We start from the raw sequence: 72,089 nt of genomic DNA, 5'->3' as shown, positions 1-72,089 counted from the left end.
TGTGTCCCTGGGTGTCTCGGGCAGTGTAAGAAGTCCTTTATGTCCTGAGACCGACCTTCCCAGGCTGGGGAGGCTGCCGGTGTCTCCCTTGTGAGCTTCGACTGTACAAAAACAATGTGCAGCTCCCAAGGCAGTTGACAGGCCCAAGGCTTGCGAAACCCACACAGAGACTTCCAGCCGTTCGTGGAGGGCTCTAAGAAGCCTCACCCTTGGGCGACAACTTGCACCCCCAGGACTGCGTCTGCCCTGCTGCGGTCCAAGGAGGGGGGGAGTTTATAGCGAGGACTAGAGATACAGACAAGGAGGCTCTCTCCTGCCGGGACTGGGTCTCAGCTTTTAATCAGAAGTCGTCCAGGGCAGAAAAGAGGAAGATTCTGTTCCCGCGCTGTCTTTTGAACAGAGGGAAAGGGGGTAGGGAATGCAGGTTACAACCAATCAGGATAGACCAAAGGGGAGGAGTGGGGGGGAAGAAACTAACACACCACAGATCAGAGGGTAAGTCTCAGGAATATATCATGTATCTTAATGCAATACAACAAAAACAATACTCAAGTTGTTTTGACTTGGTAATTTGACCCTATCAATATGACATCTGGAACTATTTTTTGAGTGTTATTAATTGTGTGTATTATCTGACTTTTTCCTAACTGCTGTAAGTTTCTTGTTCACTTCTTCAGTTAATCCCTGTTCCAGGCTCCAAAAGACATTCAGTGATGTCAAAGTCAACATTTCCAGCTAATGGACTTTATCCTGCCTAAACAGCACAATTCCTGAGTCTCAACTATTTGGACTTTAGAGCCATGGTCAATTATTTCCATTTCCCTAAGAGACTTTGGACATTATGCTTTTGTTTTCTCATGTTGCAAAACCCTGTGTCAGTGACATGATGGAATTTGAGTTTTGTTGATTGTAATCTGTTTTTTATGTGTCTCATCTCATATCTAATAGGTAACCAGTAATAATCCTAATAAGATAATGACCTTACAGGCGCAAACTCTTTTAGCATCAGAATACATGAACCCTTGCATAAAAACAAAAAAAGGGGGAACTGTCACATATAGGTAAAACCTTACAAAAGAAAGGCCTTGTAAAATCATGGTTCAAGCCTTGTTACTTTGGCTAAGTATAGCTAGCAGCTGGCCTCATAAGTTCCCATGCAAAAACATCTTGAGAATGAAAAGTTTGTTAACATAACAAACTATTCTTGGGGAGAAAAACAAGTGCACCTGTCATAACAAGGGATTTGTCCCATGAGGATGAGTAGAAAAAGTATGCAAACAGTGCTAGAGAAAAAAATTTTGATTGACATGTTGTCTTGGTTCTAGAAGACAGGTGTCTGCTAGGGAGAGCAGGAGCCTCCCTTGGGATGAAAGAATGTAGACCCCCTCCCTCCGAATTATTATAAATTTGAAATCAAGGGGCTTTCAGGCAGAGATCTGGGGATAGGAATAACAGTTCTTTACTAGTATAACCAGGCAAACAAACAAACAATAACTACAGCAATAACAAGAACACAGAACCAGGGACCCCGGGACAGCTTTCTCAGCTGAGATGGGATGGAGGAGAGGTTTTGTTTTTCACAAACCCCTCGGGCAGTCAGTCCCGGTGCTCCTGCAGGGCTCCGAGGAACAGTCGGCTGGAAACAGCAGGGATGAGCTGAGATCCTGGGCCGGTGGATGAGGTGTATCAGCAGCTCCGCGGCGGTGGCTGCCACACGTCCCGGCAGGGCAGGGGGTGCGAGGCCACCAGCCAAGAGGGGAGAAGGAGAAGAAGCAACTGCTCCGTCTGGGTGATGGCGAAAATCCCTTCTCTCCACCGCAGCAGCTCCGCGCCCCAGCACACGAACGTCCTTCCCCGAAGCCGAAGAAAGCCAGCTAAAAAAAACCTGTCCCCTCCTTTTCTGCCCCCTTTCCCCCCCCCCCCCCCCCCCCCCCCCCCCCCCCCCCCCCCCCCCCCCCCCCACCCCCCCCCCCCCCCCCCCGCCCCCCCCCCCCCCCCGGCCCGGCTACTCTTTGTCCGTTGTCAATCACCCCTAAGTACCGGTAGTTAGGTTGCCCCAGCACATAATGGGTAAAAATTCCCCGGGCAGGCCAGAACGACAAAACAAACAAAAACAAAAAAAAAGGACACCTAACCCTCAACACATGTACACTCACCACTGCTTTATTCAAATATGGATACGATCTAGTATCAATATCCAACAGTGATGGACAAAGACTCTTTAACTGTTTAAAGTTAGAGAGGGTATGGTTTATTCAGTGGCACCGGGCCAGTGTGAAGGTCATCCCCTTAATACACATGGCCCTGATTACAGGTGATTACAGGCCTTTTATTTACAAAAGCATTGAATACAAATACATATTCATAACCCAGTCACCACCCACTCTCCACTTCATATGTCAATCAGAAAAAAGCAATTAAGCATGCATAGTTTGTTCCTTGAAATGGGTCAGTGCCCTTTTTATGGGTAAGGGTCATAGAAGGAAGAAGGAATACAGCTCTTCCTCGTTCTGACCTTACTACCTTTTCAGTGCAAAGTGACAAATGAACTTCTGGCTGGGCTCCTAGTTTCCTGTCTTAAATGAGTTTCTGATTTGTAATTGTCTTGTGTTCATGAAGTCTCTTATCAGATTTTCTGTTTCTCATTACAAGCCCAGCTGAGCAAACATAAGGTTGACAGGCAATTAGTTACTCAAATCCGGGATAGTTAACTATTAACTCCTAATTTTAGCAAGGCCTTTCCATCTACTTTTAATTTTAGCAAGGCACATCTATTAATTTTAATTAGTTCCAGCAAAGTTTATCCTTAGTTAAAATCCTAACTTCTCTAAAATCCTAAATTCTTCAAAGTTTGTGTCTCACCATTACCAACCAATGAACTGAGTTCCTAACCAATTGGAATTAAACATGGTGCCTTCTGATAACCATATAAATATAAACTGTGTGTAATAAAGATGGGGGGATGGTGGAAGAAGAAACAGGTGCCATTGTCCGTCTCTACTACAACAGGCAAAGATGAATGCCTGGGTGGATTTAGGTTCTTAGAGCTGTTGTATGGGAAGAGCTGTGGGCTATTTGAAGGTCTGAATCTGGGCTCTGCACGAGTGAAAAATGTGACATTCTCTGTAGCTTTGAAGGAAGGTGCATAGCCCCAGTGTGACAAGACCTCTCTCCCTCTAACACAGCAGAAGCTTATCTCTTCACCCCATATGGCTAAGTCAGGCCAGAATGGTTTGTCTTGTGATTAATTATTTTGTCTGAAAACACTCTTAGCCAGCAATAAACATACTGCCTTGAATGCATGAGAAAGGATAAGCAAAAATCCGTGACTAACAGACACAAGCACTTTTACAAACTATAAAAAACCACTATAATTTTCATAAAATCAGAAATCTCTTATACACTGAGTCTGTGGAGAGTTCTCCTTGACGTGGAAATGTCCCCTCGAGTTACTTCCCCTGGGGTTTGACAAAGAAAGGAGATTTCTATGCACCACTGTCATTCATTGGTAAGTGACACTGGCTCCTAATTTATACTATTTCTTCACTAGCTGTAACATAGGTACCTTATTATCCTGCACTGTCTTATGAACCTACTAATAGCGCTCCTTTTGTTTATCCTGTGTAGTAAACCTGTTTAAGTCTTATGTCTGTTTTTTTTCCTTGTGTCTATTCAATAACTAATTCATGTTCTAATAGACCTGATCAATCATTATTAAAAGCTCACTGGCAAGAGTGGGTTTTGGGATGCTGGCTGCCTCAATAAAGCTGCTGTCTGATGCCAGAAACCTGGTCAAAGGCAGGGACTCCTCGAAACTCTCTGGTCTCATTTCTAACAAATTGTTGCAGCGAGCAGGGTCATGATAAACCATCTGGAAAAACAGACCACAGATTTAACAGATTACTTATGGTGGCACAGTGATCATAACCATTTGCTGGTACATAACTGGTTTGAGTGGGAAAAAAATCCTGCTACTTTACTTCCTGCAACATACAACTTACACCACAAATTGTTTTTCCCCCAAGGTTAAATCTCTTTGAGGCACACATCAGGTCTCTCCATCTTTCTGCATTACCCACCAATTACACCCAGGTCCTTGAGCAAAGACAATCCCACAAATGGGTTTGCCTTTTTCCATGTGTTGTCATTTAGGAATGGTATTCCCCAATTTAGTACTCCCATGAAAAAGACCAGGAGCCACTCCCCTCCTCCTTGTCTGCAAAGGGAGGCATCAAAAGCAGAGATCACAGGTTGAGATAAGAACAATTTACTAGATGCAGCAATGAGATAAGAAAATAACAGTAAGAGCAACAATATTAATAACACATCAACAGCTATGCCCCCTCAGTTACTGGAAAAAAATAACTCTCTCCTGGCCAAAACTAGAAAACTATGGAGGAGAAAAACACACCAACTTCCCCAGCAACTTCCTTATGTGTAGTAAGGGGACCTTATCTCCTCCTACAGTATGTATGGGTTTCCTTTGGGCAGGACTACAGTGGTTAGCAGATCCTCTGGTGTTAACCAGCTAAATGGCTTCTGCTAAATTTCCATCCCAGTGCTTCCATGTCTCATTACCTAACACTCTTAACATAGTCTTTAATAGTCCATTACATCTCTCAATCTTTCCAGAGGCTTGTGGGTGATAAGGGATATGATATATCCAATCAATACTATGTTTCTTTGCCCATGAATTTATGAGGTTATTTTGAAAATGAGTCCCAGTGTCTGATTCAATTCTCTCTGGGGTACCATGTCACCCCAAAATGTTCCTTTCAAGACCTAAGATGGTGTTTCAAGCAGTGACATGGTTTACAGGGTGTGTTTCCAGCCAACCAGTAGATGCCTCCACCACAGTATGTAACTCTTGCCTTGGCGTGTTTCTGGCAGTGGTCCAATATAGTCAGTTTTCCAGGCCTCACCATATTGGAAACCCAGTCACTGTCCTCTGTTCTAAGGAGATTATATTCATGTGGCTCACTTGATTGCAGCATGTTTCACATTCGTGAATAACCTGTATGATGGCCTCTGTGGTCAATCATAACCTCATCTATATGTTGCATCTCCTTGAATTGTTAAAAACCTATATGATCACGGACAAAGACTCTCTAACTAATTAAAGTTAGAAAGTGATATGTTTATTCACTGGTGGGCGGCATGGGGATCATCCCCCAAAAGCGTGACTGCCTCAGACAAGGTTCTCTTCCCTCTATTTATTTCCCAAAATCTTACATATAATACAGATGCATAACCCCAGCACCTCCCATCCCCATTCAGTATTAAAATGAGGCTATTAGTCCTTCACGCTTGCGCAATTCTTCTCTTGATTTGGGTCGGTGGTATTGAATCACACAGCTCACTTGGGGGTAGGGTTTGGGTGATTATCTCTGACCTTGCCCCTTTCTCTTGTTCTGAGAGCCCTGCTTCCTCTTCATCCCTCACTGAGTGAACTGATTTGGCCTTGGATTTCTTCTTCTGTATAGGGGTGACTGCTACTGCCACAGGTTGATCCTCTGGTTCAGCTGCAGTTTGAATGGTCATGGTGCCTGTTGGTCTGCTTTCCTCCTCCTTCCCCTGAGGGTGCTGTCTAGTGATGAGCAGTGTCCTATAAATAGGAGCCAGGACCCAGCACATTGTAATAATTGTAAATATTCTGTCACTTTATCAGGGTCCTGTCATTGTTCAGGGATGAACTTCCAAACCATCGGAGCAGAGAATTTCTCCAAAAATTGGCTCATTTTATTTCACCTTCCATGCCACTTGTGACTATCAAGCTTTGGGGCAGATGCCTGAATGACCTTCCCAAAAACTGTCTCTATCCTGACTCTAAACCATGGTATGGACTGCTGTGGTGGTGCATTCCCCCTTAACTCCTCTCCAGGCTGCAGTGTGATCTGAGAAAATGTGTTAGGCCTCATCCTTGAAAATACCAGCTGGGCTCAGCTCTTTCTGAGCTTACCAAAAAACACTGTCTGTTCTCAGGAACTCCTAATGAGCTTCTGTTCTCCTCATTACCAGCCTTGGAAAAATATTTCTCTGGCCTGAATGGCTGTGCTGGTTTTGCACTGATTGGCATTTGGGGAAGAAGTAAGAAACCACCCACAGAAGTGATTTCTCTGAGAGAAGCTGCTGGGAGCTTCCCCTGTGCCTGAAAAAGGCCAATAGCTGGCTAGTTCTAAGAGCTGACAACATTTTGCACCATTTAGAAATTAGATCCGCCTCTGTGAGATCCACATTTTAAAAACAGCTAGCCCGGGAAATCTCTTTCTTGGCTTCCGACCTCAGAAGGTAACGGAGCTCTGGTGAGGCCAGCCCTGCTCCCCCACAGCCTGCGCGGTGTGGGAGGGGGCTGGGTCGGACCCCTGCAGCTCCCAGGTGGGGGATGGAGGCTGGGGGGCTCCTGTCCCCATGCTGGGCCAGGCCACGGCTGCTGACATCTTGCTGACACTAAGCCCGCCCCCTCCCACCTGCTACTGATGGCTCCAGGCTGAGTCAGGACCACCTGCCCCCCCCAGTGGCTGCCGGGTGGGGAGAGGGGCCCAGCACGGCCTGAAATCCAACACTGTGACCGCTGCGACCACTGGGTGAGATTTAACCCTTTCACTACACAGATGATGTAATGTGAGGGTTGTGGGTGGGGAGACAAAGAATCCAGGACTCATGCTCCAGGTGCTCATGAGACAAAGAGCCTCATTTATTATTCAGAACTCACTTAAATACTCAATTCAAATTTCCCGGGCTAGACAGCCTTTGGCTGATACTTCTCTCCCTGCCCAGTGTCCTGGCCAGTGGTGTGCAGTGGTTCAGATATGAATTAGGCTAGCCAAACAAGATTTGTGTTATGGCTAGATTAGATTTATGTTATGTCTAGATTTACTTTGTCCAGTCCAGACCAGCTGCACTGTGACACTACTGCATCAAGATGAGACTTGCAGACCTGGATCCTCTCTTCAGGGAGAGAAAAAGAGTGATGACATGTAGAAAGACAACATGAAAACACCAAGGTCAGTAAAGAAGGAATCAAGCCTCAGATGGAAGGAGAATGAAGAGATACCCTAATGGGGCTGAAATATTCTTTTGGTAAGGCCATGGAGATGGACAATGATACACTGAAATATCCCCTTTAATTCATCAGAAAGTATGGGGGGAAGAAGTATTCAAACTAGATGTGAGCAGAGGCATCCATTGATAAAGCCAAGCACACCTTGGAGTAGCTGTGATCCCATGAGAAGCTTGAACAGAGAGAGAGAGAGAAATGAGAGCTGATGAAGACCCTTTGCCTCCAGGGAGAGAAGAAGAAAACCTCTATTACTAGAGATGATTACAGACAGATGAAGAGAACCTTTGTCTTTAAACAACTCATCCTTAAAATAATATCCCGTGAGTTCATGGCCCATGGACACACTTGTAGTAGGGCTGTGAAAATGGGAGGGATTTCACGATTGCAGAACTTAACTCAGGTAGCTGCTATTCGTGGAAATGAAAAGACCCTAGAGAACTGTTTTCTTGTGGAGAAGTCTCCATTGCATGGCAAGAGAAAACTCCTCTCCCTACAAGAACTGGTGAAAGACTACTGTATAGCTGGTACTGATTTAATATCCCAGGTTTTGTCTCTACGTTGTCAGTTGGGAAAGAACTTGGTCAGGGAGAGGGAAAGTGTTCTGGAGGATTTATTCTGATTCTCCTTATTCTTTTAGTTCTATTAATAAAGTTTCTTGATATCTTTTAAGTTTTGAGCCTGTTTTGCCCTCCTCCTAATCCATATCTCACATCAAGAAATGATTGTGTGCACTGGTGATTTTAGCCAGCACTAAACCCATCATGATGGCATAACATTCCTGTTCTCACACTTTCAAAGAAAGTGCCGACCCAAACAGTGGCCAGGATGAAACACTCTTATGGCTAAAGCCCACTCTCTTGCAACCCTATAAACAGAGGTCCAAGATGGGGCCCTTTGAGTTCTACTGAATAACAGCAGGCCTGTGACCAACAATCTCCCTCTGAGTGGGACGCCTGTCAGAGCCCGCAAACCCTCAGGTTTGCTACATCTGGAGGATCGCTAAAACACAACGTGTCTTGGGCCAATACCCTCACTCTTCAAAGGTTGATCCTTTGCCCATTGGGAGATGCAAGAGCATCTGAAGTCAGTATTTTCACCGACCTCAGGAAAATTTTTCCACAGGTACCTTATCTTGCACTGACTATTTTTCTGCATGCATACCCTTTGTGAATATGCTATAGCAAATCTGGAAGTGATTGGTATAGAAGCACAACTCCTCCTGGCACCCCGACTACCGGTGCTAGGATGGATGTTCAAAGGAAAGGTTCCCTCCACCCATCATGCCACCAGTGCCACATGGAGCAAGTGGATTGCTCTTATCACGCAGCGCGCCCATATTGGTAAACTGAATCGCCCTGGGATTTTGGAAATAATTACAAACTGGCCTGAAGGTGAAAATTTTGGTCTCATAGATGAAAGACAAGAGCAAGTAACACGGGCTGAAGAAGCTCCACCATATAACCAACTTCCAGCAGAAGAAACACGCTACGCTCTTTTCACTGATGGTTCCTGTCGCATCGTAGAGATGAACCGGAAGTGGAAAGCAGCCGTATGGAGCCCAACACGACAGGTTGCAGAGGCCACTGAAGGAGAAGGTGGATCAAGTCAACTTGCGGAACTCAAAGCTGTTCAGCTGGCTTTAGATATTGCTGAAAGAGAGAGGTGGCCAAAGCTCTACCTCTACACTGATTCATGCATGGTAGCCAATGCCCTGTGGGGATGGTTAGAGAGGTGGAAAGAGGCTAATTGGCAGCATAGAGGAAAACCAATTTGGGCTGCTAAAGAGTGGAAAGACCACTACCAGGGTAGGGAGACTACCAGTGAAAGTCCGTCACGTAGATGCCCATGTCCCCAAGAATAGAGCTAATGAGGAACACCAAAATAATAAGCAGGTGGATCAGGCTGCAAAAATACAAGTGCCAAAGATAGATTTAGATTGGGAACATAAGGGAGTTGTTCATAGCCCGATGGGCTCATGATGCCTCAGGTCATCAGGGTAGAGATGCCACCTATAAGTGGGCATGAGACCGAGGTGTGGATCTAACCATGGACAGTATTTCTCAGGTTATTCATGACTGTGAGACGTGTGCCACGATCAAGCAGGCCAAGCAGTTGAAGCCCTTATGGTATGGTGGGCGGTGGTCCAGATACAAGTATGGGGAGGCCTGGCAGATTGACTATATCACACTGCCCCAAACCCGCCAAGGCAAGCGCTATGTGCTCACAATGGTAGAAGCCACCACTGGATGGTTGGAAACCTACCCTGTGCCTCATGCTACAGCCCGTAACACCATCCTGGGACTTGAAAAGCAGGTCCTTTGGAGGCATGGTACCCCTGAGAGGATTGAGTCAGACAATGGGACTCATTTCAAGAATAACCTTATAAACACCTGGGCTAGGGAACATGGCATTGAGTGGGTGTACCATATCCCTTATCATGCACCAGCAGCTGGGAAAGTGGAGAGGTACAATGGAGTGTTAAAAACCACCTTAAAGGCGCTGAGTGGAGGATCTTTTAAAAACTGGGAGCAACATCTAGCAAAGGCCACCTGGTTAGTCAACACCAGAGGTTCCACCAACCGAGCAGGTCCTGCCCAATCTGAGTCTTTGCATGTAGTAGATGGAGACAAAGTCCCAGTGGTACATGTCAGAGGTCTGTTAAGGAAGACGGTTTGGGTCAATTCTACATCGAGTACAGACAAACCCATTTGTGGGGTTGTCTTTGTTCAAGGACCAGGTTGCACATGGTGGATAATGCAGAGAGATAGAACAACACAATGTGTACCTCAGGGAGATCTGATCATTGGGTAAAAGGTTACTGCCATTGTCTGTACATTAAACCACGCAGACATGAAATAGAAGTAAATGTGTAAGTGTTGAAGGTATGAGCAAGTGAAAGATGGTGTTTTGGGTGAGTAAAATGAGAGAGTGGGGAATCCTGCAGCTCTGCAGCCTGGGGCCTGGATTCAGTAGCTTGGTGTGGAATGTGACAGGGGCATGATGGATATATTGCTTGCATTTTTTTGGGTGGAACTGGGGGGAAGTTTTTAAGTATGTATGTGTGTACGGAGTTAGAATATGTTAGTTTTGGCAGCAAGTTGGCAATATGGGGATAAGGGGTGGAATGTCCTGGGGTGATTGTGATGTTAAATTGTATCCCCATTCGTCCACCTAGCCCAGAAATTGGTTTTGTATCCTTAAAACTACATCTAAGAGTAAATTTGAGTGGAGAAGAAGCACCGAGTCTGTTATCAGAGACTGTACTTGCTCCCCCCGCATCCTGGGACGGGGTTTTGACTACAGCACAGACAGACAAGAGAGAGATCGCCTTGGCTTTCCAGCTAGACAAAGCAGAGAGGTCTTCCTGGACTGTTTTCTTTCCCTTTCCTTGGAACGGATTGAACCTGCCCTGGACTGGGGATTCGGGGGAGAACCGGGAGCTTGCACCTTTGGACCACCGGGAGCCTAGCCTGGGCCACAGGCTGCTTCTGTAGAATTCGCTTTAGTGTACCATGAGCACGTTCCACAATAGCCTGACCTGTCGGAGAATGAGGGATACCAAACTTGAGTGACACACCCCACAACTGCGGGAACTGCCGCACCTTCTGAGAGGTGTAAGCAGGACTATTATCGGTCTTCACAGCAGAAGGTATGCCTAAAACAGCAAAAGCTTGCCTCCAATGGGAATGACATCGTGGGTCTTTTCTCCTGTGTGAGCAGAAGCCCACATTGCAGAGGAGAAAGTGTCCACACTGACGTGCACATACCGGAGCTGACCAAACTCAGCAACTTGGGTGACATCCGTCTGCCAAAGGTCCAAGGTCCTAAGGCCCCTGGGGTTTACCCCTGCCGGCAAAGGTGCAGCAAGTGCATGACAGTCATCACAAGACTCGACAATGTCATGGGCCTCAGCAGATGTCCACTGGAACTGCTTCTGCAAAGTATGTGTTTCCTGGTGGAAAAACCCATGCGATGCCTTGGCCTGCTCAAGTGTATCAGGCTGAGGTGCAACCCACACTGGGTTAGCCAACTTGTCAGCCCTCATGTTACCTTCTGCAATGAACCCTGGCAAATTGGTATGACTACTCACATGCAGAACGTAGTACAGATGCACCCTGGCCTGAATGGCACACCACAGGGTCTTCAGTAAATGAAACAAGGCAGGATTGCTGACTTCCTTCAAAACTGAATGACCCAACCGCTGGGCTATTTCAGCTACATAGGTGGAATCCGTGACCAGACTGAAAGGTTCCTGGGAAAATTTCTGAAATTTCATGACAGCAGCCCATAATTCCACCAATTGGGCTGACCCATCCTCATGAGCTTCTAAAACCTGCCACTCAGATCTGTCCTTCCAGGTAGCAATGGCCTTCCCAGTCCTCCCCGAACCGTCAGTGAAGATGGTGGAGCCTTGCACAGGCTCCTGACTATTTTTTGCCTGCAAAGAAATTTCAATGAATTTTGCCACTTGCAATAGCTTATGACTGGGCAGGTGATCGGTGATCTGCCCAGAAAAGTTTTCCAGAGCACTCTGCATGGAAATACTGTTTGAAAAGCTCCAGTCAAAGTCCTCCTGCGGTACCGGGAGCACAATCTTTGCGGGATCCGCACCCATCAATTGCAAACACCATTGCCGGCATTTGATTATCAAGCAAGCTATCAGCTCAAACAATGCAGTTGCCATCTTCTGCAGCTGATGGGGCAGGAAGACCCATTCCAGGAAATGCAAGGGATCAGACCACTCATCATTCCATTGGCCAATGATACCTGTGGGATGCAAATCTGGAGTGGTAATGAAAACAGCGACATCAATGGAAGGATCAAGGTGGTAGACCTGGCGAGCAGAAACTGCTCGCTGGACCACCTACAGCACCTGCTGTGCCTCTGGGGTCAGTGTCTGAGGTGACTTTAAATCAATCTCCCTTTAACAGATCAAACAAGGGAGACAATTTCGTCGTGGTCAGTCCCAATATGGATGCAACCAAGTGACAACACCCACCAGTTTTTGGACATCATTCAGTGTCTTCACTGAATGCACAAATTGCACCTCTTGGTGTTGGATTGTCTGTTCCAAAATTTTGACCCCCAAATATTTCCAAGGGGGTTGTTGCTGAACCTTTTCTGGAGCTACTTGCAGCCCACGAGAGTGCAAGGCATTGATCAGCTGAGGCTGTATCTGCTGCAGTTCATTCTGGGTGGACGTGTTAGCGTTCAGGAACACACATAATCACAGACTGATTATATGCAGGTGCTTTATTGAAGCGCACAGGAACTAGGGGTATCAGCAACCCAAATCTAGCTCCATCGTCTTTGTCTAAAGTGCACATATTTATACAATTTCAGCTGTAGCAGTAATCACTATAACAACCTTATCAATATTGCTTCATTAATAAATCTTCATTAATTTTATCGATGTTGCTTCATTAGTCTTTGCTCATCCTTGAATGCACATATATGGATCTTATCTCTCGGTGGGTATCTTGGAGTCCCCGAGTTCCAGCTCCCTCTTCCGTGTTCATTTCAGCTTGCTAGTCCATCCCGAATACCAAGCATTCTTGAGGCCTAACTCTACAAGATTTTAAAATCATTTTCAGAAACTAATTTAACCTCATAGTAACATATTTCCCCCCTTTGAAAGTATTTCACTTTACTATAATAAGTGTAATGCTTTCACTATATACAGTCCTTTTCTTCTGAGTTTATACTTGATGTTCATCTTCGAATCCACAGTTGTCATGAGAGTTGTTACACTCTGGAGGACTTGGAGATGACAAATGCGGATGTGGATCTCTGTCTTGTGTCAGTGCCTTTATTATCTTCTGGTTCCAGGATACTCTTTTCTTTATTTCTCTTTTCAGAACTGCATAAATTAACCAGATTGCTAAGAACACAATTAGTAGGATTATCAAACTCTCAATAATAGATTTGATCCATGAGCTCACATTCTATCCCAACCCTTCAAAAATTTTATCTAACCAACTTGTGGTCAGATCTTCCCTCTCTTTCTGTGCTTCCTGTTCTATTTGTTTTAATTGATTAATGTCGTGTTCTACATCTGCAGTTACATTTGGGATGTGGATGCAGCAGTGATCAATTTGTCCTTTTAGATACCCGCATACTCCGTGTTCTTTCAACAATAACATATCTAAAGCCAATCTGTTTTGCAGGGTCATTTTAGTCATGGCTTGTAATTGTACATTTAGCTCTCTAAATCCCTCTTTGGTAACTCTTGCCAATCTTTCTACCTGACCTGTAAGTTTGTACAACATCTTTCTATTATTATAATTTGCTATTGGACCAAACAAGGATTCTAAAGCTCACTCAAATTTTACACTACTGGAGGGTTCCTGCCATTTTTCTTCATCTTCAGCTTTGTTTTCTTGAACCTCTCGTCTCGTCCTTATTTGCAGAAGTTCATGTTCTCCTTTAAATGGGGACTTTTTCCAAATTGGGCATAAGGTGGTGAGGCCTAAAGTAATCTCTTTTACTTTTCCACTTACAGGCAAATGTGTTGTCCAGGTGCCATCGCTTGCTGCCCATACAAATTGGCCTGGACTCTGAATTGTACTTCTGCTCCATACCACCTTTTGGATCACTTGTCCTATCTTGTCATTTATTTCACCTTGTTTATGTTTGATTCCTCTGCAGGCACATCCAATTTGCAGAGCTACCACTAGTGGTGGCATTTGTTTTATTTCCTCATCATCAGAAGTACAGTCATAAGTTTTGTTACATACCCACCAATCTACTTTGTCTGCCTCCATTCTACTACTGGTTGCAGTGTTCCATACCCCTGGATCTGTTTCATTTTCAGAGCCTTCCCACTTAGTGCACCAAGGGCTGTCTGCCATATATTGGAATTTCTGAAGCACACTCACTCACCATGCACTGTCCCAAGCTTCAACCTGATCTTTTCTTTCCTGTCCTTTTCACTTCTATTTCTATACTAGAATCTTTTCTTTAATAACCTTTGCTATCTTTTCATAACACCATCCATAATTCCCTAATCCCCCATACCAGCCTAGTTTTGGTTCATACTTTCCTCCATTTTCATGACAATCCCATATAGATGAATACTTCAGCTTCACAGCATTTTCAAACACTGTCTTATTTCGGTACTCGTAATCTATTTGCAATACACAGCTCACATTTTCACTTTTATTCTTTTGTATTTCAGGTAATTTTGATGTTATAATTCCCGAACTTATTTGGTCTCCTGCTGCCTTTGGTATTGGCAGACAGGCAGTTATTTTGCTGGTGTTTTGCATGTTGGCAAAATCTTTAATTAATCCAATCATCACATTTTCTGCCTGGATAGTATTAGAGACTTTTATCACTTGTGTTTCTGGCTGCACCCCCACATCCCTCTTCATTCTAAAATGAAGATTTGTCAGCTGATCTTTTTGCATTTCACATCCCAAAGTAACATTGATTCCAACTGATGGCACTAAAGGCCATAAAATAATCACCATTACAGTCACTAGCAACCTAGACATTTGAAACAATCGAATCTGCTTTATCTGTAGCTTCGTTGGTCCTACAGTTTGCACAGTCCACAGTGCAGGGGAAATCTTCACTCTGGTGTAATGTATCCAGGGATCCAGTCCAGCTACTTTGACTGCTGTAAAAGTAGTTAACAGTACCTGATAGGGTCCATTCCACCTTTCTTTTAATGGTTCTTCATTCCAGGTTTTAACGTACACTTCATCTCCCGGGTGTATGTCATGAACTGGATTCTCAAGAGTCAGCGGCCTATTCCACACAAGGGTGCTCCGAAGTCGAGCTAGAGCTTTTCCAAGAGACAGAACATAATTATACACCTCTTGCTTCCCTATAACATATACATTTGGATTAGGTTCAGGGGATTTCTATGGTTTCCCATACAATATCTCATAAGGACTGACTGACATCACGCTTCTAGGCTTTATCCGAATCCTCAGCAGTGCTATTGGTAAAGCTTGTGGCCACTGCAATTTAGCTTCTTGGCATATTTTGCTGATTTGCTTCTTCAAAGTCTGATTCATCCTCTCTACCTGTCCACTGGATTGGGGTCTCCATGGTGTGTGGAGATCCCAAGCTATTCCCAGCAACCTACTCACCTCCCTCACTACTGTGGCTATGAAATGTGGGCCCCTGTCTGATGATATTCCTAGAGGCACCCCAAATCCTGGAATGATTTCTTGCAGTAACCACTTGACTGTCTCCTTTGCTTGATTTGTGCGACAGGGAAGAGCTTCTGGCCATCCTGAAAATGTGTCAACCCCTACCAATAGATATTTGTATCCTCGAGTTCTTGGTAATTCTACAAAATCTACTTGCCAATAATCTCCTGGTTCTACTCCTACCTGAATTTTCCCTAATTATGCCTGTCATCGAGCCACTGGATTGTTCTTTAAGCAAATTTCACATTTTGACATTACTGATTTTGCCATTGTTAACATCCGTACTGAAATGAAATTTCGTTTTAACAATTTCACCAATGCCTCTGCACCCCAATGATGTTATGAACGCACTCAAGAGAGTGATATGGTAAAAAAATTTTATTAATTACAGCAAGCAAGCAATAAGCAAAAATCAGCACTGGGCGGCAGGGGAGTCTCTGCTCCATCGGCTGCCGCGCTTCCGATTTCCGTGTCTTCTCTTTTAAGTGGTCCGACTTCCGGGTTACGTGTCTTTTCTCGGGTGTCTCTGCGCATGTGCCTCCGGTCACTGGTGGTCGCTTTCTGCTTTCTGGTGGTCGCAGGATGAAGATCAGGAGTCTTCCTCTTTTGACCTTTCCTCACTGTTCTCCTTTTAAGGCTTATCTGAGTGGCTTAACTTTCTGGAATTGAAGAGAGCTTGCAAGGCTGTTCTTATAATTATACAGGCGTCAGCAGCAGCCTTCAACCTCATCCCTATTACACAAAGCATAGTTTTGCAAAGCATCGTATCTTACGTGTTTAGGCGAACAAAAGGGTTTCTATTTACCACAATTCCCCCCTTTTTCTATTGCTTACTTTTGTTCGTTAAATCTTTGTAGTTTTGTTTGACATAAATGAATTTTATCTGGGGGCACATTTCTCACACATTTTCCTTTTCCAGTGACTCGAGATAATGTTATTCCTGGGGTGTCTTCTCTTCCTGATTTCCATGAGCAGGCGGCAGGATTAGTGCCGTTTGCTCTTTTTGGTTTTGCTATGGAGCCTATGGCCTCATAAAAGGGTGGGTTAATGTTATAGCATAACCAACATTCTCTAGTTAAATTTGGGTGTGTGTCATTTAACACTTTAAAGGTAGCTTGCAAAATTTTCCAAAGAGCCTTCTTTCCATATTCTTGGGGTGTCCCTATCGTGATTGTTATTTGGGTGCTATTTTCTAGTTTTTCTGAATGGTTATTTTGATTCCTTACGTTGGGGTCTACTGCTTCCCACACCACTGGATTCGGTCCAACAAATCCCGAATCATGGGGAACTACTTCTTTTTTTATAAGAATGTGCACTCTCCGATCCCTTCCGGGTTCCCACACCCTGAGACCCCAGGTTCGTCCTAATAACCACTCAGGGTCTTGGGATTGTGTTATATTGATGTAGTGAAATTTGCAAGTCCCAACATATGTTACTGCTCCCGAGGGACTTATCCAGGGTTTTATGCATCCGTGTGGACCCCTTTTAACTTTTAGATACTTATCTGGGTTCTGTACCTTCCACCCCATGGAAATTGTCTCACAGCCCCAATATTTACAATAAAATTCGCCAGGGTAATTACAATATCCTCTGCTTGGATTAGAAGCTGGGCACATATATAGTACCTTATACCCAGGCGGTTTATAACTAGTACCCTTCCACTCAATGAGAGAGTCTAGTGTAACTTGAAAGCTAGGGGCTTCAGAGGTGATCTGTGATTGGATAACGACCTGGTCTTCCCATCAGATTAAGGACTAATTGAAGGGCTCGTGAGTCTTGCTTGTACTAATATTAAATGTGCTAATTAAGATTATAACTGTTACTGACTTCTTTAATGAGCATTGGCTTCTCCTACTATAATAGAGGCTTTTCTTTTGTGAGGTGTCAATTTGGATTCCCCAGAAATTACTTTGCTGGGTTGTCTCATTCCCACTCTTGTGGCATTTCCAGAACCATGATCCTTTGGTCCCATGTATATTGGAATGCTTCCCTCCACGGTTTTTTTACTCCTCTGCCTCCCTCGTCGACCCGGTTGCCTCGGGACACGGGGTGTACCATCTTCTCGACAGCAAGAGTACTCTTCAGGAGGGGAATTATTTCCTCTTTTATTAATTCTTTGTATGTATTTTTCCCAACTTTTATGCTTTATTAAAGGGGTATAACACCCTAATTTCTGGAGCCACCGTCTGCACAACCCAGTTACTATATTTGCTACAAAAGGCGTAGGTTCGTTTGGATGATAACAATAATACAAGGGATTGACCCCTTTTGAGTAGATGGCCCACCACTTCTCTGATCTCTTTTTAAATTCTCCTGCTTGTATTCTAGTTACTAGAGCCCAATCAGTGAGATCCCTCTGGGCAGTGTAGCAAGAGCTACACACGCCTCTTGGTGGGTAGCCTCTATGACAGTGGGTCCGCCAGAGTTCTTCACATATTATACATTTAAAACAGACAAAAGGGAAACAATTTTGGCATAACGTACAGCCTATTTTAACACCTCTATTATATATTTCCTCACCACTAGATGGAGGTATCTTATATTCTATATAAAAGCCTTTATGGAATTTATTATTCATAAGTTTCTAAGCAAATTAATAGTTTTGGGATGTTATTTTGTTCGGGATATCTTAAGTCTCAAGTCCCCAGCCGGGCTACCTTAAGTCTCAAGTCCCCAGTCGGGCTACCCACTTCTCAGTTATTAGATTTTGGTGGTTTCACAGGTCCTTTTATTCGACTCGCATGTGTCCAGCCTTTCTCCGCTGTTCGAACTGCAGAGTCAGTTGTTAGTAAGACTTGATACGGCCCCTCCCACTTCGGTGTTAGGGGATTTTCTTTCCAACTTCTTATCAGCACCCACTCTCCGGGTTGTACCTGGTGTAATATAAAATCCAATGGTGGTCTTTGAGCTAGCATCCCTTTTTCTCACAATGCCTTTTTAAACTTCATTAATTTTATCAAATACTCATTGATGTATTGATCACTCACATTTGGATGTGTTTGAACTTCTTCTATATTATAGGGCATACCGTATAACATCTCAAAAGGGGAAATTCCCAAATCTGCCCTTGGCTGGTTTCGAATATTCAGAAGGGCTAGTGGAATACACTTGACTCATGATAGTTTTGTTTCCATTACTAGCTTAGTAAGTTGCTTCTTTATTTCTCCATTCATCCTTTCCACTCGCCCTGAACTTTGAGGGTGCCAAGGGGTGTGTTGTTCCCACTTTATTCCTAATGCTTCTGCCACTTTCTGAGTTATTTTTGATGTAAAGTGGGGACCTTTATCAGAGTCTATTGTCTCTGGTACTCCATATCTGGGGATTATTTCTTCCAATAACACTTTTACAACTGTTCGTGAAGTTTCCCTTTCCAGGTTTGATCTCTACTTTCTCTCACAGCAGCCACCATCATCTTAATTTGCCGCTTCTGAGCCTCCTCTTCTCTCCTAACATACACTTTTTGTGCCTCCTGCAAAAGCTCATCCAAACCTCTGTCTTGCCACCCATCCAATTTTTCTATCTTCCTCCGGATATCCTCCCAGGCTTTTGCCACAAATTGTGCTTTAAGCAATGCCTGCCCCAATTGGGTGTCTGGATCCATTCCTGAATATAGTTGAAAATTCTTTCTTAGCCTTTCTAACCATTCTGTAGGAGTTTCATCTTTCTTTTGTCTCTCATTAAAAGCTTTATTGATATTATGACCCCTCAGGACTGCTTCCCTAATCCCTTGAATTATAATAGTCTTCAAATCCTGCATATGTACTCTGTGCGCTGGATTTTGATGATCCCAATGGGGATTTTGGAGGGGCCATTTTACATCTGCCAGTGGTCCCTGGGCATGCTGAGCATCCCAAATGCGCATTCCTTCCCTTCTAATCATGTTTTTCTCTTCTGCCGTAAATAAAATATTTAAAATAGATTGTAATTCCTCCCATGTATACATATTGGGTCTTAAGAATTGATCCACTCTTTCTGCAACTCCCAATGGGTCTTCCAGCAAATGCCCCATTTCCTTTTTGAACTCTCTGACATCCCCTGAACTGAGAGGGACAGATATAAACCCTATTCCAGCTTGGGGACCACCCATTGGCATTTCCCTTAATGGGAATAGGTTCTCTTGTTTCTTTCTGGATCTACTCCTGGTAACAGGTCCCACATCTGGCACGTCTAAATCTTCCTCCTCGGGGTTCGGAGGGGGGGGACCCGTGGAGGAGGTGGTGGTACAAATGGAGGGGGAATTATCAAAGTATCTTCTTTCCGAGGTTTCTTTTTCTTTCCCTTCCCCTCCTCCGAATTCTCTGTCAGCTTAAATATAAAAACCTCGGGATTTACTACCCAGATCTCTGCATAAGCACTTTCTTCTGAACTAAAGGGGATCTTTGTGTTTACCCAGGAATTTAACTTTTGTCTAACCCAATCTTCGGTTGATCCAAATATAGGCCAAAATACCGTCTTTGAAATTTCCTTTCCTCCCCATACTTCTACACAATAATGAATCATTTTCGCCTTATCTTTATTTTCTGTTCCCGGGAAATACTGCCAATTTTCTAACATATAACTCAATCGGACTATCTCTAGGTACCGGTGGGAGTTTAATAGATACAGGGGGCTTGCTTTTTTTCCCCTGCCCCCATTCTTCCGGAGTGCCTTCCAAATCACACAGTCTCTTTCGCTTCCCCTCGTTCGTGGCCCACGCCCTCGCGGGCCAATGGGAGACGCACTAATGAAGGGTCCGCTCTCACTTGGGGAATCTGGCTGCCAGTCCCCCTCTCACACACACACCACTTCGCCGCACTCCGGGATCCCGACCCCGACCGAACGGTTCCCCGTTATACTCACGCGTCCCACGTCCCACGTCTTCGTCCGGACTCTGTGCACAGATTTTAAGGGGTCGACCGGTCTCCCTTTTGCTTATTGCTTTAAATTTAGGTTCGTCGGTGCAACCGAGGCAGAAACCGGCCTTCCGCCGGGCCGCTAAATAATAGAGGGGCGCCCCCCGGTAGTGCCGAGAATCTGTCCTACAGATTGCATCCGAGTCACGGGCACCAAATTGTTATGAACGCACTCAAGAGAGTGATATGGTAAAAAAATTTTATTAATTACAGCAAGCAAGCAATAAGCAAAAATCAGCACTGGGCGGCAGGGGAGTCTCTGCTCCATCGGCTGCCGCGCTTCCGATTTCCGTGTCTTCTCTTTTAAGTGGTCCGACTTCCGGGTTACGTGTCTTTTCTCGGGTGTCTCTGCGCATGTGCCTCCGGTCACTGGTGGTCGCTTTCTGCTTTCTGGTGGTCGCAGGATGAAGATCAGGAGTCTTCCTCTTTTGACCTTTCCTCACTGTTCTCCTTTTAAGGCTTATCTGAGTGGCTTAACTTTCTGGAATTGAAGAGAGCTTGCAAGGCTGTTCTTATAATTATACAGGTGTCAGCAGCAGCCTTCAACCTCATCCCTATTACACAAAGCATAGTTTTGCAAAGCATCGTATCTTGCATGTTTAGGCGAACAAAAGGGTTTCTATTTACCACAATGATATTCGTTATGTTTAATTTGTAGAACTTCTCTCATTATCAAGGGGGGTACCACTATTTGTCCCTGTGTAGTTGCATACCACCCTTCTGAATTCTTCTGTGCATTCAGTGAGCATCCCAATTTCTCATCCTCTATTGAATATTTTGGTTCTGGAGGTAAATTGAATCGAGATACATTAGTTTTTAAAGGTATCAATGTCATTGCAGTTTGCACTTGTCGAGCAACATGTCAGGCTGTCCAGTCTGCTTTCCGATTTCCCTCATGAATTTTGGAATTTCCTGATTGGTGAGCTTTGCAGTGCATGATTACTACTTGCTCAGGCTTTTGTACTGCTTTTATTAATTTCAGGACTGCATCTTGATGTTTAATGTGTGTACCTTGAGAAGACAGCAGTCCTCTTTCTTTCCACAGTTCCCCATGTACATGCACCACTCCAAAAGCATATTTTGAATCAGTCCAGATATTTACTTTCTTCACTCAGCTCTAATGCCCTGGTTAAGGCAACCAATTCTGCTCGTTGGGCAGATGTGTTTGCTGGCAAGGCCTTTGCCTCCACCACTGCACGTATTGTTGTTACTGCATATCCAGCGTATCTGGTCCTGTTCTCCACAAAACTGCTTTCATCTGTAAACAGCTCCCAGTCTGCCTGTTCCAGTGGGACGTCTTTCAAATCTGCTCTAGCTGAACAGGTGTGTTCTATCACTTCCACACAATCGTGTTCCAATGGGCTTTCTTCAGTTGTGGTACCTAGGAACAAAGCTGGATTCAAAAGGTTAGTTGTCTTTAGTGTGACATCATCCTGCTCGGTTAGGATTACCTGGAATTTCATCATTCTGCTTGGAGATAGCCAATGGCCCCCCTTTTGTTCTAAAACAGTGGTCACCATGTGTGGCACATAGACATCTGTGTCTACCCATCGTGAGTTTCCTAGCTTCTTGTATCAGCATCACGGTGGCTGCAACTGCCTGCAGGCATGAGGGCCATCCGGCACTCACGTTGTAAAGTTGTTTGGAAAAATAGCCTACCGGCCTTTTCCAGCTTCCCAAACGTTGGGTCAGCACTCCCAGTGCTAGACGCAGCTTTTCATGTACAAACAGCTGAAAATCTCTGGATAGATCAGGCAATCCTAATGCCGGAGCTGTTGTCAGTGCCTCCTTCAGTTTGAGGAAGACCTCCTTTTGTGGTTTGCCCCAGGTAAATGGCTGCATCTTTTAAGCTTCATACAGGGGTTTTGCAATTAGTCCATAGTCCATGATCCATAGACGGCACCATCCGGCCATCCCGAGGAAGACTCGCAGCTCATGTAGGTTCTGGGGTTCTGGAATAGCACAAGTAGCTTGAAAACAGTTAGTACCCAGCTTACGTTGCCCTTGTGAGATTTCACATCCCAGGTAAATCACAGTCTGCTGGGCAATTTGTACCTTTCCTTTAGACACCATATATCCTCCCATTCCCAGTTGATTTAAAATTTCAATTGTTACCTTTATGCAGGTTGTCTTTTCCTCTGTAGCTATCAGTATATCATCAACATACTGTAGCAGCAGGTATTGCTCCCTCAGAACTTGCCTGTTTTCGGTCCAAATCTCCAGCTCTTTAGCCAGCTGACTTCCAAATAGTGTTGGACTGTTCTTGTATCCTTGTGGGAGTCGTGTCCAGGTGAGCTGGGTTTTCCTCCCATTTTCTGGATTTTCCCATTCGAAGGCAAACAGTTTCCTACTTTCTTTGTCAAGGGGTATGCAGAAAAAGGCATCTTTTATATCAAGTACAGTAAACCATTTATATTTCTCTTTCACGGATGTTAACAATGTGTAAAGATTAGCTACCACTGGGTAAATATCTTTAGTTATTCCATTTATCGCTCTCAAATCCTGTACTAGTCTGTACTCACCATTTGGTTTCTTCACTGGAAATATTGGTGTATTAAATTCTGATTTACATTCTTCTAAAATTTGGTACTCCAAAAACTTTTCAATAATCTTTACTATTCCTTGCCGTGCTTCTGCCTTTATAGGATACTGTTTAAGCCGTACAGCTTTTGCTCCTTCTTTTAATTCTACATGTACTGGTTGTGCCAACTTAGATTTTCCTGGTATGTCTGTTTCCCATACTGAGGGAATTACTGCATCCTCTACTTCCCGAGGGACAGTAGGGACTGGTTTTTCTTTTCTCATTAAAATTTGTCCTGTCTTTGATTCAGGTATTTTCATTAAAAGTTCCCCGTTCTCAAGAGTTATCAACTGCATCAAGTTTTGCTAATAAATCTCATCCTAAAAGTGGAATTGGACACTCAGGCATATATAAAAATTCATGTGTTAAAACTGTTTCCAAAACACAAATCTAGGGGTTGCGGGAATGGTCGATTCTCCTCCTTCCCTGTGCCTCCAACTATTGTTGCTGTTTTGTCTCCAATTTGCCCTTTTAAATCACTTAGCACAGAATATGTAGCCCCCGTATCCACAGAAATTTTAGTTCTTTATCTCCCAATTGTATAGTTACTAAAGGTTCTGGTATTGGTTATTGTTCCAATTCTAGTCAGCTGCTGTACTCCCCCAACACCATTAATTTTGAAGCGTCTTGATTCTGATTGAACTGATTGCCCTGGTTAAACTGATTTGGGCATTCATTTGTCCAGTGCCCCTCTTGTCTACAATAAGCACATTGATTTAACCCTAATCTTGGCAAAACCGATCCACCTCGTCCTCTGCCAAGTCCGCCCCTCCCCAGTCCACGACCACCTCTGCTGTGTCCAACAGGGTCCACGGGTTTAGCAAGCTACTACTGGTTAATGCATATTATTTTACATTCCTTCCCCAGTACACAATGCCATTGTTTTTCTTTATTCTCGCTGTTCCAGGAGAGTTTCAAGGACACTGTCTTTAATATTGTTACCTGGATTAAAAGCTGGCTTGTGCAGACAGGCTTTTACTAAAATGTCATGCTTTTACTCTGTTAAAATGTTGTACTACAATTTCCCCTTTCTCTTTTTGCACAAGCCAGGCTTTAGACGTGATTCATTCTACACTTCAACAGATATAAGATAACATACAGCTTAAAACAACTATCCCTAGCAATACCATAAGTAAAATCCATCCCTCTTCTAGCACAAGAGACTTCAACCATCCAGTAATGCCCCAGTTGGCTAACCAACTTCCAATGGGGTCACTATCTTCTTTCAGGGTATGTAACCCATCCTGTAGCCGTTTTAGTTGTTTGTGGATTGAAACTGAATGGTCAGTAAGGTTCAAACAGCACATACTTTCAAATTCCTCACAACCATGTCCTTGTGCTAAAAGCAAGAAATCAATTGCATCTTGATTTTGCAATATGGCGTGACATACACTGCTCACATCGGCTGAAAGTTGATTTAACATTGTTGATGTCAAATTCAGTTCTTTCCTGGTCCAACAAGCTAGCCTTTTTAGAGTTGACAAGCCTTTAGCAGCAGCTGCTCTTGGAGTAAAAGGAGGCTAGCCATATTATATCACGACCCCAAAAGTCTGGGTCTCTAACATCATCACTCTGTAATTCATTCAGGCTTCGCTTTGACCATTTGATGTTTTTCATTTTACCAGCTATATTCAACAATTGGTGTAAATTTGGATGGAACAAAATAAGGTTTCAAGGTAACAGGGTCCTCCATGTGGACTAGCAGGAATTCCATTCCATGCTCTATCTCCACAAATTAAGAATATTGAAGTAGGTAATCGCCTTGGTAATTGTCCTGTGAGATTGTACTGAGAAAAAAAGGCTTTACTTTCAGTGTTAGTGATAAGATCAACTATAGGGTTAAGTGTAGCCCAGTGTTGCATCACTTTGTTGGAGTGGCTTTTTGATGGGGGCTCAAACATTATCCATCCACCTGAGGTATTGGTGGAGCCTAACAAGTCAAAATCTTCTGGGGGCCCTATGGTAACATTGAGAACTTTGGTAATTTTTGCTTGCCAACAGGCTTCAAGTTGTCTTGAAATGAAGCCAACAGTGCTATTACACTCTCGTAACATTGCTAATTGATTCAATCAAGTTTCATTACTAACTAAACCTTTAAATGCTTGAGGATCCCATTCAGGGACTCTTATGAGACAGGTGCGAAAAGAATCTCCAGATGTGGCTAGGCTTAAACACATTGATTTTTTGCCTGTCAAGTGTGCCAGAGTGACCCATATGTTCTGTCACTTTTGGATGTTAGTTAGCAGACAGTTGGTCGGGACTATACACAACACAATTACTATGAGCAGTTTGTTCCACAAAAATGACACCATGCTTTCAGAATCGCAGCTAATCAGGCTTTTGCAATTTGTTGAATGAATTTCTTTAAGATTTAAATTTAAATGAACTTTCAAATATGATCACCTTAACTCTTGAAGGGGGAATACTTACACCTTATACTAATATCTTCTCTAAAATTATCAATACCCTACAAACAACAATTATCACACAAGTTTAAACTTTTTATCTTAAACTATTCTCTAACTACTTTTAACACAAGTGCTCTGGTATTCATTCAATCTAAGCATGAAAGCAATTTGCTGAAAGGGTAAAAATACAGTTACAATTTTGCTTTTATATACAGTCAGATGGAGTCTCTATACTCTTTTAGATCTTCTATAAAATTCTTCTCACAAACAGACTGATTTAAGGCGATTCAGTCTTGGAACATCCGCTGCTCCTGTGACATCAGCTGGCAGCCGATCAGTGACTGACTGAGGGCATTGATGTTCAGATTGTTCTTCACATCCTTCCAAATCTTAAAACAGAGAATAACTAAAGAAAATTGGTAGAGACACAACATCATGATAACAATATAAAATTTATGTTGGTAAACTGTCTGTGTAGTTTTCAGATAGAACTGTGTCCTGACAGCTCCACTTCTGATCTTGTTTGGAGTACTAAGGTTGTGTGGTGACTTCTCCATTAACTGGGTCTCATGTTTTCAGAGGCAGACAGTCTGGTCAGATGAACACGTAACCTTTTTGAACCTGTCAACAAAACACAGGCACTTCTTCCGTTGAAGTTAATGAATCATTTTAACTTAGCTGTGGTACAATTAACTGTAAATTCAAATTATATAATCTTTCTAAATTTTTGATATAAAAATTTCATTATTTAAAATGAATTGTGGTCTAAATTTCTAATGCACATAATACACTAATCAAATGCTTTTAGGGCATCAATTCCCTTCATTTTTAAAAAATGAGATGTACTTCCATCATGCACATCAATATCAACAGAAAACCATATACACAATGAATAAAAAGCCTATAGCAGTTAAAAATCAATCAAATAATAAACATTATTAATAACATATGTGATATAGATTTACTATTAACTACTAAAACACTGCACCAGCATCCCATATTCTGCAAACACACAACAAAATCAGTGAAGGATTGGATAACCACCTCCAGAAATGATTCTCCAAGCCCACTTCAAAATTGATCCAGCTGTCACAATAATAGGGTCAAATTGCCAAGTCAAAAAGTGACTTAAATACTGAGTTGGTGCAGAAAACATCTGGATCTGTTGGCAAACATTCTGTCCAGGTAAAGTCTAGGCTTGGCCAGGGCCTTAGGCTTTAAACTGGAAAGATGCCTCTTAACATATTTCTAAAACAAAGTTCTCAATAGTAGCAGCTATGAGATGCTTACAGCACAGCAAACTGTAGAAATGCATTTGTACAAAGCAAATGATCAGAAGCCTTAGGTACCAGACCAATTAAACCATTTAGCAGTTGGTTTAATCTGAAACTTCTTTCATGGCAGCTAACTTTCAGCAATGATACATTTTCTTGGAATTCCAGAAGCACCTCTATCCACAAGCAGGTGTTCATTAGTGTTCTATTACAGCTGTTTCAGTTGTATTCATCTTCATTTCTCTAGGAAAAGAACTATACTTTGCAGTTTAAACAAGTGTCTTCAATGTCACCCTGAAAACTCAGTTTTTCGAGCTTGCTGACATAGTTTCTAAGTACTTTCCCAGGACAGTAACTGTAAACATAGATGTGTATATATTCTTTTTGATACACATCTTTTGATGGACATCTCTCACAGCCAGTGCGGTTGGGAAGGTGTTATCCTGACTATCCAATCCCTGGCCGTGGTCAGAAACCTATAAATTCTGAGAGAAGAAATAAAGTTTTCTCTTCCTTTCACCACACCTCGAGCTGCATCTGTGTGACTCATTTCATGTCCAGCTGTAACACTTCAACAAAACATGAAACAATTTAAATTAAACAATATTTAAGCCTGGTAAAAATTAATTATGGCAGAAGGATGTTGCAATGCATTTAGAAAAATGGTATGACCTGAGAATGCACCCCCGAAATGTAGAATGAAAGCTTCTTTCTCTTATCTCTTTCTCCCCCGTTCTCCTTCTTGGTTGTGTGAATGTAAGCCACCCTCTTCCCCCTGTGTCCTGGGGTGACTTTATGATACTGGTATCCCCAATCGTCTGGTTTATGTCATATATTAAGTTCTGCACCTTTAAGACTGTCTTTGAGAGCAAGAGAGGGAGAAGAAGAAGCGCGCAGTTTGTGTTAAGGAAAAACATCACTCCCCCACATCTCGCTGGCTGGACTGTGGTGTCTGCAGCACGGACAGACAGCGGGACAGAGCTTCTCTCTGGCTTTTAGTTAGTTCTAGCTAGCTGAGGCAGAGGAGTTCCCTAGACCTTTGTTTGTTTTTTTTTCCCCAATTTTCTTGGATCTGTGCAAGCCTGCTCTGGACTGAACACACAGCCAAACCCCAGGAGCTCACGCCTGTGGCCCACCGGGGCCTGGGCCTCGGCACTTTCCAGCGCCGGAGGGACTGATAAGAACCTGAGCGAGCCGAGCTACACCACATGAAAAAGACTTTTTTTCTTCCTAGATTTGCCATCCCATCGAACAGCGAGAGGTTTTATTATTTAATATTATTCAATTTCTGTTAAATAAACAGCTTTTTCCACTTCTCTCCAAGGAATTTTTTTTTTTTTCTTTTCCCGGACCAGTTGGTAGAGAGGGGCATTTCCCTGGGGAAATCCCCATTTGGAGTTTTCCTTCCTAATTTGCCCTAAACTAAGACACCCTGCCTTCAAAAAGACACGCGTTATCAATATTCCTTCTCTTTCCCTCCTGCTCTCCTTCTCCATGGGATCCCAAGAACCAGAATAAAGCTGAACTTCCATCTCAGCAAGGGAAAGAGCCTCGGTTTAGTTCCCCTGTTCCATGCTATAATATCTCCCCTGTTTCCCTGTCTGCAGCTGGGCGGACAGTGGCAACAGAGAAACAGGGGACATAGAAATAATAGCAGATTGGTACCCCGGTGCAAGGAGCATAAAGCTCCCCACAAGCGACTGGAACTCCATAAACTGGGGTTCAGACAAGTCTGTTGAGGGTGATCAATCGCCTTGGGAGACATGTTGTTTTCTGCGGCAGGTCTCTTGAGGAAGGACACGATAGCCTTTTGAATCGTCAGAAGGTCGGATCCAGAGCAGAGAAGATTTTGCATTGTAGGAGTTAGGCAAGATAGGGTTAGGTGAAATAGGATTAGGTGAAGTGGGGGCAGACAAAACAGAATCAGGTTCTTTTGGTTCTGCTGAAACCACTTGTAAATCAACATCCATTTCTTTCCCCCTACGCAAACTTTCTTTTAATGCCAGGTGCTCTAAACACTTTCCTTTTACACAAACCTCACATTTATCACTCACACATGCTTTAACTACCATCAATCCACACTCAGCCTGCCATTCTGGCTTGTCTCGCAAATAGAAAAACAAATCAACATACGGAACTTCATCCCACTTTCCTTCTCACTTACAGAACAACATCAACTGTAAAATGGTGTTATACTGCAAAGATCCATTTCTTGGCCACTTTTCCCCACTGTCCAGATCATATCCTGGCCACCATGTATTACAATAATCAATCAACTTTACGTAAATCTTGCCCAAAGTTACCCTGTTTCCAATGTGCTAATAAGCACCCCAAAGGAGAAGTACATGGTATAGGGGCATTGCCACCTAAAATCCCCTTAAGCTTCTCCATGTTACAGTTACAATACACCACACACCACTGATGCCGAACCTGCAATGCTTTCGCAGTTGTCTGACAGACGGCGCCTGGGCAATACCAGGAATTCCTCTAGCCCAACTGTGCAAAGCTTTCACCGCGTCTTATCGGCAGGCACCAGACCAGACCGAAAAGCACCTTACCTCTCTCAGAGGGACGTTGTGAGCGGCAGAGACAGTCGCGGCCGGGTGGGCTCCCTGAGAATCCCTCGGTGCCAGCTGGAGCATGATCGGGTCGCAAACTCGCTCAGCAGCACTCACAGGGTCCCATCTGGGTCGCCAAAATGTTAGTGTTCAGGAACACACATAATCACAGACTGATTATATGCAGGTGCTTTATTGAAGCGCACAGGAACTAGGGGTATCAGCAACCCAAATCTAGCTCCATCGTCTTTGTCTAAAGTGCACATATTTATACAATTTCAGCTGTAGCAGTAATCACTATAACAACCTTATCAATATTGCTTCATTAATAAATCTTCATTAACTTTATCGATATTGCTTCATGAGAGTTAGCTCATCCTTGTACGAACATGTACGAATCTTATCTCTGGGTGGGTATCTTGGAGACCCCAAGTACCAGCTCCCTTTACTGTAAAAATTTCAGCTTGCTAGACCATCCCTAATACCAAGCATTCTTGAGGCCTACCTCTACAAGATTTTAAGAAACATTTTCAGAAACATTTAACCCCATAGTAACAGACGCAGCCACCAATATGTCATCCATATAATGATAAAGATGAGCATCACGAAACTGCTTGCGAACTCCAGACAGGGCTCGAACCACATACCATTGACAAATTGTTGTAATGCATTTAGAAAAATGGTATGACCTTAGAGAATGTACCCCCAAAATTTAGAATGTAAGTTTCTTTCCCTTATCTCTTTCTCCCCAGTTCTCCTTATTGGCTGTGTGAATGTAACTCACCCTCTTCCCTCTGCCTTCAAAAAGACATGCGTTATCAATATTCTTCCTCTTTCCCTCCTGCTCTCCTTCTCCACGGGATCCCAAGAACAAGAATAAAGCGGAACTTCCATCTCAGCAAGGGAAAGAGCCTCAGTTTAGTTCCTATGTTCCATGCTATATTATCTCCTGTGTTCCCTGTCTGCAGCTGGGTGGACAGTGGCAACAGAGAAACAGGGGACATAGAAATAATAGTAGCTGGCGCCCATTGATGGGGCTTCTTAGTGACCTCCAAAAGCGGCTGGAAACACGTGTGTGTTTCGCAAGCCTGGATGCGTCAGCTACCTTGAAAAGCTAAAACGCCGGTATAGCTTACAAAGGAGAATTTGGTAGCTTTCTCGAGCCCAGGGAGAGTCGATTTCATAACGACGAACAGTTTTACTGCTCAATACAATCAACAAGGTAAAAGTGGTGAGTCAGACAGGCTGATGGCAGTGGGGAGGGCGAAACCGGGGCGGAACGGGTTCTAGGCACGGCCGCGCGGCAATGTGTATGAGCCGAGCCAGTGGATCTGCTGGGCGCACGCCTGAGCCAGCGGCTGTAACAACCGCTGGCTGCACGGCGGCAAGGGTGTCTTCGCGGGTGGGGGCAAGCAGCCAGAGTAGCGAGAGCCGTGCGGAGCCCAGCAGCAGTGGCGGGGGGCGACCTGAGGCCGTGTGAGCCGTGGGCTCAGCGCAGAGCCGGCTGCAGCGTGTTACACGTGACAGCTGGGAGGCACGGGCACACAGGAGCCGCAGGACCCGGCAGCCGCGGAGTGGGGGACGGGCGGCAGCGTTGTGCCCACCCACGGCCTCAGTCACGTGTTTTTAGCATCTCAGCAAAATAACTGTGGTTGGGCTTTGCAGACTGTATCTTACCCCGGGGGGGGGAGGGGCAAGCTGAGAAAAAAAGCCTGCCGTTGCTGGATTAGTCGCTTTTGCAGTAAAACAAGATAAAAACGAGTTGTGCTAACACAATGTTAATAGCAGAAATGGGATCCAAACTGTCTACACCCCAACCAAATTTAGAATCCAAATTGCAAAAATTTTTATATACCATAAATATTAAAATTCCTAAGAAAAAGTTGAGACATTTTATCTCATGGCTGTCCCATAACATTCCACAATTTGATCTGTCAGAATTAAACTCTATCTCTGCATGGGATAAAATTGGCAATTTCGTAACACTTAAAGTGGAAAACGGAGACAAAATTGCTTCAAAGTATCTCCCGTTTTTTCTTATAATTCAAAAAGAATTGATTAAGAGAGAAAAATAAATAAAAAAACAGCCACTGCAACTCCCACTAGGTCCCCCTACTTCTTCCCCTAAACCCTCTGCCCCTGAGCTGAAAAAAGACGCATAGAACAGACCCAGAAACTCAGGAAATGCACTATAACAATGACATTCCTGGTTCCATGTGTCTCATTCAGCCCCCATCTCTGATAGTGCTGCGCAAGCTATCAGAGAGCTTTCCCTGTACCCTCTTAAAAACGAGATTCACTTAATAAATTATAAAAAGAATTTAATATAAATAAAAGACAATTAGGAGACATAAGAAATAAAGCAAAGGGTTAAAACGGCCGGGTGCCCTGGCGCCTTGCCAGGAACACACCTGGTATCCCAGGGATCCCCTTTTTATCCCCTCCTTGCTGTGAGGGGTTAATGCATATTCAAGCATGTCCCCTCCCTGGTTCTGCCTTCTTGGATCATGCTCTTCACAGTTTTATTTTCTGCTGGTCAGCATATATTTTTTGCTGGTCATCATTATTCTTGCTGGTCAGCATTATTCTGGAGTTTGGTTTCCTTTCTTTTTGCAAATGGTCAGGGCAGATAACAGTCCGGGGCCAGTCATCCTTCCCCTGAGGACAGATGGGTTTCATATCTTCCGCTGATAACAGTTTGGCCTCTATTGTTCTCTTGATAAGAGCTTGGGCCCCAGTGTCCTTGCCCTCTGGGGTTTCCTTGCCTTGTACCTAGGAAATTCTTTTAAGCTTAAGACTTGTTAGCAAGAAAAAAAGTACATACATAGCTAAAAAGTATTTAACATATAATATTCATCTGCGAAAGCCAATATCACAATACAAATTTATAACACCCTCATATTGCGACTGTTAAACTCCCCCTACCTCCACGTGGCTGGGATCCAAGATGGCGCTGGCCATGTGCTAAATAGCCATGTGGAGAAACCACCCTCGTATCTCTCTCCCCCTTCCCATGACCCTTTCCACCCACTTGTCTCCGCCCAGGACCCCTACTCCTCCCATAACCCCTCACCTCCCTCACACATCTCCTTTCCTCCTACTATACCCTGGTCCTGTATGACATCACCCTGAAACCCCACCTTCAAATGTTGCAACCCTGATCCCCATGCCCCTGCCTCCTGTCCCCATGGGGAAGGGAAGAGTGAGAGAGATGCCCCTACCCCCTATTCCGGTGGGGGGCAGGGGAAAGGGTGTCCTGGCCCTGCCCCCCGGGGGGAGGAGATGGGTCCCTGCCCATCCCCTGTGGGGGTGTGGGTGGGTCCCTCCACCTACGCAAAGATGAGGAAGGGCCCCCTGGGCCTGCTGGGGGTGGGGCTGGGTCCCTTCACCTACCCGTTGAGGAGGCGAGGCCACCAGGGCCCAGGGGGAGTAAGGGTGGGCCCCTCCACTGACCCGGGGGTGAGGCAGGGCCCCCTGGGCCTTGTGGGGGTGGGGCTAGGCAGGGAAACCCAGGAGATACAGGCTCTGGGGAAGATAAGGATATGCCTACAGCTGCATCTGTGATATATACTGGTAAAAAAAGAACTAATAGACAATATCAGCCTTTCTCTTACCATGATGTCTGATAAATATGCAAAATACAACGTGAATTTGGCAAAAATAGCGAAATATTAAAAAGAATGATTAAAGCTGCCTTAAAAATCTCAGGAGTTAGTTCCTGCTGACCTCAAAGACTTCTTCAGGTGCCTCCTAACCCCCACTGAGTTTGATTTTTGGGGAAAGCTCATGGAAAAGGTCATTAAAAGACCTCCTAGAGGAACTCAAGCAAAGCATGCAGGATGCAAAAGATGCAGAAAATAATGAAATTACCTTTGAGCATCTATGTGGGGAAGGGAGGTGGTCCAAGCCTGAAGACCAGGTGCAGGTTCTAACAAAACCTATTTTAGATAAGATCTGTGATGTAGCAGAAAAAGCTTGTAACAAATTACCAACACTTGAAACCCAAGTCAGTTATGTTAATATTAAACAGTTTCCATCAGAAAGTTTTTTGCAGTTTGTTGACTGGCTTAGAGGACAAATACAACAGCAAGAGGAAGGACCGGTGGCACAGGCAGAGCTAATTAAGGAAATCGCTCAAAAGAATGCCAACGAAGCCTGACACAGAGTGATTTTAAATCTGCCCATCCATCTTCCACCCACCATAGCAGACATGATTCAAGCCTGTGCCAAGAAAGCAGATCTGTACAGTGCACACAACAGGAAGCTGGGACCAATAAACCCAAGGACTGTGGCAGCTGCAATACCAGGAATGAACAAGCCACAGATGTCACCAGAACAGCTGCGGCACATCATTTGCTTCCAGTGTAAGCAGCCAGGACATTTCACAAAGAATTGTCCTCAAAACCAGCAACAAAGGAAACACCAGAAAGAAGCTGTAGCAAATCAACAAAAAAACTAGAAAAAAAGTGCTATTCCGTTGAGCGCCAAGACACAAAAGTGACGGACCTGAAACAGAAAAAAGACTAAATTTTAATAAAATATGGGGAAAAGGGGGAGTGGGGTGGAAGACTGCTGAAACATAATTGTAGGGAACGCATGCCTAATAAGATCAGGCAACCTCAAAAAGAGCATCGTTTCTATGTGATGCACATAAGAGCTCACACCAAATGACCAGGTGAAATTGCTGAGGGGAACCGGAACGCTGATTCCATTGCTGCCCCAGTCGAAAAGGTACGTCCCCTGGATGTATTCCAACAGGCTAAGCTGAGTCACTAGCAATACCATCAAAATGTGCCAGGACTGATTCGTCAGTTCCAGTTCACACAGGGTCAGGCTAAAGCCATTGTGGCCACCTGTCCCAGTTGCCAGCTCCAGGCAGTGCCATCACTAGGCGGCGGGGTTAATCCCTGAGGCCTTGGAAGCTGTGAGGTGTGGCAAACTGTCATCACACACATTCCCAGTTTTGGTCACCTTAAGTATGTGCACGTGAGTATTGATACATACTCAGGAGCAGTGTAGGCCTCTGCTCATGCGGAAGAAAAATCTGTACATGCTAAACAACACTTAGTACAAGCCTTTTCAGTGCTGGGGATCCCTAGCAAAATTAAAACTGATAATGGCCCAGCATATAAATCCAAGGAGTTCCTGGAATTTGTCCAGCAGTGGGGGGTGAAACACAAAACTGGCATCCCCCACTCCCCCACAGGTGAAGCTGTGATTGAGCGTACCCACCAGACGCTCAAAGAAGTCCAAGCCAGGCAAGGTAGTGGGACAGTGTGGATGTCTCCACAGCAAAAGCTTTGCAAAGCTATGTTTACCATCAATTTCCTGAACTGTTCATTTGAAAACATGAATCCTCCGGTGACTCGGCATTTTAAAAGTGGTGATCAATTTAAGTCATCACAGCGTCCATCGGTTTTAATCAGGGACCCTATGAACTTGTCACCCGGGGGCGTGGTTACGCATGTGTATCCACCCCTACAGGCCCTCGATGGATATCTCAGAAATGGGTAAAGCCTTTTGTTCCCAAAAACCCAGCCCCAGCGGAAAAAAAGGAGAGACAAGTGACAGTTTCTTCCAAAAGAAGACACCGCTGAGAAAAGCATAAAGAAACCTTCCTAACCTCTGGTTACTCTCTGACCTGCACACCTTGACTGTGAATATGCTTTAAAAATGTTTGTTTCTTTTCTTTTAGAAAAACATACCTCACACTCAAACCCATAATGTGCCTTACCTCAGCTGTCATCCTGCTCGCGCTGAGCAGCCTGGCAGCTGCCTAGATCATCCCTCAGCCACAACAGAACATCTGGGTGACCCTGGTACAAACACTCCAGCAAAATAATATCTGTTTGTCCACTGCAGCAGCAAAAGACCCTACGTCCACCTGTTTGGTAGGAATCCGTCTGCAGGCTGGAAACTTTCCAGACAGCTTTAGTGTTCCCAAGTTTATTAGATTTTCTTCTGCTGTTGCATGGACACAAATGCCAGGAATTTGAAGGACTTTGCTGCCTAAACCTGTCCTCGAAAGCTCCCAACGTCCACAGAGCCCTCCAAGAGATGAAGAACTTGATCGGACAAGTGAAGCAAGAGGCCGAGGACTGGTTTAGTGAGGTGTTTAAAGGCTGGGGACTCACAGGATAGTGGATTTTGATAATAGATCTTTTTTCAATGCATTATTACAATTTACTGGTTTTTCTCCTGCCGTTGGTTGCCCATCTTCTGAATGTATCGATACGTCACCGTCTGGGGGGAGAGGGACATCCTGCGGCTTTCCCCAGTAATCAGTAGATGGTGGCTGGTAATCTGGGTCTCTTCCACTGACGTTCGAGGCTCTGCCTGGCTGGGTCTTGCGCCGTCTTCTGGAGGCAGTTATTTTTACACCCAGATTCGGTGGAGTATCTTCCGGCTTGGGCTCCGCTGGCGTGGTCCCGCCCGCCCTGGCACACTTCTGAGATTTTAAAAGGTCCAAGACCGAGGTACTGTGCTTCCCCGTGAGCCCCTTCACCAGCCGAACATGCCCAACCCCAAAGAAAGCACCCAGACGTCTGATTTTCCCCATGATCGCTTTTCCCCACAACAAATCTCATATGTCTTTCCATTCTTCCGCTGCAAAAAGCAGCAGCAGGACCTGGAGGCACCCACGCATATTGTCTCTAGCCCATAAAATGAGCTTTTCAATGTCCTTATACTTGACTGCCTCGCCTCGTTTAACAATAATGTTTAGAAGCAGTATCTATGTTGCTGCAAATTCATCCAAGCTAGCAGCATTGCGGGCGGGGGGAGGGGAGCGACTCCTCCTCCTGGGTGCCGACATGCACTGGCCTTCGGTCTTTGCCCCAACTCCTCCGTCCCAGTTTTCCTTAGCTAGGCTCACTTCCACATCCCACCGCATGCAAACCCGCCACCTGGTACCGGTCCGCTTCCACGTCTACCCACATGCAGATCCGCCAAATTCTCTTTGCCCGGAAAGGGTTCCTGTTCAGAGCACCAGGCATTGGAAAACCACTGAGACTATTCATTGAGGCTTCACAGAAGTATAACGAACGTCGTTTATTTCTATCTTTAGCACACTTTCATAAGGTCCAACAGGGTCCGTGGGCTTAGCAAGCTACTATTGGTTAATACATATTGGTTTACATTCTTTCTCCAGTACACAATGCCATTGTTTTTCTTTATTCTCGCTGTTCCAGGAGAGTTTCAAGGATACTGCCTTTAATATTGTCGCCTGGATTAAAAGCTGGCTTGTGCAGACAGGCTTTTACTAAAATGTCATGCTTTTACTCTGTTAAAATGTTTCTCTACAGGAAGTCTCTGAACATTGCTATGTGATGGGAAGTAGAGAATTGTTATCCTGAAATTAAGCCTTCTGATCTTGTTTTTCATAGTTGTAGCTACCTTCTCAGGAAAGTAACTGTAAACATAGATGTTTACGCATTCCTTCTAAGAAATTCCCTTTGATGGACGTTTTGCATAACCAGTGTGCTTGGGAAGGTGGTAACTTAATTGTCCAATCCCTGGTCATTGTCAAGAATCTATAAATACTGGAGTCAAGTAATAAAGTCCTGGGTTTTTGTTCTAACACTAAAGGTAGTAGTGTGAATCATTTCGTGTCCTCTAGCGACATCTGGTGATGCCGATGTGATCTGCAGGTAACAGTGCAGTGTAGCTTGGTAAGTTTTTTTTCTTTGATATGGCCTCTCTCAGGTCCTTGCCAACTGATGCCTTGGTGTTGGAGTTTTGGCGGGGGTTACTGGATAGGAGGCAGATCGACGTTTCAGAGAGTGCTTTCCAGCTATTGTATTCTTATGGCAAGCGTGAGGGGTTTTTCCTATGGTTGAGAAAGCTTTTTCAAAGCAGGCTTGGGATTCCCTTGGGAATTCCCTGATTCAGGCTGTGCCTGCAGGGTGTTCTGCGGAACTGGTGGAGCTCCTGGTGACCTGAAGGCAATGTGACCAAGCTCTGGAGAGCTGTGTGTCCTCTTCTGCCAACTCCATGGGAGATTTCTCAGAGTTGGGCAAAGAGGACGAGATGGCTTTCGGCTCTGGGAGCGGTGCAGAGTTCTCTCTCTCTCCCTAAGCCGCTGTGCTGGGGAAAGGATAAGTTTCAGACTGGGAGGTCGGCTCCCCCGGGGTGGCCTTGGCCTCCAGCGGGTTGAGACCCCCCCGACCGAAATGTGGACGGAGGCCAGCAGGCCCTCGGGAGTCTCACGGAGATGGTGGGCGTGGCCCCGCCTTGCTCGGCACCCAGGAGGCGGAAGAGCGGGGCGGAGTCGCCTTCCCTGTGTGTTTTCCTTGTGCTGGGAGGTGGGGAGCCGCTGAGAAATGAGCACACACCGCTCCTGGAAGGAGAGTCGGTGACGATCTCATGCCCCCATTGCGGCGGGGCTGTGACATATCCCCCAGAGATTGCAGGGGCTGGACCAGGCTCTGCGCCGGCTGCTGCGCATGCGCAGGTGGGGGCAGTCCCGGAGGACACGGGTTTAATCAATCTTCTCTTTGGACCCTGTCCCAGTGGGTGGGGCGCCCGTGCCGCTCCGCATGGAAAGGCCGGTGCCGGCCCTTGGGTTTCGCGAAAGCGGTGGAACCCTGCTGGGGGTGGTGCCGGACATTTCCCCTCCTGCGCCGGCTTCACTGGGCGTGGAAGGGGGCAGCAGGTGCGGCGCAGACGCCGGGCGAGATTCTGCCGGTCCCACGCTGCGGTGTTCTCCCCCCACAAACCTGGGATGGTCCTTGGCAGTGGGGTGGGGCTGTGCTGTGGCTCCGTGGGCTGCACCCCTCCATGTGGCTCGTTCCTCCCCTGCGCTGGGGGAGGGCCACACCAGCCTGGCTCTGCCCTGTCCCACCTTGGATTCCTGTGCACCACCCGGACCCGCGGCTGGGGCGGGGATGCCGCTGCCGTCTCCTATGGTTGCATCGGCCGAGGCAGATACGGGCCCTGCATTGTTTACTCTTGGCACCGGAAGAGACAAGGCCGGCAAGAAGCCAATGACCCCCAGGGGCAAAGGGACCCGGGCTGGTGGGGCTTCTTCAGCTGGTCTATGGAATTTACCTCCCTGCCAGATGATTGTGCGGCCGAGGAATCAAGCACAATTTTGGGGCGCTGTGAAAGCCAAAGTTGATGAGGTGGCTGGTTGCGATTCCGAAAATAGCTGCCTGGAGGGCGGAGATTAACTCTCTGACACTGCTGGTGCTGTGGGGACCGTGATGCAGAGCACTGTTGCAGTGGTTCCTAGCCAGGTGTCTGCCCCTGTCTCTGGGGGGTCCAAAGGGCAGAACGTAGCAGGCTTGGCCGTTCTTCTGTGTTATAAATGCAAAGGCAGATTTGGGTTAAATAAAAAACAATTTATTATAAAACAATTTCTATAAAAAAATAAACAATGAGGAAAAACCACAATAAAACAAACAGCGCAGCGCTGGGTGGACAGGGGTCTATACCCAAAGGTATAGGTGTTCCCAAATCCACGAAGGAGGGTAGACTGTCCGGGGTTTTTATAGGGATTTTTAGCCTTGAGGCCAAATTCCAGGCAGGCACCATTCACCAACGGTCCTTGATTGTTGTATGAATTGATTTCCTGGCGTTGGAGAATAGAGTCAAATGGACGTCCGGACAGAGTCTCCTCATATGTAAAGAAGTTCTGGGTGTTTCTTGATTTCATTGTGGTTCAGGCCATCTGGATGGGATGGTTGGATCCGGGTTGGAGCTGATGGATATCTCGGCTGGATTTTTTTCCTTTTGTCTACCTGATGGCTTCCCTCAACGGTAGCCTGCAAGGCGGGGTGTTCAGGTCCGGTGATGAGTATCTCGTCGGAGCCTCTCCTTTTTAGCTTGATGATTCATGTCCTGTCTATTCTTTTCCGTTGATGGGCACCGAGCCTGTCCCTGTCAGCTTGATGATCCTTGTCCTGTCTATTCTTTTTCGTTGATGGGCGCCGGCTAGGATCGTTATCCTTTGAGTGGGAATTCGCGACTAGATCTGGGAAGGGCTTGTGTGCCATACTGTACTTTATATTTTATATCATTATTGTTATATACATTTATTTAGATTTCTACGAATTTTTACAAGTTCATTTCTCACAGTCCCCCGCCTAATAATCCATTACATTAAAAATTCGTGTTATTTCATCCAATTCTGCAGGGGAAGGACTATAATTTTTTACTCACATTCATTTTCTTCCCAGTTCGTTAACGAATTCTCACTATATGTTTGTGCCAGGTTATGTCTATTTTCAAAATTCTTTAAGGCTTTCATCGCGTTTTTGTTTTCCTTTTCCTCCTCTAATTTCATTAGTTTAGAGAGAGGAGTAGGTCTCCCTTGTGCTTTCTCAGGATCGATTGGAAGTGTGGCAATCTGCATTCCTTGCACAACAGAGTGAATTAGTCTGATGAAGCAAGGAATTAAGCAGGGAAGGAAAATGATTCCGGCAACTGAACAAGTGATGAAAAATACTAGCTTCTTCCACCAAGCCCCTTGCCCGAATATCTGGTCTCACCAGGAGGCTTGTAGGATTGAATTCCATTTTTGGACTGGCACATGAGCTACTTTTTTAATTTCAGCAGCCAATCCTTTTATTGTTTCTCCGTAATCGTCTATTTCCATACAACACTCGGATTCGTTGTATCTGCCACACACTCCTCCCTCCTCGGCTAGCAAATAATCGAGAGCTAGTCTGTTTTGGTACACAAAAGCTCTCATTTGTGAATGTTGTTTGGCTAGGAGTTCTAGGGCTTCTGAAGTGTGGTTGGAAACTATCTCTACCACCGCTTGCAACCTGATAAGTCTGTTGAGGAGATAAATGGGGGTTCTGTAACCCCAGCTGCCATCATTTGCCCAAGTAGCGGGCCCGTAATATTGAATGATCCTTTCGGCAGGCCATTCTTCCTCGTTCCACTTCTGGTTGCCTCCCGCTATTGGTAGTTCTCGTTTTAATTCCCTCCTTTGTCTGTTTAATGTCTCAAAGAGAGGGGCTCCCAATGATTTACTCTCTGTTTTAGGTAGAGTAAAGAAAAAGGGCCGAATTATTCCAAGTGTGCAGGATCCTTTCCATTATCTGGGTAGCTCGCTGTATGCCTTTTTTCCACATATCCAATATATACCATCAGGAGCTTCCCAACCCTTGTTCAACTTTGCCGGATCATCCCAATATTCCTTCAATCCTATTAGCTCATGGAAGGGATTGGCCCCAGAGTTTTTGTACCAGCAAAGTCCAATTATTTCCATCCATTCACAGTTATTCCCCCGGGAGCGACTCCAATAGCCCGCGGGTGGTTCAGGTTGCCAGGTTTTAGTTTTGCTTTCCGAATTCACCGTGAGTGTGCTTACACACGGGGTATAGCCTACTAAATCAGTGAATTCTTTTCCCTCTCTGCTAATGCAGACAGTACCGATTATTTTTTGGTCTATAACCCATCCCTCTGGTCTTTGTTTTGTTTTTGATATTTTAGAGCCTTCCCATTTTAGAAGTTGCTCTGGGGTTAGTCCCTCTCCCTTCCAAGGCCACCTTTCAGCTGATTTTAAACCGCCACAGATCCAACAGTTAGATAGACCTAATTCTGTGGCTATTTCTTGCATTAGATCTATGAAAAGGTTCTGGTTGGGGTTTGGCAATCCCCAATTGCTGTATTGTTTCTCTAATTGCTCATAATGCTCACTAAGAGAGTTAAGCCTCTCTTGTTCTAGCCTCTTTTTCCGAGCTTCCGCTTCTCGCCTCTTTAACTCTAGGGTTAGTTGTTTTATTTTGTTTTCAGGGTCCACCCCTTCCTCATCCCTGGAGAAGCAGAACACTTGGTTGAATTGCAAACATACCCGGTCATCACTACTTTTTAACAAATCAAGGATTATCGGTTCATTATTAAAAAAAGCTTTCTCTTCATGTTTTAAATTTCTACCTTCCCAATATACTTTCCCTCCCATGGTACACATTTTCAAATTCGCTTTATTGTAACATAAAGGGTTAACCGCATAATATGCCAAAAAGGTGGATTGTCTTTTTCCCCCTATCCAGACAGTTTTGTTACATTGACTGCAGATTGGAATTGGGGGAATTATTCCCACTTCTCTCCTATACCTGAAATGGGAAGTTTCAGTCTTTCTTTTCATAGGAGTTTTAGACTGCCTGTCCTTAAGACTCGCCGTTGGGTGATAACACCAGACCTCCCCCTTTAGTTCACATAGATTATACTGAGTGCCATTGGATATACAAAACCCCCTTTGTTGTTCTGGAGGACAGTCGATTATTCGTCCGGCATCTGTGGCGGTCTGGCACCGCTCACACTTCCCTAGGGGAGGATCCCCCAGAGGCACCTCGGGGCTCATTCCCTTGGTCAAGCACATGGCTAGATTCAGGAACATCAGGATTCCTCACCGGTGTATGCCTCTGCCTTGCCCTTCGCCCGTATAAAAATATACGGCGGGGATTACCATCTTCCCGGCAGCAAGGATATTCTTCAGGGGCCCTTGTAGTTCTTATGGCGTATCTTCTTTTAAAGGTAGCCCACCGAGACGACTTAATCGTGTCTGTCCTGCACGGTACCTTTACTGTCTTTCGGCACTCGATTTCCAAAGCCTCTGCCTTGGAGTCTAGCTTCCCTCTTATCCCTTTTTGAAAAAGTAGGAACCACTCAGGAGAGTCGAGTTCCAACAACCCCGCCCTGGTGGCAAGTATTAAGAGACGGCTAGTCAAATCCTGTTCTTTTTCTAGACACTTTGTGCACAATCCCTTAGGTTTTGTACCCTCCCAAACAGTGGGTTACCCAAATCTGGTTACAATAGGCGCACTTAAAATGTATAAACGGAAAACAATCACACTCAGGGTGAATACAACTTATCTGATCGTCACTGTTCATTTGTGGTTACGCTGAAGTCTGATCTTTAGTTCTCCCGGAGGGGTGGTGACTTTCCACTTGGAGGTGTCGTATTCCTTTACTTTTTTTACCCGAGATGAGTGCGTCCAACCTTTTTCTGCGGTCCGGACAGCTGTGTCTGTGGTCAGGAGAACCAGGAAAGGTCCTTCTCAATGGGGGTTGAGGGGAAGCTCCTTCCACGCTTTGACGAGGACTTTATCCCCAGGCTGTATCTGGTGTATTGCGAATCCCAGAGTGGTGCTTTGGGGAATCAGTCCTCGTTTTCGCAGTTCCTGTAAATTTTTGTTGATAGCAATGAGATATGGTTGTATTTGTACATCCTCCACTTGGGGGTGTCCCACCGGCATTCCATGTTTGTATGGCATTCCGTACAACATTTCAAAAGGGGACAGACCCATTTCAGAATGGGGCATTGTTCTTATATTTAGTAAAGCAAGGGGGAGACACTTAATCCATGACATTTTTGTCTCTATCATGAGTTTAGACAATTGGGATTTAAGTGTCTGATTCATTCTTTCCACCTGCCCTGAACTCTGAGGATGCCAGGGAGTGTGGTATTGCCATCTGATACCCAGAGCTTCTGAAGTTTGTTTTATAATTTTTGAAGTGAAATGAGTTCCTTGATCCGAATCAATACAGTCCACTATCCCATACCTAGGGATGATTTCTTCCAATAAAATTTTTGATACTGTTTGGGCCGTAGCCCTTGCCCTGGGAAAGGCTTCTACCCAATGCGTTAGTTTGTCAACTATTACTAATAAGAATTTATATCTACCGATTTTTGGTAATTCGGTGAAGTCCACCTGGATCCTCTCAAAATGTCTGTATGAGAGAGGCCGCCCTCCCCAAACAGTTTGTTTGGAGTTGGATTTATTTACTTTTTGGCAAACCACACACCCCTGTACCTCTTGTTTGGCAATTTCAAAAATCCCCTTGCATCCAAAAAATTTCAGGAACTGATCTGCCAGCGCCCGAGTTCCCCAATGGGTCTGTTTGTGTAGTCTTTGTAACACTCTCCTTGCCACTCCCCTCGGGATCAGCTCCCTCCCATCAGGTAACCACCATTTTTCTTGTTTCATGACTCCCCCTATTTTTTTGAATTCTTCAATCTCTTTCTCTGAAGGGAGCATGGGAATTTCAGGTGATTCCTCCGGAGTCACCTCGGGAATACTTACGGTAAGCAGGGCTGCTCGTTTTGCTTCTTTATCGGCTAGGTTGTTACTTCGGGTTTGAAACTGCAACCCTGTCTGGTGTCCTTTTACATGGACAACTGATATTTCTCTTGGTCCCCGGACTGCCTCTAGAATCTGTCGGATTATTTCCCCATGAATTAGGTATTTTCCTTTGGTATTTATTAAACCCATCTCTTCCCAAATTTTTCCAAAAGTGTGTACCACCCCGAAAGCATACCGTGAGTCTGTGTATATGGTCCCTCTCCTTCCTTTCAACCTCCGGAGGGCTCTTAGGAGAGCATAGAGCTCGCAAGCTTGTGCAGACCAACTTGCTTTCAAAGGACCAGATTCCACAACTTCCCCAGATGCACCATTTATTATCGCATATCCCGATTTTCTTTTTCCCTCAATAATTCTCGAGGATCCATCTACAAACCACTTCTCTCCCCCTTCTAACTCCTGATCCTCTAAGTCCGGTCTTATTCTGGTCTGCAGCTCCACGATCTCAGAACAGTTATGCACTAATTTCTCTAAAGGTTCACCGAATAAAAACTGAGCAGGATTTTGTGCAGAAGTAGTTTTTAATTCTAAACCGGGTGAACTGATTAAGATGGCTTCATATTTCAGGAGCCTGGAATCAGTCAGCCACTTCTCTGCTTTTTGTTGCAATATGTTTCTCACATCATGGGGAGTGTAAACTACCAGAGGAGCCCCAAAAGTTATTTTCTTCGCTTCTCCTACTAACAGAGCTACTGCTACAATTGCTTGTAAACACGTAGGCCAACCCCGACTGACTGGATCTAAGATCTTTGAAAGAAACCCTATAGGTTTCTTTTTGTCTGCCCATTCCTGAGTCAGGACTCCCTGTGCTGTTTGTCCACTCACATCCACAAACAACTGGAATTCTTTATTCGTATCTGGTAGAGTTAGTACCGGGGCAGTCATAAGGACAATTTTTAATTTCTGAAAATTGGACTCATCCTGTTCAGTCCACTTCAGCCTGTCAGTGTTTAATCTTTCATATAAAAACTTCACCTTTTCACTGAAACCCTCAATCCACTGCCTGCAGTATCCCAAGAGCCCTAGAATTTGTCTAATTTGCCTTTTTGTTTTTGGTGCAGGCAATGCAAGGATGCCTGCTACCCTCTCCGGGTCTAATTTTTTTTTCTCTTGAGATATCCAATGTCCAAGATATTTTATTTCAGGCTCTGTGAATTGCAGCTTGGATTTTGATACTTTCAAACCTTTCTTTCCTAGGAAGTTTAACAAGGCAATCGTGCTTTTTCTAACGCTTTCTTCAGTCGGTCCAGCTATTAGCAAATCATCTACATATTGCAAAAGCTTTGTATCGTCCTCTAAAGCAAATTGGGTTAATATTTGTTCTAAAGCTTGTCCGAACAGGTTCGGGGACTCCACAAACCCCTGGGGGAGGACCGTCCACCTTAGCTGTTGCTTGCGGTTTGTATCTGGGTCCTCCCACTGAAATGCAAAATAATCTCTACTCTTTTCATCCAGAGGGCAAGTCCAGAAGGCATCTTTCAAATCAATCACACTATACCACACATCTTCTGGTGTGAGTCTATTTAGTAAAGTATAGGGGTTGGCCACCACCGGGAATCTAGTCCGGGTCCTAGCGTTTACCGCTCGTAGGTCCTGGACTAATCGGAAGCTACCATCCGTCTTCCTTACAGCCAGGATGGGGGTGTTGTGTTGGGACATGCAAGGCTCTAAAGTTCCCCCTTTTAGGAGGTCATCAATTATTTGTTTCAACCCCCTTCTCCCTTCCATCGGGATGGGATATTGTTTGACTCTTATAGGGTCCTCAGAGTTCTCGATTTTTATTTCGATAGGTTTGATATCTAGCTTTCCTACCTCTCCTTTTGAATGCCATACTTTAGGGTTTATTTTCTCCTCATCCTTAGGAGTCAACTTAAATATTTTTACCACCAATTCAGAGTTTTTAATCAAGATATTAATTCTTAAAGCGACAATCATGTCCCTTCCCAGCAAATTGTAATCTGCTTCTTCTACTAATAGCAAATTCCCTAAGCAAATTTTATTTTCAGATTCTATTTCCACATCTTTTATTATAGGTACTTCAAAGGGGTCTCCCTTTGCACCGATTACAAAAACTTTTTCTCTGCTAGCCACACATCCGTATGGCAATTTCTGCAGAGTACTTCTCTCTGCCCCAGTATCTACAAGAAAACTTACCACCTGTCGTTGGGGTCCTACTTTTAACTTTATCAAGGGCTCCTCGGATGTTCTGGTCCCCAAATTAAAGAGCCCCTGACACCCCTAGTCTTCCTGAAAAATTTTCTCATCTTTTAATTTTTGTTTACAATTCCGCTGAACGTGTCCTACCTGTTTACAGTAGTAGCACTCAGGGGGCTCTCTCCGTGGGGCCGGGGTTACCCGGTGAGAACCTCGACCTTTCCCGGGTAGTGATTTAAACTTACCCTGCATCTGTTCTTGTTTCTGGACCTCTTTTACCGCAGTTACTAAAATTCTAGCTTGCGATTTCTGCTTCTCATCTTCTCTCCTCATGTATACTTTTTGAGCTTCCCTTAGGAGCTCCTGAAGACTTTTATCTTGCCACCCCTCGATCTTTTCTAATTTCCTCCTAATATCTTCCCAAGATTTAGCAACAAATTGTGTTTTTAACAGAACCTCCCCCACAGGAGAGTTCGGGTCAGTCCCAGAATAAATCTGTAAACTTCGCCGTAATCTCTCGATCCATTCAGTGGGTGGTTCCTCTTTTCCTTGACACTCTCTAAAAACTTTGCTAATGTTCTGGCCCCTAGGGACCGCTTCTCTTATACCTTGTATAATCATGCTCCTTAAATCCATCATGTTCCGTCTGCCTTCCTCCGTCTGTGCATTCCAGCTCGGGCTTACGCTAGGCCATTTCTGGTTACCTGGCGTCCCCTGTGGATTGCGTCTGTCTCAGTCTCTGATCCCGGCTTGTTTAATCATCTCCCTTTCTTCCTGATTAAACAGTGATCTCAGGATTGCCATAAGATCGTCAAAGGTATAAATACTACTCCCTAAAAATTCATCTAACCTCTCAGCCACCCCAAGAGGGTCATCTAACAACCGCCCCATCTCTTTTTTAAATGCCCTTACATCTCCAGAGTTAAGGGGGACATTCACAAAACCGATCACTCCCGGGGCCGTCGGTACTTCCCTAAGAGGGAACAACCGGTGCCCCTCTTCACTCTCTCCCCATTCATTATCCGTCATTCTTGCTCTCAAACGGGTTCTACTTGCGGGAGGGGAATTGGTGATTGTGTGTTGCCTCCCTGTTATCAATTGTGGGAATTCTGCCGCCACCCGGCTGAAGGGAGGAGTCCCCTCCGTTGTATGGGAGGGTCCCGGTTGTGGCGGCTGGACCGGCAGGGACGGATAGGGTGTTCCCCAGCCTTGTGCAGGAAAAACCTCCGAGGAGGTTGCTGTGGTTACGGTGTTTACAGGCGGGGAAAGGGGAGGGGCTGCCGGCATCGCTGCTGGCCCCGACTCTCCCGCTTGAGACACACGTATCTCAGTGGGTTGGTCTCGGGGGCCCAAGGGTGCTGAGGGCACCACTTGATCTGCAGAGGAAGGTCCCGCTGGTCCTCGATACGGGGGTGGTAAGTGATCGAGGGGTTCCCAGGACTCAGCTCTCGACTCACGTTTTTCTTTTTGTTTTATTGGAAATAGCCCTACTCTGACATTTACCCAGAGCTTAGCGTATTCCCTCTCCTCAGGATCTGAGGGGACCTTGTTCTCCACATAGGAGAACAACTTGTTACACGTCCATTTTTCAAATGTGCCTAACACTGGCCAAGTGAGGTGACTTCTCAACTCCTGTCCTCCCCAAACCTCCATACAATAATGTATTAATTTCTCCTTTGATTTCCCCTTCCTCTGGGGACAATCTTCCCAGTGTTTTAGCATCCACCCCAAGGGACTTTCCAGTGGGATGTCTGGTGATTCCTCCCCCTGATCGGAGGAATCTTTTCCTGTGCTTCTTCCTTGAAGCTTACTCTTTTTCTGCCCCATACTTCGCAAATATATTCTTACCTTTCTTCGACTTCTCCGGGAGTCGATATCTGTTTCTGCGTTGTGTACTTAGGAATCAAAATTTGCCGATACTCACCTTTCAGCGAGCTGAGCTGAGGTCTCTTGTAATCGGTACTTTTGATTCTTTCCTGGACCTCTCCCTGGGTCCGTTTACTAAGAGGGTTTACCAGTTCTCGAGCTCGACAAGACGTCTCTTCCCCTCTTAGTACCTTGCGATCAGTTCCCGAGACACCCTTTGGCCTCAGGTTTTACGAGTGTGTGTCGAGAGAAAAAAAAAAAACTTTCACTCTGTATCGCTTCCTTCGCGGCCGGCCAATTCCCTCGCGGGAGGATGGAAACGCGACCTTGAAGTCCGCACTCGCTTCGTGATCAGATCACGTCTCACACACTCGCCTGATCGCCCACTCAACCAGCAGTACTTACAGCTATTTTCCTGCATGGGTGTCTTTGTGCACACTAGACGTTTTACGAGCAAAGCAAGCCGCGGCTTCCCGAAGGCTCCGTGCCTTCCCGAGCTCTCCGATCCGGATCCTTTCCTTTTTATTGTGGTTTTTACCTCCGCCTAAATTTGGTTCGGATATTGGAATGAACTACGGGGGTTCTCAACTCACCAGGCCGCCAAAATCAGCGGGGGTACCCGTCCTGGGCAGCGAGATTCCCCGCAGTTTCTCCGATCCGAGTCACAGCACCAATCTGTTATAAATGCAAAGGCAGATTTGGGTTAAATAAAAAACAATTTATTATAAAACAATTTCTATAAAAAAATAAACAATGAGGAAAAACCACAATAAAACAAACAGCGCAGCGCTGGGTGGACAGGGGTCTATACCCAAAGGTATAGGTGTTCCCAAATCCACGAAGGAGGGTAGACTGTCCGGGGTTTTTATAGGGATTTTTAGCCTTGAGGCCAAATTCCAGGCAGGCACCATTCACCAACGGTCCTTGATTGTTGTATGAATTGATTTCCTGGCGTTGGAGAATAGAGTCAAATGGACGTCCGGACAGAGTCTCCTCATATGTAAAGAAGTTCTGGGTGTTTCTTGATTTCATTGTGGTTCAGGCCATCTGGATGGGATGGTTGGATCCGGGTTGGAGCTGATGGATATCTCGGCTGGATTTTTTTCCTTTTGTCTACCTGATGGCTTCCCCCAACGGTAGCCTGCAAGGCGGGGTGTTCAGGTCCGGTGATGAGTATCTCGTCGGAGCCTCTCCTTTTTAGCTTGATGATTCATGTCCTGTCTATTCTTTTCCGTTGATGGGCACCGAGCCTGTCCCTGTCAGCTTGATGATCCTTGTCCTGTCTATTCTTTTTCGTTGATGGGCGCCGGCTAGGATCGTTATCCTTTGAGTGGGAATTCGCGACTAGATCTGGGAAGGGCTTGTGTGCCATACTGTACTTTATATTTTATATCATTATTGTTATATACATTTATTTAGATTTCTACGAATTTTTACAAGTTCATTTCTCACATTCTGGATGGTTCTCAGGTGTTCCCTGTGATTCAGGGTGCAATTCAGAGCACCCATCATCTGTTGTCATGGAAGGCCCTGATGAATCTCCGGGACACGGCTGAGAAACATGGGTTAGGGTCCTGTCAAGTCATGCAAGCTCTGCGAGTTCTTGTTGGTGATGTACTCCTGCCCTATGACATCCAGTCTAGCTCATGTTCTTGTTCATACAGTTGAATACGACATTTTTGAGTCACAATGGGCTCAGTTGGCATGCCAAATAGTATGGCAAAATGCTGCCTTGGGCCAGCAAGATCCAAGGCATGCGGTTGGATCTGATGCTCTGCTGGGTACAGACGTCTTTGCTGACGTTAATAGGTAGGCTGGTCTTGACCCTCTTGTGCTTGATCAATGCAAGGAGATGGGCATAGCGGCATTAGTGCAGACCATAGAAATGGCCACCCCGAAGGAGCCTTTAGCGACTGTTGTCCAGCAGGCTGATGAATCTTTTCTGCGATTTGCAGATAGACTGACTGCTTCTGTAGAGCGGCAGGTGCAGGATCGCGAGGTGAGACTGCTCTTGCTCAAACACCTAGCAAGGAGTAACTGTAATGCCGAATGTCGAAAGATCATTGGGATGATCCCTGGCGATCCCTCACTAGTGCAAATGGCACAAGCTTGTGTAAAGGTCGGTATCGCTGATGATAAGATGGCTGCCGTGGCTGCTGTTCTGCGGCCGGCTGGGATGGGGACGCAGGGCAGGCAGCAAAAGCAGGGAAATGCTCAAGCCAGCAAAAAGCAGAAAAAGAAAGTACAGGGGGTGACAGCTCCCTTGTTTTTCTGTGCTCAGTGTGGAAAGCCAAATCATGCGAAATATGTGTGCAAGGCAAAATTCCATGCCAATGGTCAGCCTTTGTTTGGCTCAGGAAATGGGCAGCAGAGCGCGACAGAGAGACGCGCTCAGACACAAGCCTCTCTTCACATCCCGGAGCCGATGGAGGTCTGCTTGGCCAGCTCGGAGCCAGCACGTGCGGCTCAGCAGGCCTTGATATCTACACAGCAGACACGGTTGTTTTAGACTCTTGCAGAATGTACAGGGTTCCTGTTGGAGTCTGAGACACAGAGTGTGTACCCTTGTCTCTGATGCCTGGCTCTGAGATCCAGGAGAACACCGAATTTCATATAACATGAAATTTATGGGCATGTTTTCATGGTGTTACATGAAAACAATTGTTAAAGTTAGATAGAAAAGCTAAAAGTGTGAGTGTGTAAATTAGAGAGTTTTCTTAAGTCACTGAGTGAAAAAGTAAAAGTTTAGAGTTTAAACTAGTTTAGAAAATAGAAGACAAGATGGAGGATTTAGGGTGTTGTCTTTTTTTCTTATTATTTTTTCTTCATTTTCTTCTTCTAGAGATTTTAGGGTAGTAGTAGGTGATGGGATAGAAAATGCTGCAGTGCAGCGCACAGGTGTCAGGTCATTGGGCCATTAGGAAAAATAATTTACCTGTTTATTGTTAATTGGATAAAAATAAGTATAAAGATAAAAGAACTGTGTAGTTCAGGGCCATTTTGTGCCATCAGAGCCAAAGTGTGCCAGGTTACGGATTTGAACTTGTGCAGAAAGTCTGGAAAGGCCTGACAAGTTTTGTGATAGCATCCTAATAAACATGAGAAACAAGATCCTAATGAGCTTTGGAGTTTTCTTCCTGACCTAGAGAATTGAGATAAATGGAACTCCCCGTGAGGCAGTATTCCAAAGGAGCTCGGCTCAGAGGAGACTGAGAAATCAAGGTTCTACAAGTACAGCGTTAAAACAGAGAAAAATGTTTCAGATTCCTTGGATGCTTTTGGTCCCGTGGGTGAGGGCATGAGTGCTCTTCTCGTGGAATGATCTAGTACCACTGCTCAGGACATCATTGTGAACGTGGGAGTCATTGATTCGGATTTCACAGGACGAATTTATGCCATGGTTTCCATGCTCACTTCCCCCCCCATCACTATCCCTGATGGAACCCAACTTGCTCAACTTGTGCCTTTTAAGTCTTGTGTTTGCAGAGTGGAGGATCGGCTGCGGAGAGATGGTGGATTCTGGTCTACTGGGCTGCTTCAGGTTCACTGGACCGCTGTCCTGAAGGCCAAGGATCATTGTGAGCGGGTGCGCACCCTGTCCATGTCTGGTGAGACGCCACCAGAAGTTAGCCTCTATGGGCTTCTTGACACTGGCACGGATGTCACAATTGTCAGGTTTGCCAACTGGCCCTCAGAGTGGCCCTTGGAACCGGTGCAGACGTCTGTTGCAGGGTTGGCAGGAGCAGCATAATGCTATGTGAGCCGGAGGCCTGTGTTCATCACGAATCCAGAGGGAGACACAGCCATGGTTTGGTCTTATGTTACGAAGGACTCACGGATAATTCTCTGGGGGAGGGATGCTCTGGCTGCATGGGGATTGCGTATCGGGACGGATTTTTGATGGGGGCCACTGTGACAGTGGGTGCAGACTGTCCTACGCCTCCTATACGGTGGCTGGTGGACAAACACATTTGGGAGAACCAGTGGCCCCTCCCTCAAGATAAATTAGTCACCCTCTGTGATTTAGTGCAAGAACAGTTGGACCAAGGTAATCTCGAGCCTTCTACCAGTCCCTGGAACACTACAGTTTTCTGCATCAAGAAAAAGTCTGGGAAATGGAGGTTGCTGCAAGACCTCCGGAAAGTTAACGCTGTGATGGAAAGCATGGGGACGTTGCAGGTTGGCATGCTGTCACCCACCATGCTTCCCGCTGATTGGCCAGTCCTCATCATGGATCTGAAGGATTGTTTCTTTACAATTCCTTTGCATTTTAAAGACAGACCGAAATTTGCCTTCTCAGTGCCAGCTGTCAATAATGCTGAGCCCACACAGAGATATCAATAGAGGGTTTTGCCGCAAGGCATGCGGAATTCGCCAGCCATTTGTTGCTATTATTTCTATATCTCCTGCTTCTCTGTTGCCACTGTCCACCCAGTTGCAGCCAGGGAAACAGGAGAGAAATTACAGCATGGACCAGAGGAACTAAACTGAGGTTCTTTCCCTTGCTGAGATGGAAGTTCAGCTTTATTCTTGTTCTTGGGATCCCGTGGAAAAGGAGAGTAGGAGGGAAAGAGGAAGAATATTGATAACGTGCGTCTTTTTGAAGGCAGGGGGAAGAGGGTGAGTTACATTCACAGAGACAATAAGGAGAACTGGAGATAAGGGAAAGAAACTTATATTCAATATTTCGGGGGTACATTCAGGTCATACCATTTTTCTAAATGCATTACAACACCTCACCCTTTCTTATTATATAAAATTTTTGAAGGCTTACAAGCTTATCCTGATACAGAACATGAGTTTGTCCACCCCTTGTGATTGGTGGGCCGGTTATGTTTTTTCTGGTCTGCTAGTTCTATGTGGTTGATATCTAAGGTAGTAGAGACTAAATTCTTGAGAACTTTTAAAACTAAACAATGAACAATCCTGAATGCTAGCACGATTAGAAACAGAACAACAAAAAAACAACAGGATTGTTTTGACTATAGAAGTCCACTATCCTGTGAGTCCCCAGCCTTTAAACACCTCACTAAACCAGTCCTCGGCCTCTTGCTTCACTTGTCCGATCAAGTTCTTCATCTCTTGGAGGGCTCTGTGGACGTTGGGAGCTTTCGAGGACAGGTTTAGGCAGCAAAGTCCTTCAAATTCCTGGCATTTGTGTCCATGCAACAGCAGAAGAAAATCTAATAAACTTGGGAACACTAAAGCTGTCTGGAAAGTTTCCAGCCTGCAGACGGATTCCTACCAAACAGGTGGACGTAGGGTCTTTTGCTGCTGCAGTGGACAAACAGATATTATTTTGCTGGAGTGTTTGTACCAGGGTCACCCAGATGTTCTGTTGTGGCTGAGGGATGATCTAGGCAGCTGCCAGGCTGCTCAGCGCGAGCAGGATGACAGCTGAGGTAAGGCACATTATGGGTTTAAGTGTGAGGTATGTTTTTCTAAAAGAAAAGAAACAAACATTTTTAAAGCATATTCACAGTCAAGGTGTGCAGGTCAGAGAGTAACCAGAGGTTAGGAAGGTTTCTTTATGCTTTTCTCAGCGGTGTCTTCTTTTGGAAGAAACTGTCACTTGTCTCTCCTTTTTTTCCGCTGGGGCTGGGTTTTTGGGAACAAAAGGCTTTACCCATTTCTGAGATATCCATCGAGGGCCTGTAGGGGTGGATACACATGCGTAACCACGCCCCCGGGTGACAAGTTCATAGGGTCCCTGATTAAAACCGATGGACGCTGTGATGACTTAAATTGATCACCACTTTTAAAATGCCGAGTCACCGGAGGATTCATGTTTTCAAATGAACAGTTCAGGAAATTGATGGTAAACATAGCTTTGCAAAGCTTTTGCTGTGGAGACATCCACACTGTCCCACTACCTTGCCTGGCTTGGACTTCTTTGAGCGTCTGGTGGGTACGCTCAATCACAGCTTCACCTGTGGGGGAGTGGGGGATGCCAGTTTTGTGTTTCACCCCCCACTGCTGGACAAATTCCAGGAACTCCTTGGATTTATATGCTGGGCCATTATCAGTTTTAATTTTGCTAGGGATCCCCAGCACTGAAAAGGCTTGTACTAAGTGTTGTTTAGCATGTACAGATTTTTCTTCCGCATGAGCAGAGGCCTACACTGCTCCTGAGTATGTATCAATACTCACGTGCACATACTTAAGGTGACCAAAACTGGGAATGTGTGTGATGACAGTTTGCCACACCTCACAGCTTCCAAGGCCTCAGGGATTAACCCCGCCGCCTAGTGATGGCACTGCCTGGAGCTGGCAACTGGGACAGGTGGCCACAATGGCTTTAGCCTGACCCTGTGTGAACTGGAACTGACGAATCAGTCCTGGCACATTTTGATGGTATTGCTAGTGACTCAGCTTAGCCTGTTGGAATACATCCAGGGGACGTACCTTTTCGACTGGGGCAGCAATGGAATCAGCGTTCCGGTTCCCCTCAGCAATTTCACCTGGTCATTTGGTGTGAGCTCTTATGTGCATCACATAGAAACGATGCTCTTTTTGAGGTTGCCTGATCTTATTAGGCATGCGTTCCCTACAATTATGTTTCAGCAGTCTTCCACCCCACTCCCCCTTTTCCCCATATTTTATTAAAATTTAGTCTTTTTTCTGTTTCAGGTCCGTCACTTTTGTGTCTTGGCGCTCAACGGAATAGCACTTTTTTTCTAGTTTTTTTGTTGATTTGCTACAGCTTCTTTCTGGTGTTTCCTTTGTTGCTGGTTTTGAGGACAATTCTTTGTGAAATGTCCTGGCTGCTTACACTGGAAGCAAATGATGTGCCGCAGCTGTTCTGGTGACATCTGTGGCTTGTTCATTCCTGGTATTGCAGCTGCCACAGTCCTTGGGTTTATTGGTCCCAGCTTCCTGTTGTGTGCACTGTACAGATCTGCTTTCTTGGCACAGGCTTGAATCATGTCTGCTATGGTGGGTGGAAGATGGATGGGCAGATTTAAAATCACTCTGTGTCAGGCTTCGTTGGCATTCTTTTGAGCGATTTCCTTAATTAGCTCTGCCTGTGCCACCGGTCCTTCCTCTTGCTGTTGTATTTGTCCTCTAAGCCAGTCAACAAACTGCAAAAAACTTTCTGATGGAAACTGTTTAATATTAACATAACTGACTTGGGTTTCAAGTGTTGGTAATTTGTTACAAGCTTTTTCTGCTACATCACAGATCTTATCTAAAATAGGTTTTGTTAGAACCTGCACCTGGTCTTCAGGCTTGGACCACCTCCCTTCCCCACATAGATGCTCAAAGGTAATTTCATTATTTTCTGCATCTTTTGCATCCTGCATGCTTTGCTTGAGTTCCTCTAGGAGGTCTTTTAATGACCTTTTCCATGAGCTTTCCCCAAAAATCAAACTCAGTGGGGGTTAGGAGGCACCTGAAGAAGTCTTTGAGGTCAGCAGGAACTAACTCCTGAGATTTTTAAGGCAGCTTTAATCATTCTTTTTAATATTTCGCTATTTTTGCCAAATTCACGTTGTATTTTGCATATTTATCAGACATCATGGTAAGAGAAAGGCTGATATTGTCTATTAGTTCTTTTTTTACCAGTATATATCACAGATGCAGCTGTAGGCATATCCTTATCTTCCCCAGAGCCTGTATCTCCTGGGTTTCCCTGCCTAGCCCCACCCCCACAAGGCCCAGGGGGCCCTGCCTCACCCCCGGGTCAGTGGAGGGGCCCACCCTTACTCCCCCTGGGCCCTGGTGGCCTCGCCTCCTCAACGGGTAGGTGAAGGGACCCAGCCCCACCCCCAGCAGGCCCAGGGGGCCCTTCCTCATCTTTGCGTAGGTGGAGGGACCCACCCACACCCCCACAGGGGATGGGCAGGGACCCATCTCCTCCCCCCGGGGGGCAGGGCCAGGACACCCTTTCCCCTGCCCCCCCACCGGAATAGGGGGTAGGGGCATCTCTCTCACTCTTCCCTTCCCCATGGGGACAGGAGGCAGGGGCATGGGGATCAGGGTTGCAACATTTGAAGGTGGGGTTTCAGGGTGATGTCATACAGGACCAGGGTATAGTAGGAGGAAAGGAGATGTGTGAGGGAGGTGAGGGGTTATGGGAGGAGTAGGGGTCCTGGGCGGAGACAAGTGGGTGGAAAGGGTCATGGGAAGGGGGAGAGAGATACGAGGGTGGTTTCTCCACATGGCTATTTAGCACATGGCCAGCGCCATCTTGGATCCCAGCCACGTGGAGGTAGGGGGAGTTTAACAGTCGCAATATGAGGGTGTTATAAATTTGTATTGTGATATTGGCTTTCGCAGATGAATATTATATGTTAAATACTTTTTAGCTATGTATGTACTTTTTTTCTTGCTAACAAGTCTTAAGCTTAAAAGAATTTCCTAGGTACAAGGCAAGGAAACCCCAGAGGGCAAGGACACTGGGGCCCAAGCTCTTATCAAGAGAACAATAGAGGCCAAACTGTTATCAGCGGAAGATATGAAACCCATCTGTCCTCAGGGGAAGGATGACTGGCCCCGGACTGTTATCTGCCCTGACCATTTGCAAAAAGAAAGGAAACCAAACTCCAGAATAATGCTGACCAGCAAGAATAATGATGACCAGCAAAAAATATATGCTGACCAGCAGAAAATAAAACTGTGAAGAGCATGATCCAAGAAGGTGGAACCAGGGAGGGGACATGCTTGAATATGCATTAACCCCTCACAGCAAGGAGGGGATAAAAAGGGGATCCCTGGGATACCAGGTGTGTTCCTGGCAAGGCGCCAGGGCACCCGGCCGTTTTAACCCTTTGCTTTATTTCTTATGTCTCCTAATTGTCTTTTATTTATATTAAATTCTTTTTATAATTTATTAAGTGAATCTCGTTTTTAAGAATTTTGGGGGCTCTCGCCCGGGATAAGCACCTCACCTCTGGGACCACCGGAGATCCAGAACGGGGAAACAGGCGCGCCCCTGCTGAGTTCAGCAGACCCCGCTCCGTTTCTCCTAGCGTGGGCCAAGCGGCTGCAGGTCAAAACCCCGAGGACAAGAAGGAGAGGAATAAAGCAAAGGAAAGGGGAAAAGGCTCCCTAAAAACCACGGTATTTTTGCTCCATAATTCTTGTGCACGAAGACCCAAAGAAGAAGACGGATTGTAAGTAATCTTTGGGGGGAGCGGGAAGCGGGGGTTGCAAGATACCCCCGGGGTTACTGGGACTGGGTCTCAGGGGAGGGGTTAGCCCCTCGGGAAAGGGAGCCCAAGGTTTTCCTGGCACAATCCACTGGGAAAACAGAGTAAAATGTGGATTCTCTAAAACTTTGTCAAGTTGAGGATTAAATCCAAGAAATTTGGACTTAAAACTGCCAAATTGAGGAATAATCCAAGAAACTTGAGATATTTGACATATTACAGTGCCCATGGGCGTATATTAACAAGTAACTGGGAAGTAAAGAGCACCTTATTGTCTTGCTGTGACTGGGTGGAGTTGAATGAACAGATGTGAGAATGCGTAAATAGGTGTGATTGTTGCGTTAAAGTTTGTTTTTTTTTTGGAATTGTGTTGCTAAAGAGGAAAGGTTTCCTGTGCTGTGCTGGAGTAAGAGTGAACACAGGTCGATGTTTCCACAGGGACTGGATCACGGTGAGGACACATGGAGTGATTCGCTTCCTCCCTGCGAGCTCCTGTCTTGGAGCCCCGGGGGGGGGGGCAAACCAGAACTGGGATTTGTAGCCCAGGAGCCGCGGGGGTGTTGTATCAAATCTGTTCTCAGCGGGTCTGGTCTCAGAGCAAAGCCAAGGTTATCTTTAGTGGAGATCTTCCCTCCATGCCTTTCCTTCCCCCCTGGGCAACAAGAGCTGCTTGCGGAGGAGGGATCGCTTTGGTGAGCTGGTATGTGATTCAGCGTTTGAAGTTGTTTGTTTTTTGGTTTTTTTAGAAGTTTTTTTTGCCCCACTGTGGCGGCGGTGAAAGGTTTTCCTGGGAGATGGTGCTCCCAGAGCTACTCCCTGCCGAGCTATTGGGACGGAGAGGCGGGTCAGCCTCAGGAGTGCAAGGGAACTCCTGGAGCTCCGGCCGGCGGTGAGTCGGGCCGAACCCTGATAAGATCAGGCACGGAGGGTGCCCTGAGGGGATGAATTCATCTCATCCCTTTTGAGTAAAGTGAGGACAGGGGGCTTCTAAGTCTTGGTGCCCCTGGATTGTTTAAACTTATTTTGGAGCTCTCAAGCCGCAGAGCTGTGTTTAGGTGGCTGCCGGCAGGCTGGATTGAACCACAGATGCTGGTTCGGGTTCCCTGCTCCAGGCACAGGGGGATCGGAGGAGCTCTCAGTGACTCCTGGAACCTCCTGAAGCTGTGAAACAGGCCGGGAACATGCCCAGTGGTGAGAGAGCCAGGCGAGTCCCTCTGGGACCCAGGTTTTCTATGCCGGGGTCTTACGAGACCTTGGGCACATTAAGTTCTGTGATTCCGGGAGTAAGGACTGGTGTCAAACTGTCTCAGAGAGCTTTTTCTTAGCCAGATGTGTGAGTGAGATATGGAGCAGTACTGGCGTATGGTATCAGCTCCAAACCAAGGGAGCTGCAAGTTGCAAGCCTTTGTTTTCCCGGGTTCTGAGAGAATTCCGTGTATGATGGTGCTGTAAGCTTCTGCAGCAGTAAGCTGTGTCGGTGATTAAAATTTGAGATTTCAGGAAGAGCAGAGAAGCTTTAGAGAGAAGCTTAGAAGAATTCCAAGAAATGCATCTTGGGAGAAAGTGGAAAAAGAAGTAAGCTGTTTGTTTTTTTTTTTTCTTGAGTGACTGCAATATTTATTTTGTAGAAAAACAAACCCATTTCTTAGTATGCCTTCCAATTTCTTTACTTTAGTGAATATCGTAGAATTTTGTGGTTGATTTTAATTTTAAAGGCAAGTTACAGTAATTTGCATAGTAGTCACTTCTTAAGGTGAAAACTTATCAGGTTGTCAATAAGTGTTAGGGCTGTTAACCCTAATGTTGTTTGTGTCCCGTGCTGATGGGCACAGCCCATGGTTCTTAACAGCAGAACCTGGTACCAGCCTAAAAGCAAAATCCTGTGGATTGTTGTAAATCTTTTTACTGCTGCTGAAAATTATTTTATCTCTCTTTTCACAATATGAAATGCTGATCATCTCTCTGATGATTTCTAAAAAGAGTTATTGTGATAGTGTGTTTAGCTGAAGATCAGGCTCAGAACTGCCATGATTTCTTGTTCTTTTGAATTTGCCAAGAAAGTGCACATGTCTCTAGGAGTGCTTGTGTTGTTTTGCAGCTGTGCTTATTACAGAAGCAGAAGTGGACCCAGTTAAAAGATTAGAATTAAGATTGTTGGTGTTTCGAATTGAGAAGAGAATTGTGGAGACTCTAAACTTGGTCTATTTTAATAAGTACATGTGTTTTTAGAGATGAGTCTTATTTTGTGAAAGAAGAGTTTGAAAACAATTGTAAGACTGGTTCTTGCTATAGATTGTTCATAGTATATAAGCTGCAAGTACTGTTGAAACATAAAGGTATTGTCAGAAACTTGTCAATGTATCTAAATGCCTGTAAAAATAAAAGACCTGATCATATCTTGTCATGAGAAAAGTTACACTAGAGATTATTCACATTAAGCAGCTGTGTGAGGATAGACTCCTTTGTACCTGTAGAAGAAAATTTAGAGAAGAGTGATGTCTGTGTCTTCATTTCTAGCTTGACTGAAGATCTGTTCAAGGCAGTAGAAATAGTAATTGCAGGTTTGTTTTAGTTGGTAAAAGTAGCTGGCTAGCTGACTGGTCTCTGTGTCTAGCGCCTTTGGGGCTTTGGGAAGGGTCCCCAAAAAGGAGGTGTTAGAATTTGTAGTTGATTCTGAAGCAAAGTAATTTGTGTAGTGGAGATTCTGGAGGGATGTGGTGTAAAGAGTGCGAGATGATAGTGGCAGAGAGAGAGAGAGAGGTTTGCGATGCCTTTCATTAGAGTTGTAAAGATTTTTAGAAAGAGAGCGAGAAGTGTCTTGTTGGCTCCGAAGAGTGTGCACTGGCTTGTGAGGAGAAAAAAACTTTCAAGCGCGATTAGAGGTGAGAATTGTGCCCGAAATAGGAGATGTTAGGAGCATCTGGAGCGCTGGGTTAGGAGTTGCTAGGTTTAGGTGTTGTTTTATTGCTTTTATGTAAAGCGGCTGCAGCAGGACCCGGTCCCTGTAAGTGGCGAACAGCGGGGCCCGGTGTGGCGGTTCCTGGTCCTCTCGCACCCGATGTGAAGGGTGGCAGAGTGCGGTTCGTGAGGGGCGCTGCTGGAGCGGGACCCGCCGTGTCTGTGCCGGGGTCTCGAGGGGTGCGAGGTGCCGGGAGCGCTCGCCGGCCTGGCAGCAGTGCTGGGTGAGGTTTAGTGCTGAGGAGCAAGCTGGCCCAGCAGAGGAGCCCCAGACCAGAGCACTGTGGACTCCGGGCTCTGCCCCTCGGCTGTGGTGGGAGCTGAGTGTGTTTGAAAATGCCAGTCCTGTGTGTGAAGGGACGGCGCAGCAGGGAAAGAGGGGACACGAGCTTTGCCCCAGGGTCAGCACGCAAGTGACAGCCCCTCCCTGCAGAGCGAGCTGCTGAAACAGCCTGCTCGGCCCAGAGCTGCGGCAGCAGGAGGGGGAGAGAGAGATGGCCTGAAAAAAAAAAACAAACAAAAACCTGCTGGGAATGGGAAAGAAGGAACGGAACAAAGGACGAAGAAACAGACCGGTGTATGATGAGACCAAAGCAAAAGTAGTCTAGCTCGTTAGGTTCTGAAAACCTCATCAAAGTGTTTAATTTCTTGAAATAAGATCTCATTTTCTCTTATTTTTTTTTTCCCTTTCTTTCTTTTACTCTTGTTGTTAAAAGGAAGGGGTTTGTTCTAAGAAACTGATAAAAGAAGTTTGTGAAGCTAAACAAGTAAATATTAACCAAAGGGTAAAAAGGTAATGAATGTAATTTATTTGAAGTCAAAACTAACCTAGCCTTCCTTGTTTAACTAATTTGAACGCGCAGAAAGAGATTGGCTCCTATGTTAACTGTTAAATTTCGCTTAACCCAAGAATTTTAAAGAATACTGATGGAAAATTTTGATGTGATGTTTTCATTCTCCCTGTGTTATTAAGAAATTGTTTTCAGGTACTACTGATGATTAAGGCAGAGAAGCTGCAATCTGGACCAAAGAGTGAAGTTGGATTCACACCAATAAGATCAAAAGACCTGAGGACTGGACTGTAACACCCAAACAGAGTGATACAAACTGGACTCTTGGATAGAGGCCGGCGGTAATGAACTGAAACAATCCAAATGATCCAAGGAATGAGCTAAGAATCACGCCTAACTGAGAAGTAAGACCAAGCCTGTATCAGTAGTTTCAAGTCCTGCCTGGACAAGTTCTGGGACACTTTCAATATCCACCTTGGGGAGGAAAACTCCCACTCCAAACAGGAGGACTGGGGCTGTTTTGGTCGGGAAATCCTCGTATATTTTTGCTTTTGCCTGTGATTTGTATAAAGGAGGGGGGGAGAACCACAACTTCCATCAGTGCCACATCATATACCTTGTCTAAATCATCCCAATACGGGACATGCTATCTGGATTAAATATAAGTGTTTAAATTAGAGAATAATAGGTATTATGGTTCACAAAGTTAAGCCTCTCGTTGCAGGAAATGTTGGGTGCCAAATCTATTAAGAATAACTTAAATGATAACTTTTTTTTACAGATGGGAAATTACTAGTGCGTGTTGAGTGGGAAGTACCTGAGGAACGGTGGGAAACTGCTGTTAAAAGGTGTCAAAAGAAATTTGCTTGGAAATTACAAAAGAGGAAGCGACAAGGAAATAGGGGGCAAGACCAGACTGACCACTACAACTCGCCACCGAGAAGAATATAAAACACCTGCTGTGAGCTGCAACCTCATAGGCAGGATTGGTGGGGGTGTAAGCCATACTGGACCCCTATTATTCCTTCTTCTGTCACTTATCCTTTTCCCTTTTGGGACACCAGCAAAGCCATGTTACAAATGCTATCAAAAGCTTTACATGGAAAGACACCGGGGTTTCTTTCTTATTACCCACACCAGTATCAATAATCACTGCTATAACCCATCCAAATTAAGTACCTGTATGCATAAAGGGGAAAATATTAGACCACAGAAAATCTAGGAACAAGTAGTAACAGATTAGAAAACAACTGCCCAAAAAGAGAAAAAGATGGATTTGCTTCACAGTTGTTGCCAAGAAAAATAACCAAGATTTGGTAAGAGACATGGTAATAGAACCAGATTCTCCCAGTGTAATAATACAGAGAAAAATCCTTACTCTGGAATCCCAGAAATAGCCAAATTTTGGAGAAATATAAATCAACAGAAAAATGACTATTCGAAAGCACCAGATGTCTTATTTTGAGATATGTGAGAAAAGTGCATACCCAAAGCTCCCTTCGCAATGGAAGGGGAGTTGTACTCTGACGAGACAGAAATCAGTTAGGGGTGTTAGTTTTAGAGGTCCTAAAAAGTAATAAAAGAGAATGGTTTTGAGCAGCTCAAAAATGGGGAGATGAGATATGGCCCCTGAACGCATATTGGAAACATTCTTGGGCACAAGATGGAAATTGGGGATATCGAACCCCAATTTTTGCATTATGAAACTCCAAGCTGTTGTAGAAATCATAACCAATAAAACAGCTGGGGCTATGGAACTAATAGCCAGTCAGAGATGAAAAGCCAGAGCTGCAATATATCAGAGTAAGCTGGCTTTAGACTATTTATTAGCTAAAAGAAGGGGTGTTCTGTGAAAAAATTAATACATAAGATTGTTGTTTTCAATGACAATAAAAATGCCATTCTAGATATCGCCAAGGATATCAGAAAAATGGCCCATGTGCCGGTCCAAAAATGAAAATCAGTAATGACCACTAATTGGTGGGATAATGTATTGGGGATAGAGTAGTAGAAGAAGCTAAGCTTCTTCCCCTTGTAGCAGTGCTACAGCTGGTTTAATAGTTTTTCTTTGTTTAATCCCTTGTTTAATTTGGCTGATCACCAATATAGTTCAAAGCATAGCAAATGCCTATAGACCTGAAATTAGCTACATCTAGAATGGCAAAAACAAAAACAAAAACAAAAAAAAATCATGGTATTAAGAAAACAAAATAAAGTGAAAGATCAGTTGGAAGAAGCTAAATTGATTTGTGAATAAATGAACGAGTGCTAGAAGCTAGAAAACAAGAATTATTGCTCAAGCCAAATGATTTATAAAAAAAAGAAGAGGAGGAGTTTGTTATAAATTTGTATTGTGATATTGGCTTTCGCAGATGAATATTATATGTTAAATACTTTTTAGCTATGTATGTACTTTTTTTCTTGCTAACAAATCTTAAGCTTAAAAGAATTTCCTAGGTACAAGGCAAGGAAACCCCAGAGGGCAAGGACACTGGGGCCCAAGCTCTTATCAAGAGAACAATAGAGGCCAAACTGTTATCAGCGGAAGATATGAAACCCATCTGTCCTCAGGGGAAGGATGACGGCCCCGGACTGTTATCTGCCCTGACCATTTGCAAAAAGAAAGGAAACCAAACTCCAGAATAATGCTGACCAGCAAGAATAATGATGACCAGCAAAAAATATATGCTGACCAGCAGAAAATAAAACTGTGAAGAGCATGATCCAAGAAGGCAGAACCAGGGAGGGGACATGCTTGAATATGCATTAACCCCTCACAGCAAGGAGGGGATAAAAAGGGGATCCCTGGGATACCAGGTGTGTTCCTGGCAAGGCGCCAGGGAACCCGGCCGTTTTAACCCTTTGCTTTATTTCTTATGTCTCCTAATTGTCTTTTATTTATATTAAATTCTTTTTATAATTTATTAAGTGAATCTCGTTTTTAAGAGGGTACAGGGAAAGCTCTCTGATAGCTTGCGCAGCACTATCAGAGATGGGGGCTGAATGAGACACATGGAACCAGGAATGTCATTGTTATAGTGCATTTCCTGAGTTTCTGGGTCTGTTCTATGCGTCTTTTTTCAGCTCAGGGGCAGAGGGTTTAGGGGAAGAAGTAGGGGGACCTAGTGGGAGTTGCAGTGGCTGTTTTTTTATTTATTTTTCTCTCTTAATCAATTCTTTTTGAATTATAAGAAAAAACGGGAGATACTTTGAAGCAATTTTGTCTCCGTTTTCCACTTTAAGTGTTACGAAATTGCCAATTTTATCCCATGCAGAGATAGAGTTTAATTCTGACAGATCAAATTGTGGAATGTTATGGGACAGCCATGAGATAAAATGTCTCAACTTTTTCTTAGGAATTTTAATATTTATGGTATATAAAAATTTTTGCAATTTGGATTCTAAATTTGGTTGGGGTGTAGACAGTTTGGATCCCATTTCTGCTATTAACATTGTGTTAGCACAACTCGTTTTTATCTTGTTTTACTGCAAAAGCAACTAATCCAGCAACGGCAGGCTTTTTTTCTCAGCTTGCCCCTCCCCCCCCCGGGGTAAGATACAATCTGCAAAGCCCAACCACAGTTATTTTGCTGAGATGCTAAAAACACGTGACTGAGGCCGTGGGTGGGCACAACGCTGCCGCCCGTCCCCCACTCCGCGGCTGCCGGGTCCTGCGGCTCCTGTGTGCCCGTGCCTCCCAGCTGTCACGTGTAACACGCTGCAGCCGGCTCTGCGCTGAGCCCACGGCTCACACGGCCTCAGGTCGCCCCCCGCCACTGCTGCTGGGCTCCGCACGGCTCTCGCTACTCTGGCTGCTTGCCCCCACCCGCGAAGACACCCTTGCCGCCGTGCAGCCAGCGGTTGTTACAGCCGCTGGCTCAGGCGTGCGCCCAGCAGATCCACTGGCTCGGCTCATACACATTGCCGCGCGGCCGTGCCTAGAACCCGTTCCGCCCCGGTTTCGCCCTCCCCACTGCCATCAGCCTGTCTGACTCACCACTTTTACCTTGTTGATTGTATTGAGCAGTAAAACTGTTCGTCGTTATGAAATCGACTCTCCCTGGGCTCGAGAAAGCTACCAAATTCTCCTTTGTAAGCTATACCGGCGTTTTAGCTTTTCAAGGTAGCTGACGCATCCAGGCTTGCGAAACACACACGTGTTTCCAGCCGCTTTTGGAGGTCACTAAGAAGCCCCATCAATGGGCGCCAGCTACTATTATTTCTATGTCCCCTGTTTCTCTGTTGCCACTGTCCACCCAGCTGCAGACAGGGAACACAGGAGATAATATAGCATGGAACATAGGAACTAAACTGAGGCTCTTTCCCTTGCTGAGATGGAAGTTCCGCTTTATTCTTGTTCTTGGGATCCCGTGGAGAAGGAGAGCAGGAGGGAAAGAGGAAGAATATTGATAACGCATGTCTTTTTGAAGGCAGAGGGAAGAGGGTGAGTTACATTCACACAGCCAATAAGGAGAACTGGGGAGAAAGAGATAAGGGAAAGAAACTTACATTCTAAATTTTGGGGGTACATTCTCTAAGGTCATACCATTTTTCTAAATGCATTACAACAATTTGTCAATGGTATGTGGTTCGAGCCCTGTCTGGAGTTCGCAAGCAGTTTCGTGATGCTCATCTTTATCATTATATGGATGACATATTGGTGGCTGCGTCTGTTACTATGGGGTTAAATGTTTCTGAAAATGTTTCTTAAAATCTTGTAGAGGTAGGCCTCAAGAATGCTTGGTATTAGGGATGGTCTAGCAAGCTGAAATTTTTACAGTAAAGGGAGCTGGTACTTGGGGTCTCCAAGATACCCACCCAGAGATAAGATCCATATATGTTCATACAAGGATGAGCTAAGTCTAATGAAGCAATATCGATAAAATTAATGAAGATTTATAAATGAAGCAATATTGATAAGGTTGTTATAGTGATTACTGCTACAGCTGAAATTGTATAAATATGTGCACTTTAGACAAAGACGATGGAGCTAGATTTGGGTTGCTGATACCCCTAGTTCCTGTGCGCTTCAATAAAGCACCTGCATATAATCAGTCTGTGATTATGTGTGTTCCTGAACACTAACATTTTGGCGACCCAGATGGGACCCTGTGAGTGCTGCTGAGCGAGTTTGCGACCCGATCATGCTCCAGCTGGCACCGAGGGATTCTCAGGGAGCCCACCCGGCCGCGACTGTCTCTGCCGCTCACAACGTCCCTCTGAGAGAGGTAAGGTGCTTTTCGGTCTGGTCTGGTGCCTGCCGATAAGACGCGGTGAAAGCTTTGCACAGTTGGGCTAGAGGAATTCCTGGTATTGCCCAGGCGCCGTCTGTCAGACAACTGCGAAAGCATTGCAGGTTCGGCATCAGTGGTGTGTGGTGTATTGTAACTGTAACATGGAGAAGCTTAAGGGGATTTTAGGTGGCAATGCCCCTATACCATGTACTTCTCCTTTGGGGTGCTTATTAGCACATTGGAAACAGGGTAACTTTGGGCAAGATTTACGTAAAGTTGATTGATTATTGTAATACATGGTGGCCAGGATATGATCTGGACAGTGGGGAAAAGTGGCCAAGAAATGGATCTTTGCAGTATAACACCATTTTACAGTTGATGTTGTTCTGTAAGTGAGAAGGAAAGTGGGATGAAGTTCCGTATGTTGATTTGTTTTTCTATTTGCGAGACAAGCCAGAATGGCAGGCTGAGTGTGGATTGATGGTAGTTAAAGCATGTGTGAGTGATAAATGTGAGGTTTGTGTAAAAGGAAAGTGTTTTAGAGCACCTGGCATTAAAAGAAAGTTTGCGTAGGGGGAAAGAAATGGATGTTGATTTACAAGTGGTTTCAGCAGAACCAAAAGAACCTGATTCTGTTTTGTCTGCCCCCACTTCACCTAATCCTATTTCACCTAACCCTATCTTGCCTAACTCCTACAATGCAAAATCTTCTCTGCTCTGGATCCGACCTTCTGACGATTCAAAAGGCTATCGTGTCCTTCCTCAAGAGACCTGCCGCAGAAAACAACATGTCTCCCAAGGCGATTGATCACCCTCAACAGACTTGTCTGAACCCCAGTTTATGGAGTTCCAGTCGCTTGTGGGGAGCTTTATGCTCCTTGCACCGGGGTACCAATCTGCTATTATTTCTATGTCCCCTGTTTCTCTGTTGCCACTGTCCGCCCAGCTGCAGACAGGGAAACAGGAGAGATATTATAGCATGGAACAGGGGAACTAAACCGAGGCTCTTTCCCTTGCTGAGATGGAAGTTCAGCTTTATTCTGGTTCTTGGGATCCCATGGAGAAGGAGAGCAGGAGGGAAAGAGAAGGAATATTGATAACGCGTGTCTTTTTGAAGGCAGGGTGTCTTAGTTTAGGGCAAATTAGGAAGGAAAACTCCAAATGGGGATTTCCCCAGGGAAATGCCCCTCTCTACCAACTGGTCCGGGAAAAGAAAAAAAAAAAATTCCTTGGAGAAAAGTGGAAAAAGCTGTTTATTTAACAGAAATTGAATAATATTAAATAATAAAACCTCTCGCTGTTCGATGGGATGGCAAATCTAGGAAGAAAAAAAGTCTTTTTCATGTGGTGTAGCTCGGCTCGCTCAGGTTCTTATCAGTCCCTCCAGCGCTGGAAAGTGCCGAGGCCCAGGCCCCGGTGGGCCACAGGCGTGAGCTCCTGGGGTTTGGCTGGGTGTTCAGTCCAGAGCAGGCTTGCACAGATTTAAGAAAATTGGGAAAAAAAAAACAAACAAAGGTCCAGGGAACTCTTCTGCTTCAGCTAGCTAGAACTAACTAAAAGCCAAAGAGAAGCTCTGTCCCGCTGTCTGTCCGTGCTGCAGATACCACAATCTAGCCAGCGAGATGTGGGGGAGTGATGTTTTTCCTTAACACAAACTGCGCGCTTCTTCTTCTCCCTCTCTTGCTCTCAAAGCCAGTCTTAAAGGTGCAGAACTTAATATATAACATAAACCAGACGATTAGGGATACCAGTATCATAAAGTCACCCCAGGACACAGGGGGAAGAGGGTGGCTTACATTCACACAACCAAGAAGGAGAACGGGGGAGAAAGAGATAAGAGAAAGAAGCTTTCATTCTACATTTCGGGGGTGCATTCTCAGGTCATACCATTTTTCTAAATGCATTGCAACATCCTTCTGCCATAATTAATTTTTACCAGGCTTAAATATTGTTTAATTTAAATTGTTTCATGTTTTGTTGAAGTGTTACAGCTGGACATGAAATGAGTCACACAGATGCAGCTCGAGGTGTGGTGAAAGGAAGAGAAAACTTTATTTCTTCTCTCAGAATTTATAGGTTTCTGACCACGGCCAGGGATTGGATAGTCAGGATAACACCTTCCCAACCGCACTGGCTGTGAGAGATGTCCATCAAAAGATGTGTATCAAAAAGAATATATACACATCTATGTTTACAGTTACTGTCCTGGGAAAGTACTTAGAAACTATGTCAGCAAGCTCGAAAAACTGAGTTTTCAGGGTGACATTGAAGACACTTGTTTAAACTGCAAAGTATAGTTCTTTTCCTAGAGAAATGAAGATGAATACAACTGAAACAGCTGTAATAGAACACTAATGAACACCTGCTTGTGGATAGAGGTGCTTCTGGAATTCCAAGAAAATGTATCATTGCTGAAAGTTAGCTGCCATGAAAGAAGTTTCAGATTAAACCAACTGCTAAATGGTTTAATTGGTCTGGTACCTAAGGCTTCTGATCATTTGCTTTGTACAAATGCATTTCTACAGTTTGCTGTGCTGTAAGCATCTCATAGCTGCTACTATTGAGAACTTTGTTTTAGAAATATGTTAAGAGGCATCTTTCCAGTTTAAAGCCTAAGGCCCTGGCCAAGCCTAGACTTTACCTGGACAGAATGTTTGCCAACAGATCCAGATGTTTTCTGCACCAACTCAGTATTTAAGTCACTTTTTGACTTGGCAATTTGACCCTATTATTGTGACAGCTGGATCAATTTTGAAGTGGGTTTGGAGAATCATTTCTGGAGGTGGTTATCCAATCCTTCACTGATTTTGTTGTGTGTTTGCAGAATATGGGATGCTGGTGCAGTGTTTTAGTAGTTAATAGTAAATCTATATCACATATGTTATTAATAATGTTTATTATTTGATTGATTTTTAACTGCTATAGGCTTTTTATTCATTGTGTATATGGTTTTCTGTTGATATTGATGTGCATGATGGAAGTACATCTCATTTTTTAAAAATGAAGGGAATTGATGCCCTAAAAGCATTTGATTAGTGTATTATGTGCATTAGAAATTTAGACCACAATTCATTTTAAATAATGAAATTTTTATATCAAAAATTTAGAAAGATTATATAATTTGAATTTACAGTTAATTGTACCACAGCTAAGTTAAAATGATTCATTAACTTCAACGGAAGAAGTGCCTGTGTTTTGTTGACAGGTTCAAAAAGGTTACGTGTTCATCTGACCAGACTGTCTGCCTCTGAAAACATGAGACCCAGTTAATGGAGAAGTCACCACACAACCTTAGTACTCCAAACAAGATCAGAAGTGGAGCTGTCAGGACACAGTTCTATCTGAAAACTACACAGACAGTTTACCAACATAAATTTTATATTGTTATCATGATGTTGTGTCTCTACCAATTTTCTTTAGTTATTCTCTGTTTTAAGATTTGGAAGGATGTGAAGAACAATCTGAACATCAATGCCCTCAGTCAGTCACTGATCGGCTGCCAGCTGATGTCACAGGAGCAGCGGATGTTCCAAGACTGAATCGCCTTAAATCAGTCTGTTTGTGAGAAGAATTTTATAGAAGATCTAAAAGAGTATAGAGACTCCATCTGACTGTATATAAAAGCAAAATTGTAACTGTATTTTTACCCTTTCAGCAAATTGCTTTCATGCTTAGATTGAATGAATACCAGAGCACTTGTGTTAAAAGTAGTTAGAGAATAGTTTAAGATAAAAAGTTTAAACTTGTGTGATAATTGTTGTTTGTAGGGTATTGATAATTTTAGAGAAGATATTAGTATAAGGTGTAAGTATTCCCCCTTCAAGAGTTAAGGTGATCATATTTGAAAGTTCATTTAAATTTAAATCTTAAAGAAATTCATTCAACAAATTGCAAAAGCCTGATTAGCTGCGATTCTGAAAGCATGGTGTCATTTTTGTGGAACAAACTGCTCATAGTAATTGTGTTGTGTATAGTCCCGACCAACTGTCTGCTAACTAACATCCAAAAGTGACAGAACATATGGGTCACTCTGGCACACTTGACAGGCAAAAAATCAATGTGTTTAAGCCTAGCCACATCTGGAGATTCTTTTCGCACCTGTCTCATAAGAGTCCCTGAATGGGATCCTCAAGCATTTAAAGGTTTAGTTAGTAATGAAACTTGATTGAATCAATTAGCAATGTTACGAGAGTGTAATAGCACTGTTGGCTTCATTTCAAGACAACTTGAAGCCTGTTTGGCAAGCAAAAATTACCAAAGTTCTCAATGTTACCATAGGGCCCCCAGAAGATTTTGACTTGTTAGGCTCCACCCAATACCTCAGGTGGATGGATAATGTTTGAGCCCCCATCAAAAAGCCACTCCAACAAAGTGATGCAACACTGGGCTACACTTAACCCTATAGTTGATCTTATCACTAACACTGAAAGTAAAGCCTTTTTTTCTCAGTACAATCTCACAGGACAATTACCAAGGCGATTACCTACTTCAATATTCTTAATTTGTGGAGATAGAGCATGGAATGGAATTCCTGCTAGTCCACATGGAGGACCCTGTTACCTTGAAACCTTATTTTGTTCCATCCAAATTTACACCAATTGTTGAATATAGCTGGTAAAATGAAAAACATCAAATGGTCAAAGCGAAGCCTGAATGAATTACAGAGTGATGATGTTAGAGACCCAGACTTTTGGGGTCGTGATATAATATGGCTAGCCTCCTTTTACTCCAAGAGCAGCTGCTGCTAAAGGCTTGTCAACTCTAAAAAGGCTAGCTTGTTGGACCAGGAAAGAACTGAATTTGACATCAACAATGTTAAATCAACTTTCAGTCAGCCGATGTGAGCAGTGTATGTCACGCCATATTGCAAAATCAAGATGCAATTGATTTCTTGCTTTTAGCACAAGGACATGGTTGTGAGGAATTTGAAAGTATGTGCTGTTTGAACCTTACTGACCATTCAGTTTCAATCCACAAACAACTAAAACGGCTACAGGATGGGTTACATACCCTGAAAGAAGATAGTGACCCCATTGGAAGTTGGTTAGCCAACTGGGGCATTACTGGATGGTTGAAGTCTCTTGTGCTAGAAGAGGGATGGATTTTACTTATGGTATTGCTAGGGATAGTTGTTTTAAGCTGTATGTTATCTTATATCTGTTGAAGTGTAGAATGAATCACGTCTAAAGCCTGGCTTGTGCAAAAAGAGAAAGGGGAAATTGTAGTACAACATTTTAACAGAGTAAAAGCATGACATTTTAGTAAAAGCCTGTCTGCACAAGCCAGCTTTTAATCCAGGTAACAATATTAAAGACAGTGTCCTTGAAACTCTCCTGGAACAGCGAGAATAAAGAAAAACAATGGCATTGTGTACTGGGGAAGGAATGTAAAATAATATGCATTAACCAGTAGTAGCTTGCTAAACCCGTGGACCCTGTTGGACACAGCAGAGGTGGTCGTGGACTGGGGAGGGGCGGACTTGGCAGAGGACGAGGTGGATCGGTTTTGCCAAGATTAGGGTTAAATCAATGTGCTTATTGTAGACAAGAGGGGCACTGGAAAAATGAATGCCCAAATCAGTTTAACCAGGGCAATCAGTTCAATCAGAATCAAGACGCTTCAAAATTAATGGTGTTGGGGGAGTACAGCAGCTGACTAGAATTGGAACAAAAACCAATACAAGAACCTTTAGTAACTATACAATTGGGAGATAAAGAAGTAAAATTTCTGGTGGATACAGGGGCTACATATTCTGTGCTAAATTATCTAAAAGGGCAAATTGGAGACAAAACAGCAACAATAGTTGGAGCCACAGGGAAGGAGGAGAATCGACCATTCCTGCAACCACTAGATTTGTGTTTTGGAAATAAAGTTTTAACACATGAATTTTTATATATGCCTGAGTGTCCAATTCCACTTTTAGGATGAGATTTATTAGCAAAACTTGATGCAGTTGATAACTCTTGAGAACGGGGAACTTTTAATGAAAATACCTGAATCAAAGACAGGACAAATTTTAATGAGAAAAGAAAAACCAGTCCCTACTGTCCCTTGGGAAGTAGAGGATGCAGTAATTCCCTCAGTATGGGAAACAGACATACCAGGAAAATGTAAGTTGGCACAACCAGTACATGTAGAATTAAAAGAAGGATCAAAAGCTGTACAGGTTAAACAGTATCCTATAAAGGCAGAAGCACGGCAAGGAATAGTAAAGATTATTGAAAAGTTTTTGGAGTACCAAATTTTAGAAGAATGTAAATCAGAATTTAATACACCAATATTTCCAGTGAAGAAACCAAATGGTGAGTACAGACTAGTACAGGATTTGAGAGCGATAAATGGAATAACTAAAGATATTTACCCAGTGGTAGCTAATCCTTACACATTGTTAACATCCGTGAAAGAGAAATATAAATGGTTTACTGTACTTGATTTAAAAGATGCCTTTTTCTGCATACCCCTTGAAAAAGAAAGTAGGAAACTGCCTTTGAATGGGAAAATCCAGAAAATGGGAGGAAAACCCAGCTCACCTGGACACGACTCCCACAAGGATACAAGAACAGTCCAACACTATTTGGAAGTCAGCTGGCTAAAGAGCTGGAGATTTGGACCGAAAACAGGCAAGTTCTGAGGGAGCAATACCTGCTGCTACAGTATGTTGATGATATACTGATAGCTACAGAGGAAAAGACAACCTGCATAAAGGTAACAATTGAAATTTTAAATCAACTGGGAATGGGAGGATATATGGTGTCTAAAGGAAAGGTACAAATTGCCCAGCAGACTGTGATTTACCTGGGATGTGAAATCTCACAAGGGCAACGTAAGCTGGGTACTAACTGTTTTCAAGCTACTTGTGCTATTCCAGAACCCCAGAACCTACATGAGCTGCGAGTCTTCCTCGGG

At 44.6% G+C, this 72,089-nt stretch overlaps 1 long non-coding RNA gene across 1 annotated transcript; it reads left to right on the top strand.

Annotated features, from left to right (window-relative positions):
* Window positions 1-36,514: 36,514 nt before the first annotated feature.
* On the top strand, window positions 36,515-62,682 carry LOC148183375 (uncharacterized). Its single transcript, XR_015773605.1, has 3 exons — window positions 36,515-36,605; window positions 60,132-60,353; window positions 60,731-62,682. It is a non-coding gene; the product is annotated as an uncharacterized LOC148183375 (long non-coding RNA).
* Window positions 62,683-72,089: the final 9,407 nt, after the last annotated feature.

The sequence above is a fragment of the Pseudopodoces humilis genome, chromosome 12 (genome assembly GCF_049639895.1).
Source record: "Pseudopodoces humilis isolate 2021_Gansu_Grassland_sample_001 chromosome 12, ASM4963989v1, whole genome shotgun sequence".
Classification (NCBI taxonomy): domain Eukaryota; kingdom Metazoa; phylum Chordata; class Aves; order Passeriformes; family Paridae; genus Pseudopodoces; species Pseudopodoces humilis.
Note: the sequence above shows the minus strand (reverse complement) of the source record. Positions and strands in the feature narration are given on the sequence as shown.